This window comes from Haemaphysalis longicornis, unplaced genomic scaffold (assembly GCF_048455015.1).
Source record: "Haemaphysalis longicornis isolate Haplotype H1 unplaced genomic scaffold, Haemaphysalis longicornis Haplotype H1 scaffold_3, whole genome shotgun sequence".
Lineage (NCBI taxonomy): Eukaryota > Metazoa > Arthropoda > Arachnida > Ixodida > Ixodidae > Haemaphysalis > Haemaphysalis longicornis.
In genome coordinates, this window is record NW_027526335.1 from 50933120 (window position 1) to 51005208 (window position 72089).

At 45.1% G+C, this 72089-nt stretch overlaps 1 protein-coding gene and 2 long non-coding RNA genes across 4 annotated transcripts; all 3 read right to left on the minus strand.

Annotated features, from left to right (window-relative positions):
- Window positions 1–5039: 5039 nt before the first annotated feature.
- Window positions 5040–14149, minus strand: LOC144174449 (uncharacterized). Its single transcript, XR_013323474.1, has 3 exons — window positions 13911–14149; window positions 13369–13516; window positions 5040–5537 (listed from the first exon to the last, which is right to left on the minus strand). It is a non-coding gene; the product is annotated as an uncharacterized LOC144174449 (long non-coding RNA).
- Window positions 14150–15794: 1645 nt separating this feature from the next.
- On the minus strand, window positions 15795–19047 carry LOC144174450 (uncharacterized). The gene is made up of 2 exons (XR_013323475.1): window positions 18904–19047; window positions 15795–17137 (listed from the first exon to the last, which is right to left on the minus strand). It is a non-coding gene; the product is annotated as an uncharacterized LOC144174450 (long non-coding RNA).
- A 12665-nt stretch (window positions 19048–31712) lies between these two features.
- Window positions 31713–55287, minus strand: Sgl (UDP-glucose 6-dehydrogenase sgl). Of its 2 annotated transcripts, none has more exons than XM_077703170.1 (12): window positions 55157–55287; window positions 51029–51192; window positions 49894–50031; window positions 47775–47939; window positions 46859–47056; window positions 42461–42608; window positions 41160–41254; window positions 40910–41040; window positions 40213–40308; window positions 40095–40126; window positions 38342–38433; window positions 31713–34800 (listed from the first exon to the last, which is right to left on the minus strand). In XM_077703170.1, the coding sequence occupies exons 2-12, from the start codon at window positions 51185–51187 to the stop codon at window positions 34630–34632; spliced, it is 1425 nt and encodes a 474-aa protein (XP_077559296.1). In that variant the 5' UTR covers window positions 51188–51192; window positions 55157–55287; the 3' UTR covers window positions 31713–34629. The 2 variants fall into 2 exon arrangements, with proteins under 2 accessions (XP_077559296.1, XP_077559295.1); XM_077703169.1 differs by having other exon boundaries at window positions 54814–55277.
- Between the last annotated feature and the right edge of the window lie 16802 nt (window positions 55288–72089).

Here is a 72089-nt window from a genome sequence, read left to right on the forward strand (position 1 = left end):
CCTGCAAGCTTTCGACATCGGTGCCTGTGCTGCTTCGTGTATTGCCCGGCGTGCTTCTGGCCGTCACTTTTATCTCATAGTTGTGATGGAATATGCCTAGCAGTAGTGACTAATAACTCAGAACTTCTAGATAACCTAGTGTGCTTCAACATGGTTTTACAATCTACTTGAGCGTGCAAGCTCCGCTTCAGTATGTTAGTAGTGCATTCTAGCCTGTGGGATCTGTAGTCGCATATTTTGACGTGTGTCGGTATATGTATGTTCCGTTCAGAAGAATTTATTGAGCATGTAGTCTTAAGTTTGTGCGAAGGGCGAACAACGAAACGCGCAATGCTTTTTAACTGTACATAGAAGCTCTAGTTACAGCTGTGACCTGTGCTACCCACTTAGGATGCCTGCTTCGCTTATATTTATGTCAGCAAGGCAGGTACAGACTGCTTCCAAATAATTGCCACATATACAGCAGAAAAGTGCCGCACTGTTTTGTGTTTGCATTCTGCGTTAGGATAGGATGATGTGCTGTTTTATGCCCAATTTGGCCTTTGGGTGAAAATCTGTTTTATACCCAACCACCCTGGATTTTCTGTTTCTACTAGTGGAACAGATGCACCATAGCCACTTTTACCTTCCAACCACTCTTCAAGAGGTCATTGGTACGTGCATCAGTTCTGGGTGCGAAGACCACAAGGACATTGAACTGACAGGACGGGCGCTACTTGCAACCGATTTATTTAGGGTATGTCGATCAGGTATAAGAAGCATAAAAAAAGGTCACAGGATCAGGTATAAGAAGCATAAAAAAGGTCACACGTGTTTGGCAAGAGCACATTCCTTGGAGTAGATTGATAAAGAGGGGGCTCACTCACAAATTGTTCTTTCATTTGATACAAAACATTTGTTACATTATGTGCCATTACATCCGTGCTTTCTTCCACTATTTTTCTTTTTGTCAACTTGGGTGCACAATTACAATGTTGCACTCAAACGGCCAGTGTAATTTTCTACCGAAGGTGCACATTTTCAAGTGGTCCCTGATACATCACTGATTTGGCCAATGAAAGCTTTATGTCAAGTCAAAGGTGTCTCATCGCACAACTAACAAGGGGCTTAGCATGCTTCTTATCACAAATTTTGTGCATCTTTCCTTGTGTTGTTGTTGTACAAAGCATGGCACACTTTAAAGGTACCGAAAACACTGTCGGAAGATTTCATCTGGAGGCGACCTTTTTAAAGTTGTGCACATTTCGGTGTGACCTTGGTATGATCTTGGAAAAAGTTTTATTTCAAAAATGGTCTGCAGTAGGCGTTGGTGACACAGCTTTTGCCTTATAAGAGTCACAGCCAAGATGTTTAGAGGACTACACAACAGATAACGTTTCCACCTGCACTATTTTTATGCGGGAGCACTAGGTTCCCCACTTTGTAGTGTTGTGCCCGCTGTTGAGTGAAGCCTGTCATTCAAACCTGTGTGTGCCCTGAACAGTAGCGCATGCTCTCACAGGGATTGGCATGGACAGGGTACTGTTATACTTTGGAGGCACTAGGAGCAGGGTCCATCTGGACCCACTTAGTGAGTGCTGTAGCTGCACAGGATGCGCAGCGGACGATAGTGCGGAGAGACGGTTAGCATTATATATATATACATTAGGACAAACTCGAGGGGACGGCGAAAATTTCTATTACCAGAAATTCGTCTTCAGCGGACGGTATTGCGTTGTGGATGTTACAAGTGAACGAAAGTGTTGTTCATCTTAATCATGGCACATGGAGTTCATCTTAAGCGGACTCTGGTACTTGTAGAGGTTTGAAGCCTTGGGAAAAGGGAGCTGAGCATGGCCAGTGGTCAATTTACTACGACAGCAAAGAGGGCAGCCACCAACTTGGAGGGGCGGAAAAAGCGGGGAGCCCCAGCTCGAGGAATCAACATGGCTTTGTGAGAGGCGCAGTTTTCTTACAATATATATATATCCGGATTCTGGCCTGTGTGGCTTCATTTCCTCATGCTTGTGCAGTGTATTGGCCCCACAGGCTCCACTGGCGGTAGGACAGGCCAACTTTTTCAACTGATATCGAAGCTCAGTGTCACACACAGTCGTCGTACTGAACAAAAAACAAATCAGAACGATGACCAAGCTGTGCTTCCTCCACTCAAGCGCTCCTACTTGCACTTCCTGTAGTCAAATGACTTCCAAACTCTTCTTTATAATGGAGGATATGTAGTTCTCAGAAAACAATGAAAATGAACCGCCGACTGTGCATGCTACATCAGATTGCGAAAACAAAAACATTGTCTTCCAAAGGAATTAGATGCACTACTCCTGCGATATTCCTTTTTTGCTAGAAGTGTACCATGATAAAATTCGGTACTGCAAATCACGTGCAAGTAGAAAAAGTAACTGCAAATTAATAAATTATGTTCGAATATGAATATCATTGGTTTAGTGTAACAGCTTTGAAAGCTGAGGTCAAAGGTAACTTGGGCAATCACGACCTAACACGAGTGTGTGCACTGATTAGAAAATGGTACAAAAAAAAGGTGAAGAAAAAACAGCGGAGCAGTGAACAAAATTTGGCAAACATGGATGTGGTTCTTCAACATGCTGTGAATAGCAGTATATATTTGACTGGATGCAGTTCTTCCAGTCATTCAAAAGAGGCCCTTGCTATGCATGCCTACTAGGACCAGGATGTTACTGCAGGCATTGCCAACAAGTAATAACTCAATGTCTTGCTCATGCCGTTCTCTTGAGTAGATGGTTCTTCCCAGCTCATAAACTCTGTACTGGTAACATTCCACTTCATCTAATGTACACCAGAGTGAACAAATTGGCTTTGGGCAAGGTTTTGCATGCATTAGGCTTTCTTGCATGGCGTAGGTGTCGTGCAATAAAGCCGACCTAAGCAGGCGTGTCTTGCGGTAACCCACTGTAACTGCCCAGCATCTAGGGTGTTTTGCTGCCATCATCGAAGACGTTGGTTCAATCCCAGCTGTGGCAGCCATTTTTCTGGTAGAGGTGGAAAAGAAAACCTCTGTATAGAGACTTCGTTGCAGATTTCAAGGCCCCCCCAAGTGGTCCAACTTGATCCATAGCTCCTAATGTGGTGTCCTTCAAGGAGCATGTGCAGCTTCGGCACGTAAAACAAAGCCCCCTCCCCCCCCTCCTGCAAAAAGGATGCGTATTTCAGCTCTTGAGATCACTTAACTACATTAGACTAATAGAGGACCTTTACTTTCAGATTTTGTATTGACTTAGAAATTTGGTGCTCCCTTGAAAACCTGGTGTTTTATCGCAGCCCTTCAGGATTTAGGGTATTTCTTTCAACAGTGAGGAAACCATGGTGTACACCAGATATTGCCATTTCAGGCAAGAGCAGACAGGTAGATAATGCTATCGGTCAGTGAAAAGTTGTGCCACCTCTAAACATTTTGGTCAAATTGTCATCCCATACATGTTATGACTGGGAACTTTTAAATTTGTAATAGTGCCGTGGAGGCCTTTCCTGCCAGCTAGTGTACACAGACGAACTGACAACTCTTCAGTAAAAATTTTGTCTGCACTTAGTGAAAAATAAAGTAGGATTTATAGCTTGCTTTGCTGCCATAGTTTCATTTCATTCTGTTAAGCAGGACCTGGCCGTCAAAGTTACTTGTAGAATTGACACTTGGTTGATTGATTGATTTTAGGGTTTAACACGGCGATGCAATGCAGGCGATAAGGTGCACCGTAGTGGAGGGCTCCAGATTAATTTTGACCACCTGGGGATCTTTAACGTGCGCCGAAATCTCGTACACACGGGCGTTTTTGCTTTTCGCCTCAATCAGAAAAGCGGCCGCCGCTGCCGGGAATCGAACCCGCGACTTTGTGCTCAGCAGCGCAACGCCTTAGCCACTGAGCCACCACGGCGGGTAGAACTGACACTTGGACAAGCAGATACAAACTATAATGACAAGATGCAACACAAGAAAAGGAATCGCACTAGTAAATAAATTTTATTCATAACAATCCACACAAATATATACACCGACATACACTTGTAATGCAGGTTTTATGCTATAAGGCATACAACTGCAATTAACATAAAGGGTTGACAGTGCATAAACACGACGACACAAGGAAGAGAAGACAGTCGTCGTGTTTACGCGCTGTCAACCCTTTATGATGCTATACCAACTAGCCCACCAAGCCATCCTCGTGAACTGCAATTAACGAATATATTTGCGTCATTTGTGTGCTTACATTGAGGTGTACAAAACTGTAGGCACCAAAAACAATAGCAATGGCCATGAAAGGCACACGTACCCATTGAAAGTTATATTCTAGCATACTGCAATTGCACTTCAACAACAATACATAAACAATCCATGTGGATTATGTGTATAGTCAGCTGAAGAGGATGAAAGACAGGATCTATCCATCTCCGCTGTTTTTTTTACTTTGCCGTGGCTAAAACCACGACTGGCTTCATAGATAGTGACCTACCGATGGCAGCCAGCGACAATGGGGGCCAGTGTGCCAAAAAAGTGCTGTGTAGGAGCGGCACGCCCCGACAGGAGGGGCTAAATAATCTCCAACCTCACCAGCTTCGCTTTTCTCACAGTGTGACTGTTGGCCCAAGATGCAGTGGCTGTAACAATCAGTACCGACCGTTCCAGTCGGTATGTATATCACCAGTCAGCACCTCGAATTCAGCGCTTAGTCACAAGTCAGTATCAGTCAGCCGGACCCGATTCTCACCTATGCAGAAGTCAAAGTGCACAACTAAACCATACAGGTATATATCTGCCTGCTTGACTAACATAATTAATTTTTGAGCATACCCGTTCATTCAAGTGTTCAGAACCTTTACCAACTTTGTCTTTACATGGAGAAGCTTTTTCTTGGCATGACGCTCGTTTGCGCACATGCGGAAACGCTTGAGTGTGTGCAAAACAGTTCCAACTTGGCCATATTTCAAGCGTGGCAACGCCGTCATTCTTGCGCGGAAGCATGATGTGTTGCAGTAGCAGGAGCACTACTTGACAAAAATTTCTTCAGGGGCTGTGGCGCTTTCGGATAAGCTGCGCCCCTCTTGTAGCACCTTCCGCAAGGTGGCTTGCCAGCCCTACAAGTGGCCAAGTTGGGTATACAACAGTTGACCCCGGTCAAGGCCAGCAATGAGAACCGTACATGTAGTTATCTTCAGGATATCTTTTTGAGCCATGCCCTCGTACCAAAGCGATAGGAACCAAAATGAAAAATGCTTTGGCCATGTCGCACGCAAAGAAAAAAGTTTAGCAGTGTTAATACTTCTTTGCAAAACTATTCTTTTTGCACTTTGGCAGGGCATGAGCAACAAAATCGCTGAATCGCTCCACAGCAATCACTTTCTTCTTGCTCCGCAAGTGTCCTGGCTCTAACACGCAGCTCAAACAGATGAGGCACCCTACTCCGCTGACCATGAACAGAAGTTAGGCTCCAGCAACATAACACCTGTGGTGCCAAGTTTATACCAAGTTTGTTGCGTCCTGGCTTGTGGCTCCCTGGGAGTAACAGGTCCTGGCAAAAAAATGGGCAGTAACAGTTAGACAAATGATTGCAAGGAGAAAAAAAATCAATTTCTCCTTTTACAGGATTACATGGCACAACGAAATTTTACATATATGCATGAGCAAACACACACGCACTCCTTAAAGGAGGCGGCTCCATGTCAGTGAGGCATGGGTGACGTAACACTGCCCTTTTCGAAGGGGCAATGTTATGCTTTTCATCTTGCTGGATGACGTGGCCAGCATGTCAAAGATGGCAAGACGATGATGCGGAAGGGAGACAGCGGCATTCTACTCGTTCGTAACAGTCACACATAAGAAGCTGCATCACGCTTCCATGACTTTCTTACACTAGTGAGGACCACATCTGCTTCTTGTAAGCACAGTCGTGATCCCACTCATCATTCCCCACCCTCTCATTAGTGGAGTGCGGCTCCTCCCCCGAGTTAGTGATGGCTGTGACTGTGTAGTGATGCAAGTAGTACAGATAAATTTTAGTATAAGTTTGCTAGGTGCCCTACCTTATTAAATTGCATCTGTCATTTTGTCAACCTGTGAAGTCTGCCGAAATATGCGTGCAAGAAAGAAAAAAAAGAAAGAGTGTAACAATGTTAGACCACACAGAAAACAGCACAGTAGAAGCAAAGGATGGGGTTGAGGACGGGACAAGAGCTAACTTTCAATAAATGCTTTACTGTAGGACCAGCATGTATAAACACATCTGGCTTGTAATAGGCGTGAAGGAGAGAAAAACATCAAAACGAAAAACTGTTGGAAAGCAAAGCTTTAAACGACACCCACAACAATTGCCCATGGGATATCCCTTGAATTCTTCTCACACGTGGCTCTACAACGAGTGAAACCAGAGATTCTGCCAGCCGTTACTTGAAATCCGCGGGGGCGGCGTCCCGAACGCTGCAGCGTCGGCCACGGCCTGGCTAGAGTGGTGGACGCTGCCTCCATAGCCTGCCCGTGCGTTGGCATAAAGAAATTGGAGAGGAGCGTCTTCCGAAGGGTGAGACAGCAGAACCTAGCCATCCTGATGTGCTAGCTTGGGGCTACGCCACTGCGTGACACAAGCGCAGACACCGAAACAATTTGGCATGTGAGCTTAGTGATCCCAATTTATACTGATTTAAAGTTTAGTAAGTTTGAGAATTGCAAGAAAGCTGAGGGAACTTTTATAATCACTATTTATCAGGACCAGTTGCTACTTTTGCCTTTTGTAATATTTCTTAAAACACAACCGAATTGGTATTCATCAAATTGAAAAATGGAGCCCCATTCGTGGCAAGTAGTGCGCAAAAAGTAGTGTTTCTCTAGCGGCCAGATGCCTGTATGTGGTTTGTACATTTTGTTTTCTCGTCCTGCACGTGGCGGTTTTCGTCTCTCATCAATTCCTGTTTGTTTTTCTTTCCTTTTCCTTTTCTCCTCTTACGAGCCAGATGTGTTTATATGCGCTGGTCCTGCAATAAAGAATTTGTTGAAACTTTGCACTTGTCCCGTCCTCGACTTGTGTTTTTACTGCACTATGTTTCTCGTGTGAGTATGAACCAACATGCCCAAACATTTTCTCTTCTACCCTCCAATAGTTTCAAAGAAACAGGCCATGCAATTCAGCTGATATTGTGTTCATCATCACGCTTTTAGAACTTGATTGATTGATTGTAGGGTTTAATGCGCCGACGCAACGCAGGTGATGAGGCACACCATAGTGGAGGGCTCCGGATAAATTTTGACCACCTGGGGATCTTGAACGTGCGCCGCAACCTCGTACACACGGGCGATTTTGCTTTCCGCCTCGATTAGAAAAGCGGCCGCCGTGGCCGGGAATCGAACCCGCGACCTCGGTGTTCAGCAGCACAATGCCTTAGCCACACGCTCTAGTACTTCACAGCATAAACAATGCCAAGGTCATCATGCACTGTCGAACGCAGAATAGTAGCTGTACTAGTCACACAGAACAACATAAGTAACAGTCACTAAGCAGTGCTTAATGTCGGTTCAAGCACTACCACATCAATTGACATTAGGTAAACAATTTTTTTTCATCTAGCATGCATTGCATTCCGTAAGCATATATGCTGGTGTATGCATATATGTGTGCCCGCATATTTTGTATACATACGCACTAGTGGCATAGGCAAGATGCATAAATTTGTGTATAGCTTCTTAGCCAACGCCTTTCGGCCTTGGCCACTACAACACCAGCCAGATTAAATTGTGGTGGAGGAACTCCTGACGCTTGTACTGTGGATCCGGGCAAATTTTGATACAGTCGGGCACACATCACATTTCTGATAAAATGTGGCACTCCTTAGCACTCAGCTGAGCAACAGTGGGCCCACAGTACTGGATGCATTGCATGGACATTAGAACGTAACGACACCCTGCAGTGTATGGGGATAGCATTCCAGCTTACTCCATTCTGGGGTAATATTTGATAGCTGAAGCAAAAAGCACCATAATTGTTTGGCCATCGAAGTCAACCAACGTGTAAGCAAGGTGCTCACTGCATGTTCCAAAACATGCAAACGTCTATTGCAATCTCGTCCTGTCTATTATGTTCGGTTATTATGCACGCTTTCAGTGTTTAATCAACTTCTAATTTTCGCTACACATTCCCATTGAACGTCCGCACCACAAGCAGCTGCGCCATCGATGTGTGCAACATTTGTGAGCGTCGCCCTCGCCTTACCGCGGACAAATTTACCCGTAAATTTCAACCTCATAAATATCAGATTTCATCACATTTAAATGTTTTCAAAAGAATGTTCGATCACTGACTGATTCGCACTCTCTCACTCGCAAGACATCCAATCGTCATCGCATCGTCACAACTTCTCGAAGCGAAGATCGGAAGATCGTAACGGTCATTCTTCGCGGTTTTCAACGATATCGATGCAACCAGGCAGGTTTAATTCACGGCAAATCATGCCTGAACATCAAAGGAGTACTATAAAAACAACGGCGCAGCCGCAAGCGATGAAGCAACCAAGTTACAGCCACGGGACGTGCAACAACGCCGGTAAGCAGGTCGGCCGATTCCACTGGTATTTGTACTATACACAGCTTAACAGTAGATAATCGCTAGGCTTCGAAGCTATTTGGGCTTCGGGTGCGTCACCTAAGCTCGAAAACCTCGTAATATAGACCGTAAATAATTATTAAGCGGTATTTGAGTTCGATAACTCACTTGCCATAAACAGACATGGGCGCCGCCATCTTGGAAGTTTGTTTACATCAATGTTACCAGACGAGCATCGACATTTCGCTAAATTGAGAGGCCACTTACAATTATTGCGATGTTGGGTAAAAGCAAAGCCAAAGTAGCACGGCATTCATCCACAATACACAAAATCCGCTGTTGCAAATTATGGTGCAATGAGAATGCGCTTGTAGCAATTGTGTCACCATAATGGATTGACAGAAAATTTTAATGCATACAAGGTATTTTTATTTAGTTATGCTGTCTTTCACTGGGTGAGCACGCTCACTGACCTGTGTCGCGCTGCTTCTGCGGACCATGTGGCTTGCTGCTAGAGTTGTCTTTCAAAAAAGTCCGGCATTTATTCGTTCTTTTCTGTGACCAGCCACCAGTAACAGACATGTTCTCACTGTTTTTTCCATATGCTGCAAGCTATGTTCAATTGGGTGTGTGTGGCACCTGAGGTAAGCTTTCACACATTTCTACATTCTCCAGATGTGTGAAATAGAACAAGCTGGCTTTTCCGCCAGATTCATGGCTCACACAAGAAAACTGGCGCTCAACTAAAAATAGCTTGTTCTGTTTGGTTTATTTCAGAAACAATGATTTCTTCTATGGTTTGACTGGCACATTGGAGTCCAGCATGCTGATGCCATTGCCCACTCTGCGTATAAAGATAAAGTAGCATTTAAAAAGTTGGAATGCAAAATAAATGTTCTGAGCTCTGTCGGCAGTCCATGTGTGTTTTGTCCTCCATTGCAGTTTGTACAGAGTGATTTTGATATGATTGGTAGCAGAATATCTGACACTGAATTTGCTCACCACTGGCTGCACTAAAAGAAATCGCAAACATAATCGCCAAATCGCAAACGTAACTAGTATACTGTGAACCTCTCTGAACACTGAGCTAGAAATAATTCTCAAAAGTAAAAAAAAAAAGTAAAGAAAGAAACGGGAAAAAAAGGTTGCTCAAGATTACGATACGCCCAATGCAAAATTGGACTGCAGTGCAAACTGCAGTCTTCTCGGTCACGGCGCATAGCTGCTGTGTCTCAGAAGTGACCGCGTCATCAGTGAATACACGACAGCGGGCGCAACTCTAGTGTTTTATCACAGTGCCTCACTGCTGCCGAGCATGTCTCGCGCGGCCTCTGCTTACTGCCCTCCCCCTCATACTTTCACCATACTTTCCTCCTCCACCTTCCTGTTTGCTCTATCTCATTTATCTCTGGTGCCCTCTTCTTCATTCGGTTACACCGAAGCCAATAGTGATGTCAACCTCCACCTTCCTGATTGCTCTCTCATTTATCTCTGGTGCCCTCTTTATTCGGTTACACCGAAGCCGACAGCAACGTGAAACCACAGAAGCGAAGCGGGCGCTTAAGTGCCCTCTAAATAAGAAATGGCAAGCAGATTGCCTTAGAAAGCTGTGTTGCAATGAAATTTCTTTTATACCTAACCTATCCTGACCTTGTAGCTGAACAGTTGGCATTGTTCAATTTACCCCAGTCAGGAAAAGCACGATATACAGCTGTTTAACTCCAGCCCTTGTTCATTTTTGAAAAGTGTTTTTTCCGTTCTTTCCTTGCTTTTTTTGCTGCTCCAGCAGCGCTGGGAGCATGAGCATGCAAGAAAAAATGTTTATATGTGTTTCACATGAAAAGTTGTATGGCCATGACACCTTTAACTTGCATTACAAGTTTCCTGCTTCACTTTAACCGAAGCAATAGAATAATTAAGTGAAGCATTAGTTTTACATTTAAAAAATGGGTAAAATAAGCAAGTCCACCAAGGCAATACATATTTTAAACACAAAATGAAATGTCTATTTATATGTTATGTTAAAGGATGTTATGTTTTGTTAAAGAAGCAAAATGCTTCCCTTAGAATTATCGTAGAAATTTTCCTTTCTATTGTCCAATTTCTCAGCCCTGTACATTTCTAACGACGTTTTAGCTTCCGTTTCTTCTCTCCATTTATTCATTTCTATCTGCCTTGCCTCCTTTTGGTTGCTTTGGCTGTCTTAGCTTCTCCACTGTTGTTTCTGCATTTCATCTAGTCCTCCTTACACTGCGTGTCCACGCTTTTCATGTATATGTACCTGAAAACCTTAGCTGTCCACCTACGTCGATCCATTGCTCTCAGCCTCCTCTCAAAACATATTTTACTCTGAGCTTCTCAAACTGGAAATGCCGCTCAGGCCATTCCTCTGTGCACTGCTTCGTTAGTTGTTTTTCCATGCGCTCCTAAGGGCAAACGGCCTACTGTTCTCTGGTTCACTTCAAGGTCTGATTTTAAGCTTATTAATACAGAAATAAAAGTTGGCTCTGCCGCACAACATGCAAACTTTCAAGCCTCACTGCATGGCTTGTTCCTTGGGGTAGGTTGTTTAGCACGACACCAAGCCATGCAAGAAAGCGTACCACAAAAGCCTTGCACAAAAGTGGAACTCTTGCAGCCAATGTTGGCTGAAGTGCAATGCTACCTGTGCAAAATTTATAATCTGGAAAGAACTTTCCCATTGATGTGGTGGTATGAGTAAGAAACCAAGAATTATTACTTGCTGAAATCCTTACATTAAAGTAAAGGTCATACCAACCACTAGTGTACCTCACCTCTTTTAAATCCCTGGAGCAAGCCATTCAAATGCAGTCGACTCTTGATGATTTGAAATCACCCAATTAGAATTTTCAGTTAATTGGAAGTGATGTTCAGGTCCCAGTAATTTTACATGCAATTCAGTAGAAGAAATTGCTTGATAACTCAAAGCTAAAACCCAATATATTGGTTAATTTGAAGTTACTTAGCATAAAAAAAAAGAGAATGTGAAAGCAATTGAAAAAACAAATGTGCGCGGATAACGCAATCTCACTGGTAGTAACCCACAACGGAGGAACTTGTAATGCTTCATGTGAAGGAAGGGAACGTGAAAATTGCAGTTAAAGGCTGTGGGATAAAGAGAACAGAATTGGGGCTGCTGCGATTACGGCCATTTTGGACCTCTCGTCGCAGCAAACAAAAAGTCAGAAAAATCAGATGACGAATAACTTCACCGTATGAAATTTCAGACGTCGTTATACACTGGCACAGCCAGGTAGATGGCAGTACCACTGATGCTTTCGAATTATTGGACATTCCAAAATAATTGGCCAGTGACCGTGTACAGCGCTCGGCGATTGAAACGCGATACTCGGAGCGCGTGGCTGCCGGTGCTTGTTGCGTTACAGGTGAGCGCTTGTGAAAGCGAGCTGACGCATTGTGGTATACGGTGAGGGTGAGAGCATTTGTGACGCATGCTTAGTGCATCTGGGAGGCAGCCCTTCAGTGTGGGGTTCTTGACGGCGCCATAGGGGTGCTACATGCCATGGCTTCAAAACGCTGCGCCTGCGTGCTGCACCAGGCCACGATAACACATCGCGATAAATGTGCATTCGAATTCTTCATAATGCGCGCGGTGCCCGCTTGCCCAGCTTCGCACGGTGCGGCGCAGCACGCAGGCACAGCGTTTTGAAGCCATGGCATGTAGCACCCCTATGGCGCCGCCAAGAACCACACACTGAAGGGCTGTCCACCGGATGCAGTCAGCATGCATCACAAACACTCTCACCCTCACCGTATACCACAATGCGTCAGCTCACTTTCACAAGCGCTCACCTGTGGCGCAACAAGCACCGGCAGCCACGCGCTCAGAGTATCGCGTTTCAATTGCTGAGCACTGTATGTAGAGATCGAAGTCAAACATTATGATTAATTTTTCATCAACGAATTTGGCATCACTACTCGTTTAAAAGCACCTTTTGTTACAAAAACTTGCACACACCTATAAGGTTGCAATCAAGGAACGAGAGGCCTGAATAAAACGGAACACTCGGTGGATGAGTGTGAGAGGAAAACCTATGGGCAACAGATGGATTTGGATAAAGCAGGATAGGAGAAATCGGCAATGGAGCAGACAGGCCTCTGTTCTGGAGTGTACACAAATAGACTCAGGATGATGACTACGGCATGAGCAATGTGAGAAAAATTCTCGACTGGCGATGTGGGGCCGGTCAAGGAGTGCCCCGTGTCAGCAAAAAAGTAGCGATGGCTACCTATTCTTCGATTACCTGAGGCTCCTTTAATCTTAAAACCCCACTTGCATTGCTTGAGGAAATTTTTGCCGAAACGCAATTTCATTAGTAAATTGCAATAAATAACTGACTTCTAAAACGACCATGTACAGCAACCTCTGTAGTGCAGTCTTAGCGATAAAAAAAAGAAACAGCAGCTTTGAATGCACTCAACACCAGGTGGGTGCACCACATGGTACGCAGTATTTGTTCATTGTTAGCATCGAGTGTCTCCATTTCACTTTCCCCTGAACAGAATACGTCGCGGCATGTATCGTGTGGAATCCATTCCATCTTCTAACTCCTGCATGCGAGCGCTAGGAATTCTCAATTATGTTTCCTAAAAAATTACAACAGAAATTGTGGTGACAGGTGCAAATTGTATTTTTACACACACACACACACACACACACGCACGCACGCACGCACGCTTATATAATCCAGCTACTCAACAGGAATATACTTTCACTGCACTGCCCCTACGAAAGACAGACTGTGAAGCGCAGATTTTGCGAAATACTTACACCCGCAACGAGAACAGTGACGCCCTTAGCCCAAGGCATCGACAAGCAGTCTCTTGAGGTAGGTCTGTCTCTCTTTAGAAACAGCGCAGGTCACCCGTCGGCCACTCGTACACGTGCACCGGCTGTAGTGGAAATTTTCGACCAGCCCCTGTAATGGAAGCAGTGAGCGACGTCTCGATGACATACGATACCGAAATAAATGCCTCCGAAACTGTGCCCGCTTTGCATTTGTGCATGCAACCCAGAACCCCTGTTCTGCTTACTGAGGCTGTGAACGTTCACCTCGGTGTAATAACTGTCACCAGTAGTAAGCATAGTGACACCATAGCTAGCAGATTCGAGCTCAGTTACGCATATGAGCCCGTAAGAAAAAAAAAATCACGACGCTATGCTTTCGGGTGCGCGTTCGCAAGAAATATGGCACGTAGCTTACCCACTTTAAAATGAGCCTACACTTCTACCACGAGCCCTTAAGCCAGCAACACCTTGTGTGTTCTCTTCGGGTGTATAAAAAGCGCAATATCACATGACTAAACACTTACCTCCTGACGAGCTTGTCGCTACCACCGATGTAGACGGCCACAAAATCGAGCTCGCTAAGTCTCCGCCTTTGCGTCGTCGAAGCTGAATGTTTGAAGTTGAGGCGCAGACTGACGTGAAGCTCGGTAGCACCCTAGGAACGTCAGCTGGAATAACAGCTGCCCTTTCAAACCACAACAGCGTACAAGCCGTCCGTCCGTTCTGTTGAAACGGTGCCGCAAAAGCGGCAAAAGCACGGACAGACGAACAAGAAACAAGAAATGCACAAAACAACGTCGTCAGCGTTGTCAGCATGGCCAAAGCCCCTCGATTTTTCACACCAAAGTTGGAAAGATTTTGAGGCCAAAAAGACAGCGTTGCCAGCATAGTTGGGTGCGTTTAGGCCGATTTGGCGGCGGTTGTGGTCAGGTTTTAGTCGGATGCCAAAATCCTCCCTGTTCTGTGGTATGGCGTCATAGAGTTTCATACTAATGAAACTAGAGGGGACACTGGCGCTGCAATCGTTCAACCCCCATGGAGCTGATTGTGTGACGTAGACTCGTGATTTTCGAACTTGGCTTAACTTGAGGCTTGACGATTGTTATATGTACTAGGCTTCGTACTTTTCCGCTCCGTCAGTTTCGGTTTCGGCGTCGAAAGCGTCGGTGGGTCATTCCGGGGCAGAATTGCTGTTGGCGTTCGATTCCAGCGGCTGCAGTGCGCAAATACTGCACGGCTGGAATGAATGGATACGGGAAGCACTCCGCGCCGGGTGGTGCGTTCCATCCTAGCCACGTTCATGACTACGCTTGCGATTATAACACGAGCACGGTAGCGCCGAAGACAAATAAAAATCTTTTATCAGCAGTAAGTATGTGTGCACAGCCGGTGATTTTTTTTTTTTAATGTTGCGGGAGCGTCTACCAGCGGGTGGGTCGGCACCTTATCGTGGGAGAAAGCGGCGAAACAAGTGAGGGTAGGCCGCTTGCATAGGACGATTCCGCCAGTGCAACCGTCGTCTGCTAGGCTGTTCCTGCAAGCACAACACAGCCGACACAGTCCCTTTCCGTTGCTAATCAGCTGCGTGTATTCTCCGGTTTAACCAAGGCTCACGCGCAATCGCTGTGACCGCCCGCAACCATGGACGCATATGGGGTGTTTGAAGCTGAAGGTAAAAACAATGTAATGAAATGAATACTCTGTATATGCAGTGCAGTATCAGACAGGGGAAGAAAATGTACCTCTGCAACGGTAGAATGGCTTTACCTATTGCCTGGGGCCTACAGTACTTTTGGGCCATGGCTTACATATATCTACTGGTGAAGCCATATGAGGCGATCACCGGCATGCATGCTTGCTATTCAATGAAGTCGCTGTGAGTCTACATTGGTAATAGTGTTCCCCATCCAGTGGCAGGTGTTGCTGTAGCAACTGTTTGCGTTAGTGGAACCCTGGCTCAGCGCCTGGAGACAGGCATATTGAGCACAGAGAAAAAGTTGGCGACTGCACTAGGCGAGTACTGTGTGAATTTATTGTGCCAACAGCAAAGTGCAGAATTCCGTTTCACTCATTTATAAAAAAGCCCTCACCACAGTCATACTCTGTAACACTAATAAAAAAAGCACAGCATTGCTTAATACATCAAAAGCAAGAGTGCAAGCTTACCTTGAGGAAGTTGTTTTGAACTTTTGAAGGCTGGTAAACAGCAAACATACAAACTATGCAGTGAAAATGAGTGAAGGCATAAGCATGTCGCATCAATGTATTTATTGTCCCATCCAAGAGCCAGCATTGCTTAATACAACAAAATCAAGAGTGCAAGCTTACCTTGAGGAAGTTTTAAAATTTTGAAGGCTGGTGAACAGCAAACATGCAAACTATGCAGTGAAAATGAGTGAAGGCATAAGCATGTCGCATCAATGTATTTATTGTCCCATCCAAGAGCCACTGTGAACATATTGGTACCAGGATTTAGTTTGTAGCTACCTACCAGCATTGCCATTTTCGCAACCAGCATACTGATGTACGCAGGCTGCTTTATGCAGGAATCAACAAAATGGTTACTGTAAGTGGCGAACAAATGCGACGTTAGGTTGCATGAAAGGAACCCTAGAAAAGCTTATAGCTGTAGAGCAGAAGTGTTTCGATCAGCATCTGCCAGCACAGTAGAAGCAGGGCAACAATATCTGATCAACGAACAAACAAAGGTCTTAAAACAGCGTACACTCGGCATGAGAATATACAGCCACAGTGAACAGCAGTGGGTGGATACAATCTGCAACTTGATAACAGCCAGAAGTAGGTGAGGCAGCCTTCTACCCCACTGATCAGAACCTTTTGAGCCATACTGACAGTGCAAGATGGGAAAGGGCAGCTTAACATTTTTCAATCCATTGTTTGGGCAGATATCAATGGTGCATAAACAAAACACTGCAGCCACAACGTATAATGTAAGTTTTAACTGACATTCACGTGGTGAAAGCTGATCCCCTACGTCACACCTTCATGAATATGTTGCTGGAGGAGGTGGCGGCGCCACAAAAAGTTTGTGAAAGGTGCACAATAGAACCTGGCTTCAATAGAGATTTACATGGGCAGTGAGGACGTGCCAGCTCTCTCACAGTCATTGGCACCACACACAGTCCTCCTCAGCACGGTCCCTCAAGTGAATACCACTTTGGAACACAGTGGGCTAAAATACCACGCAGAATACTTCCACTTCATTCTTTCAGTTCAATAAGCACGTACACAAGTCTTCAAACGGCTGCTCATAGTAGTTAAATGAAGTTGGTTTCATGCTGTGCCAAGGCTATCGCAAATGAAGCCACTGCTATAAGTCACATTTATGCATACAATGGATGGTTTCGAATAACTAATTTTCTTGCATCCGAGAAAAATAGTTTGAATCTTGAGTGCCTAACAAGCAAGATTCAAAGAACATCTTCCATGCACTACAAGGCACTTTCCTCACCACTTGTTTTTCTCTTTATTGTGCAGCTGAATGTACAGGATTGTTTTTACTATTTACATATCGTAGGCTGCAATCAACCTCTCCCCAAGCCCTTTTGCTTTTTCAACGGTGGCCCTTGCTAGAATTTTTGTGTTTTTGGCAGCTTGGCGGCATGCCTGCCTTGTCTTGCGCTGCTGATGATCCATCCAATGATCCTGACTTGGAAACTGGTTGCATGCCTGGTGCAGCTTCTTGTGTTGCCTGCTGGTCTGCTCCTTGCACTGCTGACACAGCTGGGACCTGTATCGAAATGGATGGCATCATTGAAGGTTTTGCAAGGCTTTTTTACAGATATTTAGAGCACAAGTATGTACTCTTAAAATCCAGCACACTAGCATGCTTATTTACAAAAATGGTTCCAGCAACATATAAAAACACACAGTTACGATCAGCTGCGCGCTGCCGTGTTGACACTGAAGTCATTACTTAAACCAAAGAGAAGGCACATACAATGAACTCACAAGACGCCAACAATGTTTTCAGAGGTCGTGCTTTAACAAGACATGACTTTAGCAGTTGGATTATTCAAGACTGAACAACCACACAAAATGAGTAAATGTTTTGAACTTATTGTGGAACAGCTACGGAACAACGAATGCATGAAGGCAGCTTGTGTATTATGGAAATGGCACCCCAGAGGCACTATTTAGTTGCTATTTAGGCAAGCACCGTCTGATCAGCAACATTTACGCTGTTTGACACCTTCGCACGTAATTTCCAACTGTTCCTGCGCTTCGGCACGCTTGTATAGAGGCACTGGAAAAAATACAGAGCCTTCAATTTAACACGCGTACCTGGTTATATCTGGGCGTGAGACCTCGGTTAGACAGGTGATGATTGGTACTTGTGGGCGTGTAATGTACAGTGCTCAGCGATTGAAACGCAATACTCGGAGCGCGTGGCTGCCGGTGCCTGTTGCGCCACAGGTGAGCGCTTGTGAAAGCGAGCTGGCGCATTGTGGTATACGATGAGGGTAAGAGCGTTCGTGACGCATGCTTAGTGCATCCGGGAGACAGCCCTTCAGTGTGTGTTTCTTGGCGGCGCCATAGGGGTGCTACATGCCATGGCTTCAAAACGCTGCGCCTGCGTGCCGCGCGTGCCACGATAACACATCGCGATAAATACACATTCAAATTCTTCATAACGCACGCGGTGCCAGCTCACCCAGCTTCGCGCTGCGCGGCGCGGCTCGGCTCGGCGCGGCGCGGCACGCAGGCACAGCGTTTTGAAGCCATGGCATGTAGCACCCCTATGGCGCCGTCAAGAACCACACACTCAAGGGCTGTCTCCCGGATGCACTAAGCATGCGTCACGAACGCTCTCACCCTCATCGTATACCACAATGCGCCAGCTCGCTTTTACAAGCGCTCACCTGTGGCGCAACAGGCACAGGCAGCCACGCGCTCCGAGTATCGCGTTTCAATCGCTGAGCACTGTACACACACGGTGCTTGGATATATCAGTGCGCGTTATTGGTCATCTAATAGAAACATTCTACACGGGAATTTTCACAAAATTAGGAACTCCCGTAAAATGCAGCCCACTGCTCCAGAACGCCCTGCATGCCTGCCGCTCTTAGCAAGACGAGGCCGTCTTCTGGAAGGTTAACACGAATGAAGTACGAGAATTTTTTCGCTGTGTGGCCTGATGAGATACCCTGTTTCCTACGCTTGTCGCTCTCAACATATAAAATTAACATTTGCTCACAGAAACAGCTCTACAGTGCGTCAAGACATCAAGAATACACGAATAGTGCAACAAAGAAAGAACCCGATTAACCATCCGGTCAATAAAACATCGTCTGCGTGTTAGCGACGAACAAAGGTGATATGGTCGAGTTCCGTGGTCGAGTTGGCCGTTATGGCTTGTTTAAGGCACCAAAGCAAACGATCAGCTGTTAATCAGCGTCCTTACACGATTTTGTCAGCATGCCGACCGCACGTCGGGTGACAACAGGCGACAACAGTTACACTTATGAGTGGAAATGAACAACCGTGTATACTTACTCGGGGTTATATGACGCGTCGCTCCGCTACTCGTAGTCTTCCAGAACGAAATTTAACGCTGTACAGCGGCCCTTCGGCAGATACATGCCACCGCCGACTCGCAAGCAAAAAAAAAAAAAAAAAACGAAAAAAAATACGCTTCGCCGCCGAATCACCGGCCCCGCTAAACTCAGCCGCGTATGCCGTTCACAAATCACTTCCCCTCTTATAAAACAGTACTTCTAAACCTTAATTAAAACTTAACGTATCGTATAAGTTGTTTATGCGACTAATAATTTATACTGTAATAAACATTACTTGTAGCTTTTTAATTTAAAAAAAGATATTTCGAGTCAAGTCAAGATGTTGGCATAGTTAAGCCAAGTTCGAAAATCACACGTCTATCTGGCATGGCCGCCCTCATGGGGGTTGAAGCAGACGATCAACGGCTCGCATAGACACTAGCGCCAGTGTCCCCTCTAGTGTATATTAGTATGAAACTCTATGTATGGCGCACGGCCTCCGCGATCGGCTGCCGGCGGCGCGCCGTTGCTCCGGCCGTCCCATTCGGCGCGTCCCCCAGCAAAAACATGTAATTTGGCTAACTCCGCAACGCGCCGCGAGGTGGCGGTGTTAGCCGATGGTTCGGCAGCTTGCACCGACTCCCCTGGCCGCCTTTGTGGGGCCTGAGTTGCTGCGTGTTTTCACGGGCGGAATTCGCGTAACTGTGTTGCAGCTTTATTTTTGTTGAGCTGACAAACCGAACTACCGGGTCATGAAGTCCGCTTGTCTCAGAAGCTTCCAGGAACAGCACTGAAAAGTTAATCGCGCTGTGATTGCTGCGCTCGATCGGTGCAGGACATTTCCGTGCGGACATTCAGGTGCGCGGATAATTGGGTGCGAAAACTTCTCGGCTACAGAATTATCGGGTGCTTGCTTGTTGGAAGAGCAGTTATATTTTTATTTCCGCATGGGGTGGGTTATTGACAACAATCCAGCGCAGTGGTTGCATTTTTATATTGGCGCCGTGTTTGATTTTGCCAGTTATTTTTAGAAGTAGAACATTTGTATATTTTTGCTTGATACCTCGTCCAAGGAACACTTGTTATGCAGCCTATTGATTATATTCTTACACACATGCCTTTTTTTTAATTTACAATATTTCAATTTATAGTCGCTTTTTTGCGGCGTGCAACTCAGCTAACAATTAGCCGCCGTTTACGATGGTGTTATTTCTTCTTTATGCAGTTTTCTCTAAACGAAGACACACTGTCACTATCTAAAGAAAGCAGCATTACAAGCATACGATCAGTTGCCCGCAAAAACGCAGAAAATCTTACGAGGAGTTTTATGGAGGTTGTGCGCTGTCACACTAAAATGATTTTGCACTGTTGTCGCCACCTTTTTTTTTTCATACGGACAAGGCTCGCATATTTTCGTGTGGAAGAGCGGGCCTCTTAAAACAGCTGCAGTGTGTATATGTCCAAAGCAAACATGAAACCTGTCATCATTGCTTTACAGATGGATGGGCTTCGAAATCAGTAATTGAAAATTTAAATGTCTTTAGTCTTGGGTCCAAAATAGGGAAAATTGGGCTTGCCTGTGATCACCAAAATACGTTTAAGATTACAATGAAATCGGGGTGCATCTGACTTCGAGTTGTTTTATTTGTTGCGACTGAAATTGAAACTGTAACTTGCTTAACGCACATGTGTAGAAAAGATTGCCATATCTTTGAGGCTATCGCTCAACGTAATACTCTTTAAATGTGTTAATCCTAAAAATATGACGGGTGCTTCCACCCAACAGGCATTAATTCGAAGGCCAGATAAGAGCGCAACCATCCGTCGTGCATATGACGCGATCGCGCCCCGAACTCAACTGCATTGACCATGCAACTGAACTGCATTGACCATGCAAATTATATAAAGTACTTAAGCCTGGATAAGAAATACCTGAAAAATAATCACCTTTTAGCGAACCGAACGTTATTTAAGCACCAGAAATTTTCCATTGGTAGCAGGGAATATTGTCCGTGTGTCGAAGGCGTCATGCGGCACATGTTAAAGAAGTCGCATAGCTGCAATCGTAGGTAAAATAAATTCATTATTATCAGGTTCTATGAGTCGCTTTGCATCCATAACATCAGCTATGCTTTCTTTTTATTGCGATACGAAGCGCGAAAGTTGACGAAACACCATTTCGAGAAGCGTTGTAGCATACCCGGCTTTCGTTTCAACCATCGGCTCCGCGCGCCGCGGTGCGGCGGAAAACGGCGAAACGGCCTCTTCGGAATTACGCTCTCTCCGGGCGATTGGGACGGCCGGAGCAACGGCGCGCCGCCGGCAGCCGATCGCGGAGGCCGTGTATGGCGTATCCGAAAGTGCCGAAAGCCCTGAATGCCTGAATTTCTTGGGTCGACAACGTAGATGAAGCAGATTTGATAGAGTTAGAAGCACTATCAGAATGTGCGAGAACGTTGCCGTATGCGGGGACCAAGCCAGCCTTTCCACACGGTAGCGAAATCCGCTCTCGAGTAATGCTGACCTGTGACCGCCTGCTGTATGCCGATGGTACCTGCGTTAGATCTACGACATCGCGGCCGAGTGGCCCCGTTCGAACAACCCACGTCCCACGCAAGAAAAGACACCGTCCGAGCGTGATTATGTGAGCCTGATGCGGCATGTCCGCGCGGCGGCATCTGCTATCAACAGTTTGCACCACGGCAAGTTCAGAATGCTTAAATGGGTGGCCTGAAATCTCGGTGTGTTTTCAAAATGACAGCAGCGCGGAACTTACAGTGCTCAGGACGTAGGCTAGACGCGGCCACTGATATTTTACTGGTCGCATGTGCGCATTACAAGTGCAAACCGCGGATAGCTAGAAAAGGTAATCATTGGTGTTCCCACACATGTACCGCGTACAACCCAGCACAGTAGTTTCCCCTTTAAAGGAGTACTGACACGAAATTTCAAAGCTGAGATAACTGTGTAAAACGCTTCCTTTTTATCAGGAGATGTCTCCCAGCAAGTTTCAACAGCAACCGTTCAGTGAAACATATTTAAAATCCATTTTAATCTTCGCCTTCACGAGAAAGCCCAGAGCGGGCCGACGTGACATCATCTGCTACGTGCCCCAAACTGCCGACGTCGGGGCTCCCGTGACGAAGCCGACGCGCTGGCTGTGGTTGGCGCGCGCTGCTCGGGCGTGTGTACACGTCATGGTTTTGGGACTGACGTCATGCTGCCCGGGCCTGTGGGGACGGCGAAAACCTCGGCCGGTCTGGGCGCGCCGGGCGCGCGCGTGCGCTCGCTCGCGCGCGCTTCCAGAGAGGCAGCGATACGGCAAGAATGGTGACGTCATGTTATACATGCTGTCATGGCGGCCACTCGGCATTTTTCAGTCGAAACCGAAACTGGCACGAATAAACGACGCCGTAAATGAATGTTTACGCTGCGCTCGACCGTCTAATCTGTCATTCTATGATTAGTGGGCTGGTAGGCACGCATAGCAGCGAAAAAAACGTAACATAAAAATTTCGTGTCAGTACTCCTTTAAGGAGATTAGCAAAAAAGACCCGAAAATCGGCAGTTTGTCGCGGCTTAAATTGTGGCTTAAAATTGTTTACCCGAAATACGTTTTGTGCGCGGAAAAGTCTGGTGATCATGAGCTTCTTGCATCATAAATGCATGGTATTCAGCGCTTGAAAAGATTTTTCAGAAGAAATTATTGCAGCTGTAGTGGTGAGCCATTTCACTATAGTAAAATGTGGCAGAAATACATCTGCGATACAAAGGATGTGAAAGAGTGAGAACATTGGCAGTCTCGTATCCCGTGGCCCAGATTGTGGCCGGGTAGTTTCCATAATGCATTCAGCTCTTCACATTGGCACACACATGATGCTATGACAGATTAGGAACTGGGTCCTCCAAAAGGTACACTAGCTAGGCGCTTCATGCTATAGCTGCTGCATTGGCATAACCTTCACGTCTCTGTATATGTGGCTATGTTGGCCAGATTTTACCGATTCCCCTCATGCAAAGGGACTTAATTCAGGACACCCAGCCGACAGGGTCAGAGAAGAAGCTGTACAGACGGTAACAGGAAGGGTATACACTTGGCCGACCATCATGTCTCCAGCATATGAAAACCCATGGGTTCTACGCAGGCTCAATAGTCAACGTCAAAGAGAATCTGAAGATGTGCCTGAAACGTGAAAGTCTCAGCGGATGGTTTGTGTCCATGGGTATGAGCAGCGAGCACACTGCAAATGTAATTGATAGGCAAAGGTCAAGGCTGTAATGGTGCGAGTTTAACCAAAAGAAATGGTGAAAAACATCCCAATTTCAAACTGCGTTGATGTAATATGGGCACGAGTGACGTCATATGGACGTGCACTGTAAATGCAGTTATCTGTGTGTTAACTGTACGTTAGCACTCAAGTGATACGATCAAACGGAATGGAGGCCCCACTGAAATTGCCCCGTTATGCTTTTTTTGCAGTGGGTTAGGTTGGTGGCTGTCAATTGCACAAACAAGATTCTGTGATGTCATAGAGAAATAGCTGGAAAGTGTGTATGGAACTTCCACTGCCCTACACATTTTCTGTACTATCTTATTTGTTTGAAGTTTACAATAAAATTGATGTGGGCAAAGAAGTCTTTTTAATGAACGAACCTTGTATTTTTTCTTCGTAGCCTCTGTAACAGCCTGCCTACTGTGCCCCTAAACAGTGGTCGCTAAACAAATGCCCACTTGCCAGCCAGCTTCAGGGGCTTGTAACGATTTACTAGGATTTTTCATGGCCAACATAAATTCCGAGGAATCCACGGTGGTACACTCCAGGGCAGTGCAAGTCTCAAAAGAAGTTTGACAGCAGGACTGGACACTAACACAACCAACAGGCTTCATAGGTGGAAACCAGAAGACCACCCACACAATGCCATGCAATAAACCCAATAAACTCTTGATTTTTATGCGAGGCATTCAACGTGTGGGTCGACTAGTGAGGTCTAGCTGGCCAGTTTGGGCACAAAATACTCACTTTTGTGATTTCAGACAGCTCTCAAAGGCCTATCTAGATGTCTTTGTTTTTTTGCAAAAAAAAAAGTGCAAGCTCACAGTTGGGGATCTTGAAAACATTGTTTAGCCTGTCCAGCAATTGTGCGAGCCTGAGGTAATCCTGCCTATAGGTGGTCCTCATGTTTGCTAGCTCCCACAGCAAGCACATGAATGCAGTGACTGAGAAAGATGGTGGCCAAAGGGAGAAAAGGAGGTGGTTCCTGAACAAACAGCCCTTGATCATCAAAACAGCAGAAAAGAGCGCTGATGACTCCGAGTCCTCGGCTGGGGTGTCGAAATACCTTCTGGCCTACGTGTACAGTGCATTCACAAACTTTTCTTTAAAAAATCTTGCGATTACACACACTCCCTCCATGGAAGGGGTTTGTTTCCGGCAAGGTGGTTGAGTTGAAATTTGTGATTAGTAACAACTCGCCATTCGTCCCTTTCATTTAGCATGCTTCCGAGCTTCACTTCAAAAACCCTACTGTTTCTAATTTACGTTTAAATGGATTGATTATGGAATATTCTCTTATTTACCTCTGCTCAAACAAAACTGTGTTATACCTTAAACGCTGCTGTGTCCGTGCAGGCGTAACATTCTTCAATGGTGTTGTGTGGGGTACATTAAGCTCAGTACTAATAAACTTAAAACCAGGGCAAGTGAAGTTTCCCCTATTGTTTCAGGGTATCCAAACTGTTTATAAATTTTTGTAAGCATTCTAACTGTCTACCAATACTTTGGGGGTAACTCAACTCAGCTCACCCTTTTTTCCCATGTCTTTATTATTGTTGTGCTCTACAAACACATTCCCAGCTGGAACATGCCTGCTGAATTTAGGGCCCAAACCATTCTTATGCTATTCCACACGATTGCAGCTGTATGAAACATTGCTTCTGTTTAGTTTCGGCCTATGATTTCCAACAGGTCACTTAACTACTGTCAAAACCATATTAAAACATTAATTGCTATTTATAACAAACAGTATTCTAACATTTTACATAAAACATTTGGTTGTTACCTCAATTGACGTTTTTGTTACACAGCCAGCCTGGTTCACATTTATCTAGGTATGAAGGACATGTACACAACAAATGCCTTACTGCAATACATTCACATGCCCGTCCTACAGCAAATTAGCAGACAGAAGCCACACATTTTGGCTTTCCAGCAGAGCTTTGGTGTCAACAAAAAAGGAATCTTTCTTGGCTTCTCTGCAGAGCTTTGCACTCAAGCAAAAAGATCACTTGGTTGTTTGGCTTTCCTGCAGGACTGTAGTGTAGCGCTAGAAGGCATCACTTGCTTATTTGGCATTTTTTCTGTGTATTGCGCCAAGAAACCCTTGCGTTTTGTTTGGAAAAGGAACTTCACACTACAGACTGTGCAGAGAAAGTAGAGCTACTCACTGACTTTTTTCACAGCCACGGAATTTTCGTAGAATCACTTGTCATTGACAAACACCATGTTTGCTTTCTGTCTGAAGGCATGAATCTGGGAGAGTTGGTTTATATTTTGGGGAAAAATACAGCGACAATAACAGTACTGAAGTACAAGGAAAGGTGCTGTGATGAACAGTGTCCATGTGTTCGCAGCTTTTTTGTCCAGTTTCTTTCCTGTGTTTTTTCATGAAGACTTGCTACAGTGCCTGATCAAGCCTGTTTTTGTCTAACAAAAATGTCAACAGCGAAGCACTTATCAATGCTCACATGCTGCCCATTGACACCAAAGCAGAAGTACGTTCACTGGAGTCATTTTATTGTTGAAGCCTTCCAGGATACATACAGCTTTCAGCTGTACTGCAATATTCACAAACACCAATAAAGACATTCACGTCCACATAGGTGTCCTCGGCTCCAGTTCCTGCACAAGGTATTAAGTACTCTTGGGAGAGGATAATGTCAAGCTGTACAAGAACCATTCCCCCGTAGATGTGCTCCATAACCTGTTTTTTAGGCTTGCTAGCTTAAAAAATAGTTTCAGTGGCCTGTTTTTTTCAAGCTAATTACCACCACCAGAGAATGTGCTTTCTAGCAGTTGGGCTCTGCTGGGTATGCATCGTTGCAAACAAAATATGGGACACTGCATTATGGCCCTTACGACTAAGCATAGTCACTTAAGCAATTAGCAGAAACAGTTTTTTGCACAGCACAGAGTTAAAAAGCAAAAGAACATGAAATATCTCCTTGCAATTAGAAACTTTTACTGTTCACCCCCCTCCCCCAAGCACAGAGCAGACAATTACCAGCTGTGAACACAAAAATTGACGTTAAGTTGAATTCCACAGGGTGCTCCAGATGGGTACATTGATGTCGCAGTCAATCAGAATTAGTGAATCGACTGTAAGCCTTCGAGAGAAGCTCTCACCATTACTGGCCATCCAACTGAGTGGGCATGAAAGTATTGTTGTTGGTTATGTTGACTTCCAAGCCAAACACGAGTAAACAAAAAACTAGCGTACCAAAATACATAATCAGAACAGATGCAGGATGAAGTTTGTTGACTAACCGGGTTGAAGAAGGCAGTGGGGCAAAGGTTAGGGAAATAAAATCCATGCGGTAATTGTGAACGAAGTTATGAGACGCTGCCAGACGATCAGCTGGTGAGGAGGGAGGGCTATCCTATCTATCCCTTGCTACCTTTTTACTATAATTGAGCAGACAACAACCTTTCATTAAACTTGCTAGCTGGCAGTTCCACGTACCCTATGTAGAAAATTTCAAGGTAGACAAAACGTTGTTTCCTGTGCATTCCATAATGGCTGCTTACAGATTGCTTAGAATTCGCAGCTCATTTGAAGTCTTGCCTATCATGAAAGCACAATAGTATTATTCGAAGCACCACATTCGAAAAACATAGATGAACAACAAGAGCCACTTGTTTACCTTGAGCACACCAAACTTGAAAGCACTATTTAACACAAGTGTCAAGCTTGGCACAAACGGCGATCTTATTGGCATGACTTCTCCCCGAACTTGCACATTTGGAGCTTGAGCCTGCTTGCACAGGAAGCTAGGCAGTGAGCGGCTGGTTTCAGCGATAGCTAAGTACCTATGCTGCCCACGGACGGGCGGCTGCTGGGCTCTCCCATTCACCAGGCCACCCACGAAAGTGGAGCTGCGCTCCCTGCATGCAGCGTGCACGGATCGTTTCGCGGGGTAGTAACGTTTCTTGCAGTGCCCCGCGAGAAAAATTGCAGAACAGGCTACATGCGAGGACGGATTGCGTTCGACGATGCCCTGCGCTACCTGACGATACTTGATTCGTGCACACTGACGCCGCTGACACTGCGTTGCTCGCGTTATCACGTCATCAAAGTCAGCTACCTCGTTAGCCACGGCGCAAAGCGCTGGAAAACTGATCCGCACGTAACACGTTTCACGCCAGAATCAAAATACAAGGCTTGGAATGCAAGTAGCGATCGGAACAAGTAGACAACGAATGCAGGAGCATAAAGCCGATGGCACGCGAACTGCAAGACAATATGAAGCTAGCAACATATTTAACGGCAACAAAAGGAGCACGGAAAAAAGCGGGGCGAAGCCATAGAGATAATATACTGGGCGAAGCAGCTTGCAAAATAGGATGCGTTAGGCTTACCAAGACTAGCAGCAGCAAGTTCACGAAAAATACTCAATAAATAACTGCAAACAATCCTCCCAACAAGAAAAAAGCGCCGCGAGGCAGCCGCTGTGCAAAGCGATAAGGATGTAACGTTGCGCAGGCTTGGGGTTGGAGCCAAGGCCGGAATCCCACATGGCTCACACACGCCGTCAACCAACGTCTTCAAATGTAAAAAAAAAAAAAAAAAAAAAAAAAAAGTGACGTCACAGGAAGTCACGTGACTAGTTTAGTTTGACGTCACTTCTGCGGGGCAGGAGCCATCGCGAGGGGGCTAGATCTCGTACCCCGCGCGGGGCACGAGACTTACCCTTTATTTATTTCAACAAGGATGTGATCTTCGTCTGGTGGATTTTCACAGCACTGCAGGATGACGTTTTCCACAGTGACCACGCACGAAAGGGCTCTTTCTACTTCTTAGTTTTACAAACTATTAAAAATTGTTGTTATCTTCTAATTTTTTATTTTGCTTTTTAAAGCAGCTTTGGAGTTCCGAGCTTCGCGCGAACCAATTATTTCTTCATTATAGCCGATATCGCGCGTGTCTCTCGCGGTTTTGGTTTCGTTATAAAAAAAGTGTCGCTGAAATGAGACGTTGCCAACCCAAGTTCTTATTTAGTTCGCTATAGCCGATAATTCGCTATATCAGTGTTCGTTATAACGAGGTTAGAATGTAGTAACTGCCCAGTGGGTCTCGTATATTTGTTTCAAATATAAACTAAAACCACAAGCGAAAAAAAATCACAGCCCTCCCATCCTGTCACGTGCGGAGGGAAGTCCAGCGGAACTGGCGTTCTGGTGGTATCTTTTTAAAAACGGTGGATTATGACGGTGGCGTGATCACTACGACACACACTAAGGACAAACACGATTTGTTTAGTACGGATGTTATAGCGCGGCTACGCCAATCACGGCGCAGGCGTGATTGACGCACGTGCACTTGGCACCGTGATAGTACGTGCGCCGCATAGGTGGCCGTTGGAGAGATAGGCGACGGCGGAGAGGAGTGTAAAGTGGGGTTGTAAGTTGTAACCATACCTCCTCCGTAGGTGAACATGCATCACTGCGCATGACACGATGTGGGAAAGCCAGCGTACAAAACCCCAAGGTTACCTATATTGGTTTCCCTAAGGTCGGCTTAACCCCTAGGCACATATGAATTGATGGAAAGACCTTTTTGGAGTCAATACAGGTCGTCTTGTATCAAAATACGTATGGAGGCCCTGGGACCACCTTTTATGTTTTTATGAATTGCTGCGTCTACGCTTGGTCTGCCGCCGAAGACAATCTGCTGGATCCGAGCAACAGACAGCTTCGCCGTAAAGAAAAAAAAACGAAAAAAAAAAAAGACGTCATTATCTTTTTTGTCTGATGCCTGTTTTTCCATCTGTATTTCCTCACAAAGAGCTCTCGGAAATATCCGTGTTATTCCAAGCAGCTGCGACCTATCGACACAACATATTTGTGCACCTGGGTGAGGCGGGAGCTAGACTGCAGCCTTCCCTTCGTCAGTGAGGACGATGCCCGTCTTGGTGTTTAGCAATTGGTGCAGCCCGCCTAGCAAGCAACGGTGTGTGCTTGTTCCTGCGTTGCAACTTGTACAAGCTTAAAAAAAAATACATTTTTCATTTGCCCACTATGTCACACTCAAATTCAGCACAGAGATCACATTGAGTGGTGCAATTTAAATAAAATAAATTGTCGTTGACAGGACTTTCCTGTTTATTTCAGAGTGGAAACAAAGGCAATATTTGTGCACTGTTATTTGTTTTTTATTTTTTATGAAACCCACTTTTACCGTTACTGCTTTTGTTCATGTGAAGCTTACTTGCTGCGCTAGTGGTGCCTTATCCAAGTGTAGAGTGCTCATGAGCACTTCACGCACATGGTGTTACATTGCAAGATAATTCGGCTGACATACAACACACAAAGTCCCCTCATTATAGTGTAATTTAGTATTATAATGCGTATACAGCGCAGGGCTGTCACATGCACAAATAATGCCGTCATACAATGTAAAGGGTGGGGTTTGTTGCAGATACCCAGCTCGTAAATGACATTCACGCAAATTTTCTTTTAGCATATTTACGTGTACTTGTCTCGTCAAAGGCTTGTACCCTTTGCGGGCCGTAACAGTCCGCTGTCGGGTGTAGGGGTTCGAGGTTAAATTTTGCGGTTTTTCTCACTGCGATGTGCCCGCATTCTTTGTGTAAATGATGCCCCACCTCTTCAGGGCTAAGTGAACTTTGTTTGTTGAAGTTTTTTTTCTTTTTGCACTAGGGTGCAGCACAATGTTCAGCACGGGCTTCCTGGATTCCGGAACGTTTTCACATGCGCGCTGCTCGCTCAGAAGCATGGTCGCTTTCTCATCGTGTGCATTCTACGGTGGTGCACTAAGCGAAAGCGGTGATGACTGCAGCGAGGAACAGAACAGCGTGCCTCCATCAGTTTGTGATGGCAGAGATTCGACAGAAGCGAGTGATGAAGACTACGACGGCAGTGGAGACAGCACCATGTGGATCATTACTCTGTGAGCTATGCGTTTTGTCGAAAGACAACTGGTGGTGACAGCTTTTTTTTCTGGCATCTAAAAGTTTCCATTGTCAATAGTTTTATTTGGAGGCGCACACAGATGCAGAATCATGGCGAGAAAGTGCAGGGAAATTTGCAGTATCACCACAATCTCATCCAACAGCTGGTGGGTGATCTGAGGGCTTGAGCGAAAAAGCGGGGCCTGTCTGCACGTATGGAGTGCGAGTAAAGGCTAGGTGGGACAAGCCGTTTCATCCACCAGCTCCCAGGCCAAAGCACCAAGGACTGTGTTGTTTGTAGCGGTAGAAAAACAAGAGGAGGCAGGAGGTAAACTTTTTTTTCTGTAAAACCTGCAGTAAAAACCTTGGCCTGCACCCAGGAGAATGCTTTCAGCCCTTTCATACACTGCTCAAATATTGGCAAAGGAGTTGCAAGCAGAGCGCATAAGAAAAAATAAATATCCTTAGTTTTTCTTGCACAGTTCGTGTTTTTCCTCCGAGGCACCAGAAACTGACAATATAGCTGCGGACCGGAACAGCCAGAAATTGGGTGAAAATTCTGAACTGCAGAGGGTTAAGCAAAAATCCTTGTTACGCATTGTGCTTAGGTTTCAGATGTTACTACAGAAGGAGTCATTTTCACCAGGTGCCTGGTCCCTTAACAATATTTTCATGTCTGTTCACATTCAAGGCGAGCATTGATTGACCTGCGATAAAACAGAGAGAGATGCGTTAATGCTTACATTATATTCTTGATAAGGAAAGAGAAGCTGTTGTGCTGTTATGTTTGCGAGTGGTCCGATTTCTGCCCCCAGAGGCTTGGTAGGTGATGCCATTTGAACAGTATTTCTGTTTTGGGGGCTTCCTTCTTGTTGATGTGAAAACGAGGGGACACTGCTCTTAAAACAGCTTCCTTTAATTGTTAAATAAACTCTGTGAAACTTGTCAGTCTTGCTGCTTTTTTTTACTGATTTCAAATATGGCATTGTTTTTCGAGTCAGTCAATTAGTTACCAAGATAATTAAAGATAATTAGCCTTTTCTGGAGGAACAATAGACAAAACAGTGTTAGCCATAAAATTGTAATCTTTATATTTTCCAATACTATGAACCGTGGTGAGTGCAATAAGAGAATCGGTTTCTTGATGCACCACTTGGAACTAACTTTACAGCTCATTAAACTTCAGTATTTGAAATGGCCACTCAAAATCGTTCCTTGCCACTGGTGCTACCAAAGTTTAATGAGCTGTAAAATTACTTCCAAGTGGTGCATCCAAAAAAACCGATTCTCTTATTGCACTCACCACGGTTCATAGTATTGGAAAATATAAAGATTGCAGTTTTATGGCCAACACTGTTTTGTCTATTGTTCCTCCATAAAAAGCTAATTATCCCTAATTATCTTGGTAACTAACTGACTGACTCGAAAAACAATGCCATATTTGAAATCACTGGGGGAAAAAGCAGCTGGACTGACAAGTTTCACAGAGTTTACTTAATTATTAAAGGAAGCTGTTTTAACAACAGTGTCCCCCCTTAAACGTGTGATAAACATGAAGGTATTTCTCTTTCCACAACTAGTCTGCGAATACCAGCGCACCACAATCACAAAAAAGACACTGAGTAGAAAAATAAATTTATTTTGCTTGTTCAGCTGATAGCAGATCAAATAGTTCGGCCATATTGCAATGCCTCCCCCTTCAGCTCCTAACTATACTACTCTACTTCACTAAAACAACTGTAACACCACAATATCATCGGAACAAAGAGGAAAGAAACAAAATGTAAGGAAATCATGTAAAGCAGAGATGTCAAAATGTGTACAGGCACTTGCACAGTTTTTTTCTTTCTACGTCCATCTCCACTGGAAATTTTACATGGGTACTTGCACTCATTTGATGTGACACCTACAAACACAAGCAATCGTGGTTGCCATATTTTTAGTTTTTAGTACTTTCAATGCTAGCAACTCATGTGCACCAGACAACCTAATCTTCCTCTTTAAACTAATCTTTTTATCGGTAATGATGAACCAACATTTCAGTAAGCACGTATTGAAACTACGTGAAATTATTTCCAGAAAACATAATACTGAGCTTTCGCACAACATTAGAAGTTCTTGCTTCCCATTAAAAAAACATTTTCTATAAAAACATTAGGCCGCTAAACAAGTTACAACAGTTCCAGTACAATGTGAGATGCTAGAACATTGCAAGCAAAAGCACGTTATAAAAAGATATCCAGAAAACCTAACGTCATTACACGCAAGCTGAAACTACTACTGCAAGCCCAAAACAGATTAACAAGTACAAAAAAAAAAGCATACATACTAAAAAAATGCACTCTTACAACAATGAATTAACCAATAAGGAGAATAAAACTAGGTGTGCTTCAAAAGCTCTCGCTTCAAGCACAAATGCTTTGAAAATAGAGGCAAAAAACTGTGTTGAGACCGAACAAAGGCTTGAAACAAAACTAACACCCGGTGAAAATAGAGGCAAGCAACTGTGTTGAGACAGAACAAAGGCTTGAAACAAAACTAACACCCAGAGTGGAAGTGCTTTTTTTTCCGCTGAGAAAACACCCTTGAAAATTCTGAGTGTGGATAAATCAACTTAAACTGCACACCACTTTGAGAAAAACAGGAGCTGAAGGAAAACAGATATGAAACTGTGCCCTTATGTTTGATCTATCATGATTGCGCGAAAGAAAAGCTTAAAACGAGAGGATACTACGGCCATAAAACCGCTCTGATTGTGTGCATAAAAATTTTGGACTGTTTAGCCTTGGAGCAGTGTTATCTATTAGCGTCAGCAGTCAAGTCTATAACTCTGTATTCTTGCTCAACCTTCTTTAAGTACAAGTCATTGTAAGATCTCAGTGAATGCAACTGAATAAACTTTAAGGCAGACGAATTAAACTCACACAAGGAATAAAATGAATTGTAAGGAAGCCGTTGCTCAAAAGACTGCAACTAGAATGACATTAGTGCAAGATAAGCACACTGATATCAATTCTTACATTTATATCCTGGAAATAATGTGGCCTTGGATATATTTAAAGCTAATCAGTTCTGATTCAGTTCATAAAAATTGGAAGTTCACAACCCTACAACCCTGCTACAAATGAGCCAGTCTACCTTGCACATAAAAGGATACCACACTTTTTTTTTCACAAATAGTCACATTGAACAAAAAAAAAAAAAGGAATCAAAACAACAAAAAAAGATGTTAGGTCTAAGACGCTGTCCCAATTAGACCTTTCACATTACTTTTCTTTTTGTATGTAAACTACTGGTGAAAAACACCGGTTAACATTTTCGATTTTTAAATGCAATTAGAACTGAACACGAATGCGAGAGAAATGAGCAAGGTATTGAGAAAACGCAGTAATTGCACTACCATATAAATTCTTCGTTACTGGAACACATGAGTAGAGAACGAATGTGGAAAATAGATAACAAAGAAAAATAAATACGAGAAGCCTGCCAAACTTTGGCACAAAAAAGGCTTGCGCCAATAAGCTGGCCAACGATAGAAAACTTGTTCTCTCTTTTGCATTCACGCATAAATACGCAGAGCACAGAAGACTGGTTTTGTGTACAGCACTGCTGGATAGATGACAGTTATCTTGGCCAAGCAAGAAGAAAAACCGTCAAACATAGGAACAAGGAATGTTCGCGCTGCTTAATAAGAGGTAAATGCACAGCGCAATGTAAAACGTGTATAGTACACATAAAGGCAAAAAAAAAAAAAAAAAAAAAAAAAAGACCGCTTAGGGAAAGGAGGCATTTCTGATTATATACTCATCGATAAAAGTGCCTACAAGACGAACTCACACTCTAAAACCTACAATGCAAGCACTGGGAAGTGGGGAGACTGATATGTATTCAGATCTCTACATTTTGCGTTGTTTGTCAGTGCATTTTGATTGAGAACTGTCGTTAACGGAGCCCGCATTTCATACCTCGCACAACCTATCTACTGTTTTTCTGTCTGTACCAGCGAGTTTGGATAACACGGATTCAGTACAGCAGAAGTCTGGTATTGCGGCACCACCGCTTTGTAATGCAGATAGCGTAGTTCCAGTGCTGAGGAATTCCAAATTTCATGCTCACTTAACTTGTAAAAATCCACCAAAAACTTGTTGCCACTTTGATGCCTCGAAAACCCACTTGTAGACTTCTGCGACGAAAGCCCCCAAAGCAGCACCGAGTTCCTTACATTACGCACTTTGAGCTGCTTACGACCAGCCTGAGGATTCATTCCATTGTAAAGTTGCCCTTTAAACGAGAGAGGCAAAAATGCTAAACATGACTAAAGGTTAAAATTAATCTGTTAAAATAACCGCTAGCGTACATTGTATGCACAAAGCAATCGTTTGTTCGAAGAACAGTAAAGCGATTGGGCAAAAGTGCAAACACAATTCCAATGCTTCACATTGTGTGGGCGGAGCACAGAAGTACCGGGTTCTCAGAGACCCATCGCGAACTTGGCAGTGTCGCCAGAGCTGGGGAGCTGGCAGCCGCCCCACTACTTCAGATGTGGTCGGCATAGGGGCGGTTGAGGCTCTGGCGCGTCGTTTTCTGACCGACCACTTCGACTTGGAAGCCAATGGATTCGAGTCTGGCAATGTCAACGATGCGCCTCCCGTCGAAGAGGAACGGAGGCTTCAGCATGGAGGTGTAGATCTGCTCGTAGTCCAGGGACTGCGTACAGATGGAACGTGCAAATATGTTATCCTCAAATGCACGTGCAACTCGTTTTGATATTGATATATACAGTGGAACCCCGATAATACGACTTTCAAGGGACCGTGCAAAAGTGTTGTATGACCAAGGTGTCGTATGGTTGGCGTATGGGTAAATGCTGCGCTAGTAGATGGTCTCATGCAACAGCTGGGCTAAGAACTTATTTGAATTACTACATTTAGTGCATTCTTGCATGAATTAAAAACCCATGACTGAATTCCCAAATTTCTAAGAAAGAAAAATGCCTATTTAGTGGGCCCCCTCCCCCCTGCAGCGCCTGCGCTAGTCTGCCATCCCTGTGCCTCGCATGCTCGAGATGAGCTGGGAAGTTGATGTGGCCGAACAAACTGAGTGGGGAAAAGGTGAGAGTGGGAAATTTCCAAGGCCGCAACCCAGTGGCGACAGAAGGGGAAGAGAAACGAGTGATAGTACGAGGCGGTGAAGGAAGAAAAGGCGGAACAGAAAGAAACAAAACGACAACACGGCTTTGAAAGACACTGATAAGCAGAGGTCAGGTAATAAGAGCGGCAAAGGCCGGAAAGGAGGAAAGAAACGATGGTGGGGACAACAGTGAACAGGGGGGAGAGAGAGTATTGCCTGAGAAAGAAACTTGGATTGTGCGGGCGAGGAAAGCGTAAGTTCGGTCACTGCCGTGGGGTACTATTTATTTATTTATTTATTTAGTTAGTTACCCTCAGGGCCCAAAGGGCGTTGCAGAGGGGAGTGGGTTACATCTTGTGTAACAGAAAAAGAAAAGCAGCAGCACAAACACAAGCTGAAAACAACAATGTAAAGATAAGCAATCACCACAGCAGGTTGCTTACAGCAGATCGAAACGCAGTCACATCTGTTATCGCAGCAACAGACGAAGGAAGGCAGTTCAACAAACGCAAGTGCTTGGGATAAACTAATCATGAAAATGCTTTGTACGGCAGGATGGGACATTAACTTTGTACAGATAATCAATGCGTGCCGAAATGCAAGATGGCAAAGATAGTAACTGGTGTTTAAGAATGGGATTTTTGTGATATATTTTGTGAAAATGACACAACCGAAATAATTTCTTCTGATGATCGAGCAGTGGTGAAGAAAGGCTTAATTTGATTTGATTGATTTGTAGGGTTTAACGCGCCGACGCAACGCAGGCGATGAGGCGCGCCGTAGTGGAGGGCTCCGGAGTAATTTTGACCACCTGGGGATCTTTAACGTGCGCCGAAATCTCGTACACACGGGCGTTTTTGCTTTTCGCCTCCATCAGAAAAGCGGCCGCCGCGGCCGGGAATCGAACCCGCAACCTCGTGCTCAGTAGCGCAACGCCTTAGCCACTGAGCCACCGCGGCGGGTCTAAAAAAGGCTTAATTTCATGGCCGTAACGCTTGATGTTGGGTGATAATTAGAAAGAATGAAGCACGACGCACGATTTTATACTTTCTCTATTTCTGCAATGAGTGACTATGCGTTTTCAGGTTCGTCGGCTCAATGGGAGCGTCAAATTGGTGGTCCGCCGGCCACTGGACTTCGACTTCGCTCGGTTGGTGCGTTGGTGCTCTGCCGCCACGGGGACGTGTCGAAGGTTAAGCTCCCGGTCGCCAGTACCTGCCTTCTTGCTTGAGTCTGTTTAGCAAGTGGTCAGGTCTGCCGCGGGCTGTTTATCTTTGCACATAGGTCGGGACGAGACGGCGCAGTGGCGTAAAAGGTGGTAAAAATGCCGGTTCATCCTCACCAGTGTTCGTCGTATGAATCGGACCGCATGCACCTGAGCGTGGTATAACCGGAATTTTTAATGCACTGTTTCTACGGGGAGTCTGCCGGGACGATGGTGATTCGTCGTAAGAAGCGGGTCGTTGTAAAACCGGGGGACGTATAATTGAGGTATAAGGTATGACAAAATCTCCTATGGTCAGGTAGGAAATTCATACTTAAAAACGTGGGATTGCCACCCAAAGGTGTCTTAAAAAAGAATTTCTGCCTTCCATACAGAAGTGCAAGATGTATTCATGTCCTAAGAGTACCCGGGCTTGTTTCTGGAGTTGTCTAAATGAAAGTTTTGTGTTTTTACTAGGACGTTGTACCCCTGTACAGAAAAGCACTGAGCTTGACGCTGCATATGCCTTTTTATCGTAACTGTCTCAAAGCGATAAGAGAAGCGGCAACAAAATACATATGGTTGTCTGTTTAGTACCTCCCGAAGACACTTCAAATGTTTAGCATTTATATGACCGCTAGGAGCTACTTCTACTTATAACTCCTGCGAGCAACTGTCCAATTGTGTTTGATAGCTGTCTTTTTGCGCCAGCTGTGGCAATTTTCGATCGCAACCTTACATCTCAGAAGTTGTAATGCCACCACAAGTTGTAATGCCACCACACAAGATGAAAAGGCGAGTGTCTATGGATTTTTGTCGCGTCACCTTTGTGTGTTGTTGGGGTGAAATGACAGAAGCACAAGTATATATGCTCACAAGTTGCTGTGAAAAGCAAAGGGCCTTGGAGAGTCTTATGGATAAGAACATTAGAATTAGAAATTAGTGGTAACAAGCAAAGCAGATCGGTGTAAACATTGTGCTTGGGATAAATAGCTCCTTTTAGAAAGCAGCACCTTGTTTTTCTAATAAATAATACGGAGTGAAATTCTTGCTTGCAATCGTGCACAGCATACATTTGCACAGCTGGAGTTCCACAGCGTAACAGTTCACTTTGCCCTACCACGTTTGTAAAAAAACTCTCCCTAGTCGGTACAAAAAACGCTGCACCAGTTACCCAATTCTCTTCGATGCTCTCATATCCATACACACGGCATATAAAGATAAGATAATGAAGATAGAATGACACCTTGCCCAAGACTGAACAGTGATCTGCCTTTGTTTAACAAGCTAGATAGAACAGAGCAGGAGCGAGAATGAAATTAGGCTGTGACGACGCATGCATTATGATGCAGCATGCACTGCAGTGAAACTGGACGCCAGGGCAAAATTGAGGTATCATCTGCACCCGAGCTTTACCTCTTTATTATTTGTGGGGGTTATAGACGCTAAAATGCGGTACTTCTGGTGAAGCTTTTCTGTGTATGGTGGGGGATCAGTACTAACAATGATTTCTCCCATCAAAAACTCTGTTGCAGTCACTCTAGAATGACAAAACATCATTAGCAGATCTACATGTCTATGAAATCTTTCAGATGCAGTTTTTTTTTAGTTGTGATGCACCACTGTGCTGTTTCTTTTTTTCTAGTTCGTGATCGCTTGAACGAAGAAAACACACAGCATTGGGAGCGGCAACGTATGGACGCATTAGCAACATTGCTTGCCAAAAGCACAAAAACGTATCAATACTTCAACAACACAAAAAGGATCAACTTACGGTCACAATATCACTGCAGTAGAAATGTACCAGCTTTAGCGATAACTTGATTCACGAGAAGCAGGAAAGCAAAAATAGCACAGCCACAACATTGGCCAAAATATACACAACAAACTCCTGAGCAAAGGGAGCGAAAATACCTTGAACTCGTCCCACTCGGTGCAGATGACAATGGCGTGTGTGTCTTGCGCAGCGGAGTAGGCATCCTGGAAGATCTCCACTTGGTTCAGCACTGTGAACAAAGAAATTGCAATTCAGCCCATTTGGGCAGCGTCATGGCTTAACTAGCAAACGACCACAAAAAAAAACTTCTTATGATGTATTCGGTTGGTCACCCTGATGCTCTGACTCTGAGTACGCATATGTGGAGGCCACCCCAATCCAAGCAAGAGACGTGGCTCTCCAATCAAATGCTTTACCCAATTCAGAGCAGCGGGCAAGCATGCCACCGTAGTGCAGTCAGCAAGCCCTCCACTCCAGCCCGGCAACGAACCAATTTACGGTGCAGCACACTCACGGAGGAGCGCACTTAGGTGGAGGTTCGAAGCGCACTTGTGAGGCCATTTTCAAACAGGTTTCAAAGCGTTCGGAGCAGCCGACTGTGTATTGTAGGGATGCTTAGGCTTGCCACCATGAGGGGTATTCGGTGGCTGCTTTTGTAAGTGGCGTGGATGACAATTTGTACTGCCATTTCCAGCCACATTATCAGCTTTTTTTCCTACTATGCAACTTTGTTTGTGCCTTGAGGTCCCTTATGGGGAGCTGAAGTTGTCTGCTCTGCTTGACAGGCAGCGCTGACGCCACATTTTCGCGGCCATCTGCACTGCTCAGATGGTATCCGTGGCTGTGTCAGTGCGCCTGCTGCGTGTGCAATGCTTTTTCGCATGAAAAGCATAATGCCCAACTAAACACTCTGACTAAAAACTGCTGGCTAGGCCTTAGTGCTGTGGTTGCGGAGTTGCAGAAATTGGTCAGCTAAGTGGGGGACCCACGTGGCGGTTGGTGTCATGTGACCCGCTTGCCTCCACATCTTGGCAGTGCTCCCACTTTGGAGTCAAAGTAGTCGGAGGCACTCCAAGTGAAAAGTTGACGCTCTGAGATGACTAATTGAACAAAGTCGAGTGCTGGATTTTGGCCACCCGAACACGCTTTCCAAAGTGCCTCAGAGTGCTCTAAAGCGACTAACCGAATACAACATTAGAGTGACACTAAAAAAAGCTGGCAAATCAAATTATGTAAGGCCTGAGGTAGTCATTCAGATGTGTTTCAGAGAAAACACCAATGCAGCATGTGTCTGGTGGTGCTGTGTTGGCACATGTTAGGCATTAGACAGCTTTTCTTCTTTTGCATTGTTCTCATTGTTCGGTGCTGAAAACTTAAGTTGTGCTTCAGTAATTGCAAAGGCTGCCTGCTATTTGTTCTATTTTAGATAATGCAGAACTTTGTTATGCACAGGATGGAGCTCATAAATTATTTTCCTTTATTGCATGTTTAAGCAATGATACTGGAATATCCTGAAAGCTTTGAAAGTGGGGTACGGTAAAACCCACCCAGAATGAGCTTTCAATTATTACAAACAAATAGAAATCTCTTATTAACAGCTTGCTCTGCATACATCACTACAATCTCAGCTGCGTGAATTGAAATATGCTTTTGCAACTTTTAAAGACCAACTTGTCATTTTTAGTTGCCCAACTCACTAGGAATTGGTGAGAACATAGAGTGTGACACACGATTCGTACCCATGCAAGCCCATTTGCATACACCCATCCTCAAATCCGCTCCTCACAGATCGGGCACTATGATGATGAAGATAAATCAGTCTGTTGTACAAGAACCAACCTGAAAAGGCAGGTTTCTTAGAGGTCAAAAGGAGAGCCTTTGCATACGTACCATCATTTCGTTCACCCATGCAAGTGAGGTCACTGAAAAGTGGGCACACAAAAACAGCACGTAAGTAAATGCGTATCTGAATTGCATGTACTGTATCACCGAAGTTTGGGACACTTACTCGACAATCTGCTGCTTAGGGACCTTGGGGTCGTAGATGTTGAGAAAGGCCCCTTCCTCGATCAAGTGCTTGCACACGTAGATGGCAGCAGACTCCCTGCATGAAAACTTTCATTTCTTGACACGTACAGTGATGGCATGTTGGATGGCAATGACACCATTCCAGACAGGAAGCACTCTCGCTGAAAATTCCCTACAGCTGCAGTGGATGGTGTATGTAAAGACAGGCTGACAGCAGCCAATGTTTGCGGTTGTTGGCACTTGATGTCTCATTTTTTAGTATTTATGCTGACAATGAAGTTGAAAAAAAGATTTATACTTACAGTGAACTTAGTACAGCACATAGTGAAGCTAACAGATTAGAGAAGGCAAGAAAAGACAGATGCAGACTATCGCTTTATTGAAATGACTGATAACATGCACTGTCTTTATTTAAATGAGGAAGCCATTCCACCACAGTCACAGTGCTTTTTGTGTGGCTTGACAAAAAAAAAAAGCTTACTTCAAAAGAGGTTAAATTACCCAGATGTGTGCAGTGGAAAATGAAAAATATATAGCGCACTCCTCCATGATAACCAATAGTCAAGTTTCACTAAACTACTCTTCGATGCAATGTCAGCTTGCACACATCGGCAAGTGCATATATTATTCACTCCCAAGATTCACTCTGGATGTTGTTTAGAGAGACAACAATGTACCTTGTGTCGCCAGTGTTTTTTTTGAAGGCAAAGCCAAGCACGGCAAGCTTCTTCCCTGCCACAGTGTTGAAGAGGCGATCAATTATACGTTGAGCGAACCGGGTCCTTTGGAAGTTATTCATTTCCACAACCTAACGTTTTTAAAAATGCAAAAAGAAAAGAGCAGTAAATAGTACACATTAATCTATGATCTTCACTGAGGAAAGCACGAATTCAAGTTTGGAATTAAGGTAAAAATGTGTGGGCTTACCTGGTACCAGTAGTTGGCCACTTCTGGCAGCTTGAGGCACTCGCAGAGATAAACCAGGTTTAGGACATCCTTCTGAAAGCAGCTTCCTCCAAAGCCTTTTAAGAAAAAGTAGAGGACACAAATTTTCAACAGTTAGTACTTTGTTAAAAGAAAAGCTTGATGCCTATGGAATAAAAACTAATGAAGTCTGTGAAATGCACAATAATCAAAGATATCCTCTCACTCTGATTCCTCCCCAATATAAAAAAGTAAGGGGAGAGGGGTTATATTACTTTTATATTTCTTTTATGTCTGTGAAACCGTGCACAGCGTGTCATATGTGATATGTCAAGCCATTTCTCATTTGCACACAACTTGCCCCTCAGAATCTCTACCTGGAAAAATTGACCCTCAACAATGCTGACAGCACATGGCAGTTTTGTCCCGGTATTATAGTGGAACTCTTTCACATTAACACAACTGTTTGCTCCGAGCATTGGTAACAATCATAAAACCCTGCATCCCTCACCAATACCAGGGCAATGCATTTGCAACAGTAACATCACATTCCTCCTTTCAGCTGTCTTTGTAATGCAAGACTCTGCTCTCTGCTCCCTGGCTCAAGCCTGGGGGATGCAACTTTTAGGAGGCACACACACTGACATAATACACTGCGTTTCACAGTTTCCTACAAGAAACTAACTATGCAGCTCTGGCCTCCCCACCAAGCAGCAGTCTGTTTTAGTTCAGCAGGGACAAGCTTCTACCACGTTTGTGATACGGAAAGAATGATGACATAGTACTGACGTGTTGCTGCTCCCCATGAAAATGCATTTTACGAGGCTGACTTTGAAGTTGGGAGCACAAAGGAGGTGGAATGTTAGTGTGAACATTTTTGCACAATTTCACTTTTGTCCTGCTTGCAGTTTGCAAAAATTCTGCAAACAACTGCCAAAAAATGAGAAAACTTACACCACACAAGGCAGTGCTTACAGCTAATGGATCATAGCAGTCGTGATGTTGGCAATAGTTCGTAAATATACAGCCGGCATGAAAACAGTGTTTTCTTGGTTGATATCAAATTTGAGGAAGAAGCAATTTAATTTGTCATACCTGGCGCCCCCACCATAATGCAATATGGCCAACAGTCATTCAAAGGGGAGGGTGGGGTGGTTACCCTTTGGCTATGTTTGGCACCACTGAATGATACAGCCTATCTTTCCTAGCGTAAAGTTACACGTTAAGTTCCCTTACATTCCCAGTGCCTAAAATGAAACTTTTGTGGTTCCGTTTACTAGAAAAGCAAAGCCCTGCTCCCTTACCGATGCTGGCTTGTAAGAACCTGGGACCAATCCTGCTGTCGCTGCCAATGGCGTTGGCCACTTCGGAGACATCAGCACCGGTCGACTCACATATCGCAGAGATTGCATTGATGCTAGAAATTCTCTGGGCTAGAAAAGCATTTGCGGCCTGCACAAGAAGTGAAAGTAATCTGTTACAAGCGGCTCAAAGAGTACAGCTTTAAGTAACACAATAAAGGACTATTTTGCATTCTCCCTCTGAGCGCCATTATTGGATAGTGTTTTGTGTACCATGCAATAAAATTTGTGCGTGCATATTTCTCCAAAATATACAATAGTATTAAACAAATCCAATCCCATCACAAGCCAATCCTTATTGCAACAAAAATTAAAGACACAAAATATAGCCTTATGCTATGGCTGTAATGATGGCATGCATTGAGTCAAAGCTAAGCCTTCGAAGCAAGAGCCCAGTGACAGCGATAAACGAGCGAGCAAGTCATGCTTAGAATGTGCCCCTCCAGTGGTCGTCGGAAAAGAATCAGTAATTTCGGTCCCTTACTGATGCTTTGCGTAGCAAGCACTTTTAGATGCATCTTTACTCTGGTGGAGAAGCATGGGCTTCCTTCTAAAGCCAGTCCAATCCAATTAGGAGGTTTAGTGTGCTGAAGCTGTACTTGGGCTACGAGTTGTGCTGCACTACACGGCTCCAGGTTAATTTGATTACTTAGAAACCTTAAATTACGTGCACTGAAATCTCAACATATGAGCATCTTCCTGAACGTGACCATCTTCGACAGAACTGTCTGGTTAGGTTAAACTTGAGGGAGGCAAAGACACCAGCCAAGGGCTTTTATTAAGGGCGGTCCCAACGTTTTGGAGCCTCCTCCGTTCCTTCACCAGGGGTGACTGTGTTTGACTACAAGCAGCGGTTATATAAGCTGGCTTCTTTTTTCGTTTACTTGTTCCTTGCCGTTGCACATTGGAGGCTGTGGGCGTAAATGGTGGGAAGGGTATGCAGGTATCTGTTGAGCCCTCCCCGAGACCCTTGTATGTGCCAGGACACAAGGAGGATTCTTTGTGGGTAATTTGTTCCGGTGCCAATCAACTGTGCTCCATCAAGGTCAATCGTGAGGTCAGCTTTTTCGCGGTGTTTGGCCAATGCACTGCGCTGAATGTCAGACTTGCGGATGTCATTTTTGTGCCGTCTGAGACGTTCGGGGAAATTTTGCATTTCGCCGATGTAACTGGCGGGGCATTGTGCACAAAAAATTTTGTGAACGATCCTTCGTGCTTTTTCCTTTGGCATCGGCCATCTAGCGTTGACCCCACCTTGTGGGTGAGGAGGATGGGTTCGTTCCTAAGACTGCGGGATAATGTTTTACTCGCCCTTTACTCGCCCAGCGTACTAGGAGATAGAGGTGTTTCATAAGGGGGACAAACCAACAGAAAGCATGGGTCCTTTTTGTGATAAAAAAAAATTGTATGTAGCACAGGAGCTCCCTGAAGAACTCTTTTTGCAGCCAGTGCCATCTGAAATTTTTTTTAACCATGAGGTTTAAGTTCAAGAATTATTTAGGTGTTTTATAAAACTTTATGCGATAAAATGAAGAAAGAAGACTATTTAACACAATAAACAAAGATGAATTTAACAAACAAAATTTGTGAAGCTGACTGGTGGGCAGCTGCTGCCAGGGCGCTGCTTACTGTAGGAGTTTCCCAGCAGACCTTTTCATTGCAAAATGAACTACCCTGATCAGGCCCGGATGACACACCTCTCTCTTCTAGTACGCCATAACATAGTGTAGGCAAATGCGGGTAGGTCATCAGCTGGAGGGGGTTGTGGGGAGGCAATGGAGGCAGGGCAAGGGTTGTTGACCGTCGTTGTCAAAAGAACAGAATTTTCTTGGTTGCTGCCCGATCGCTGAAGATGGCGTTTGAAGTGCTGTGTAAAGTGTCTCATGTAGCCATTTTTCTTCAAATCCGCGATGACAGCTTTTTCTTTCTTTTTTTTGGTCGTCTTCGGTTGAGCAGACAGTTCTTACTCTAAGAAAGAGAGCTGACACACTACAGATGACTAGCGGGAATTTCAGTGGTTAGGATTGATTTGTGGGTAGCCTCCAGTACGGGTAGGTTTCCTGTACACTGTGAAGCTGAGTCGATCCAGCTGCAAAACATCGAGGAATGGCGAGGTGTTGTCCGTTTCTCTCTCCATGGCGAACTGAATGGCTGGTTCGGTCGAATTTGGGTGCAACAGGAAGTTGTCTGCTGCTGTTTCTTTGATGATAGAAAAACAGTTGCCCACGTAGCAGAGAAACACCTTGGGCTTTTCGGAGAAACTTTTTACAGCGTTTTCTTCTATCTCCTCCATTACCAGATTCACTGTAGTTCCGGGAATAGCAGCCCCCATCCCAGTTCCGCTCGCTTGCTTAAAATATTCTTTCTCAAAGCAGAAATGTGTGCTCTGGAGGCAGAACTGCAAAAGTTGAGCTATTTCACTGACGCCGAGGCAGGTTCTCGAGCTCAGGTTGTTATCGTTTTCGATGGCATTTGAGGCAGTTGCGACGGCCAGGGAAACCAGAACGATGATGAAGAGCGAGACGACGTCGAAAGAGACGAGTCTGTCGTCTGGGTCGATCGGTACTCGGGAAACAAGTTCGACGAAGTGGCTAGCATTCTTTACGTGTGTGGATGTTTTGCTGACGAGAGGGGAGAGGATCTCATGAAACACAGCTACCCCTGATGCAGGAGCCCAAGAGCCTTTGAGACGTTGGGACCGCTTTTGATAAAAGCCCTTGGTTGGTATGTTGCCTCATCGTCCCGAGCATTTTTGCTTTTTGCCTCTATCTGAAAAGCAGCCACTGCGGCTGGAATTGAACCCACGTCGTTGGCCTCAGCAGCACCACGCCTTAGCCACTGAGCCATTGTGGCTGGACCCGACTAACAGCAAAGTTCGAATTGGGGTTTTATGTGTTGCAGCTGCACATGGGCTGAGGCCTGTCATAGTGGAAGGCTAAGGCTATGGATTAATTTAGACAACTTGGGTGCTGTTAACGTGCCCTGGAAATCTCGCACAGATGAGAGTTTTCATTTTTCACTTCTACAAGAAAAAGAGCTGGCACTGCGAGAGATTTGAACCAGCGGTCACCTACTCAGCAGCACATATGGCTGTCTTTACAACAAAACATCACCTGTCCTGCGTGACAACCCCTGTTTAGTTCATTCTTTCATTGAAAATATGAGGATCTACACATGCAATAGTCAATAAAACAGGGAACAGTAAGTAGGCCTCGTCTAATTTGAGAGACCTGTTAACCTGGCATGACCCATACCCCTTTACACAATTCTGGATCATTTTCACACATATACAGACGACACAGCTGCTGGAATTGTATGGCCATATAAGTGCTACCCAATAATCAGGAAGCTGCGAACGAACACATTTCAACAAGCATACCTGTTACTGATATTTTCCTGCAACCATGAAACACTGACCAATTAAGATCCACAAGATGCTATTTGACTGTCTTACACCACCCCTCTGCTTAAGGCACAGAAAACTTGAAAGGCAGATACAAAAGACTAATAAAAAAGGTTTTAATCAGCACTATGTAGATTAAGGGGGAAAAAAAAAAAGAGTCCTCAACAAAATGGCAAACAGAACAGGTTTTAGTATTAATTAAGGGGGGACACTGGTCTTGAGGACATCTTTGTTATTTTTTAACCTATGTGCTTGAGATTTACACATTGAGTGTATTTCAACATCCTGAGCACGAATATGCAGTCGTTTTTCATCTACGGGGTGTAAGTTTAGAGTTGTGCAACATGTTATGTCACTCCAATTCGGGCAATTTTTTCATTATGTGCCTATGAAATACTCAAATAGCTTTTATCCCTTTGTGCTCTAGAAGGACCAGGGAGTGCAACTATACCACTGCAGTAATTTTAGCATGGTTTCTGCAAATGCTGTAAAATTCGTAAATGTCAGGTCATCAATTTACAATGTTTTTGTAAAATTAACTGCATAAAATCTTGTGCCAGCAAAAAGAAATTCTGTACTTTTGTGGTTTTATTGCACTGTTCAGTTCATAAGCTTTTGAATGCAGCAAAAATGATGTAAATCGAACCACTACATCCCAAGATATTGTACCCGACAGCTGACCATGTGGGAAAAAAATTGGTTCTGAGAAAACAGGGCACGAAGTTTGCAAACATAGGCAAAAATGGTCATTTAGGCGACTTCAAAGGGCGACAGCTTTGTGAATACTTATGATACAGCTATGATATTTTGCAGGTACATTCTTTGGGACTTGTAGACTGCAAATAAAATTAATACATAAAATTGATTTTTTGGCAAATTTTCGGTCCCCAAGACCAGTGTCCCCCCTTAAAATTTCACCGTGTGGATGTGTGCCTCACCAGCTTGGAAAGTTCCGAGGACCACGTGTTCATGGTGATGATCCGCTCATCAGGAATCCAGTTCCTGTAAACGCAGCACAGTTCCTCAATGGCCGCCCTGCCTTCGTCTGTCTGCTCTCCACCAATGAGGATGCGGTCTGGGTGTAGCAAGTCGGAGATGGCTGTTCCCTCAGCTAGGAACTCTGGGTTAGATAGAACCTGGGAGCAAAACACAAGCAACTAGTGAAAACTTCTCTAACACCAACAAAATGACTGGGCAGCACAGCGTTCAAAGAATGAGGAGGCTATGATATTCCGAATTTCTTAAATAAACACAAACCTGCTAATAACAATTAAACTGGCATTTCATTGCCCCTTTTGTGGCCGCCATCAGCCCAAACACGGGAACTACATTTTAATGGTATTAGAAGCCGCACAATGCCTGATAACACAGCAGTCGGACATTCTGCACAAAAAAGGGTGCTAGGAATCTGTGACAGGATACCACTGAAACTTTAATTTCCCAACTTTAAATGTGAGGCTTCTCCCAAGCGACTAAAACTCAGCTATACTCCTAGTGGAACTTGCTAATACTAAATCGGGTACGATACGGCTGAGTCAGGATGGACTACAAATAGACAAATCAAGCAAAAGCATCGTTGTGGTGGAATAAGTAAAGACGCTGAGAAAGGCAGACACTGGATAGATAGATAGATATGAAGGAAAATTTGTAAGGATGTAACGGATTGCGCTGACACAAGACAGGGGTAGGTGGAAGTCATTCAATTTACAACACTGGTGTTTTTATATGCCACTTGCACAGAAAATACAGCTGTGCCTGCCGCCACTCAAACCTGCAGCCTATGGCTCTGTGTCAGAGCACCTCAGTGCTAAGCAAGTTACAAGATTGACGATACAGGTGTTGTGGGGGCCTCACCTGGAATTTCGCTCCCTGAATGATGTTGGCCTTGAGGATGCGGCTGATGCTCTCAGCAGCCTTTACCGGGACGGTACTCTTCTCGACAACAATCTTTGGCGTCTCGGCCTTCTCCGCTATGAACCTGGCCGCGGCCTCCACGTACTGCAGGTCTGCAGCTCTCCCCTGCACCAAGAGTACTGGAACACTGTACCTTCACATAAACGATGACTCCCTCTCTACTTTGAGCAGCCATGAACACAAGCATCAATTCTTTCTGAATGAAAATGTCCCAACTGCTTAACTGTAAAGACATTCATAAGAGCTATTGTTGAATCCTCAGATTGCCTTGTTCGTTTAGGTAGTCATAACCACTCCTTGCAAGTGAAAATAAGCACGAAAAACATTTTTCATGCTAATAATCTTCCCCTACATACTACTCACACCCCACTCAAAAAAAAAGGGGGGGAAGGGTTGGCATAGGAGGTGGGGAGTGGAAATATCTCCACGTATTACTCACACACATGGCCATGCAAATCAAGCATTAAATCCTCACAAAAATGGTCCGTCACAATTGCATCCCTTTTATTTATACACCTTATTTACTCGATTCTAAGAATCCCCCAATTCTGAGCACCCTCCTCTGCTTTCAGGAGAAAAAATTGGAAGAAAGTTTGCATGCAAATCTAAGCACCCCCTTATTTAAGCGACCACCGCGAGGTGGATGTCAGACACGTGGAAGCGAGCATGAGTTGATGTTGTGGCCAAGTCATTTATGGAGCTTTCAATTACAAAACCACTTCAACGGAACAGAAAGAGACCCGCTGGAGGATACTGAAAGTGGCGGCCCAAGCGGCACAACGGGCTCGAATGGTAGTGAGGGTGACTGAGTATCAGACATAAGCTGTGGGTTCACTGCCTGTATGTATTGTTCTTTTGAATGTTTGCCAAATAAAACATTTTTCCTTGCTCTCATCTTGTCCAGATACGAATGCAATAAAAGGTGGCAAAGGGAGAGGGGGGGGAGGTAATTTAGGTTTTACGAATTCAAGCATCCCCCCCCCTCCCCCTCACTTTAGGAATCGAGTAAATAAAGTATTAGCGGTAATAAAACTTCACTTCTCGACCACTGAAAAGTGAATGCACTGTCCTACTTTCAAGATGCAATCAAAAGCCCCTCTTCATGATGCCTACCAAGCTGATCTGTCGTACAGAGCTGCTGAATAGTAAAACCGTTGCTCTTATTTATGCCGGGAATGGTATCGATTCTCTACTAATCTTCCAACACTTCTGCTTCTGCATGGCCTTGTCTGACATTTAAAAAACAATGGTAGGATGAAATTAAGGCTGTTATGACACAGCTACAATGGCATGGCAAATATTGCTGAAAACCCACACACTGCCCATGACCTCCACCTTGCTTTTTAAAAAACAATCAAGTGTGTTACAAGTAGAAGGCACCATCAGCTTAGAAGTACACAGCACGTAGGCCATTTAATGCACCCTTTTGGTCAATTTATACACATTACCAATATTAAAATTATTATTGGTAGTATTATTACTATCATTTCTTTCAAGGCAGAAGTTTGTTCAAAAGTGCGTTCCCACTGCAGCATACTTCTTGTTGATTTTGTGATGTAGGTGGTGATGGAACTTCATTGGGTTGGGGGGGGGGGGGGGGGGGGGGAAGAATTCAGCAGATAATGAGCATTTTAATTTGACAAAGTGTGCCTATCACCCATAAACTAGATTTAAGACAGAGCTTTTAAGAGTGGGATAGCAACAAACTACAGCACAAGTCAATGAATAATAATGCATAAATTGCGAGGCAGGCATTACACATTGTGATTTGCAAATAAACTAAAGCTTTGGGCTTCTGGTAAATGATGAAAATAAGGGATTATGAGAACTGAGCTAACCAATTCACCCACAAAATAAAAGCTTGACACATTGGCCTCCGCATCCCTTTAGTGGGTCAAGTTCTTGGAATGCCGTTTGGGCGCAAAAATTACGAACAACATTCATATCAGTGCCCTGATAGTTGCCAATGTCACACAAACTTGCTCTCTGGCTGGCAAAGTCACTCCCGACCCCCTGCTTTGCTGCCATCCCAGTGGCAGGACTAGGCACGGCTGCTTACCTTGCCGAAACCATAGTTCTTGGTTGGCGTGTTGACCGAAATGAAGATGATATCTGCCTCCTGGATCGCACCCTCTATGTCGCACGAAAAGAAGAGGTTCCGTCCACGGCAAGTCTTGACAATGTTGTCCAGGTCAGGCTGCATTGTGGAGAGAAGCAATGGATGCTTTGTGTGCGTATGCAATGTAAACACTAGGCACAGTAATCATAGGGAGTGCAGCCCCTGCCACGAAGAAAACAAGAGAAAAATTTTTGTCTGACAAAGCATTTCCGTGTGCACTACATGTGGAACCCAAGTATCCAGAAAGTAGGCCTCTACACTTCCCTAGGGCATACTTAACCGGCTTTCACGCCCTGGATAAATAAAGCTGCTGTGAGAATTTGTGCTTCCATGAAATCAAACACTTTAAGAATTACTCTTTTTCGTCACTCTGGGTTTGTCAGTTACACAAGTTTCTATGTTTATTAATGTGTATGTATTGAAGATAACAGCTACCTGCATTTTGTCTTCAATCATATATTTAGGTGATCTTCATTTCCTGAAATGGTGCTGAAAAAGCACCTCCAGCAGAATTTCGGATTGCATGTGCACTCTGCCAGTAACTAGGATTCCTGATAAACAAAAGCAATGTTTCTGGTAGCTTCAGGTTCTGTTATTCCATATTCCACACTATATTGCTAATGCAATGACGCATAGTACCATAACAAAAGCAAATATCAAAATTTACCCGCCAGAACACAAATATTCTCTCCAAATTGAAAGCTATATAAAAAGCTATTCTCTTTTCATTAATTTGTTTAGTGAATGTGATTGATTTGTACGGTCCCACAATGTTTTATGTGAGGAGAAAAAGACACTAAATGCCCATGCTAAACAAGATTTATTATTAAAACTTACTGCCGTTAATCTAGTTAACAATAGCTGCACCATGCAACAATTACTGCCCACCCCACCAATCCTTATTACAAAATTACTTTGAGTAAGAGTAATTTCAACTTCACCAAAGCAAAGCAGGAACAGTTCATTACTGATAGCTGAACAACAGCGCTACACCAAGAAAGAAAGAGTGTGCATTAACAAGAACAGCCCAAGAAAAGTAAGCAGTATATCCTGGTTCGCGCAAGATTTCATGCACCTCGTAAATGGGCAGCTTGTTTGAGTTCCACTGCTTGATGCGTTCGGGGCTCTTGTCCGTGACGACCACCTTGATGTGCGGGCACTTGTAGGCAATGATGCTGCACGTGGGGCCGCCCACGTAGCCTGCCCCTATGCAGCAGATGCTCTTCACCACCATGGTCCCTGTGTTGAGAGCATTCAGTGCAAACCTGTCAAAAGGGCACCTTCAAGAAACTAAAGGTATAGATGATAACAGGGAAGACAATAGTGAGATTGCTCATGCTGGCACTGAAGTTATCTCAAATATCAACACGAGAGTGTTTCATTCCGGGATACACAAAGATTTTGGTGGCGTCATATCCGTCACGGAAATGACGCCAGTACAACGAAGCAAGCGGCCTGTAAAGGGTGCACCCCTGCACACAGGGTCTTCTTGCGGGAAAGAAACTTTAGTACTAAAGGGCACTATACTTATACTTATACTTAGGGTTGTTCATTTTTGGGTTTTATGTTTTAACACGACATTGTTTTATGCTGGGATACACCAAGATTCTCAGGCGTTCTCAGACAATGAATGGCAGCCTACCATTGTCACTGAAGACGAAAGTGTATGACAGCTGCATCTTACAGGTAACTCACCTACAGGGCAGAAACTTGGAGGCTCACTAAGAGGGTTCAAGTTAAATTGAGGACGATTCAGCGAGCAACGAAACGGAAGATGATAGGGGTAACATTAAGGGTCACGAAGAGAGCAGAGTGGGTCAGGGAACAAACGCGTGTTAAGGACATATTAGTAGAAATTAAGAAGAAGAAATGGACGTGAGCAGGGCATGTAATGCGAAGGCAAGATAACCGTTGGTCGTTAAGGGTAACAGAGTGGATCCCTAGAGAAGGCAAGCGTAGCAAGGGGCGGCAGAAAGTTAGTTGGGCAGATGAGATCAAGAAGTTTGCGGGGATAAATTGGTCGCAGTTAGCGCAGGACCGGGATAACTGGAGATTAATGGGAGAATAATGGGAAAGGCCTTTGCCCTGCAGTGGGCGTAGATAGGCTGGCGATGATGATGATGACACCAAGATTTCACTGATGTCATGTCCGTCACAAAAATGATGCCAGTACACCTTTGCCGAAGCAACCCGCCACCAGGACGTTGCTCTCCACGCACACCCACAAGACAGCCGCTGACCCGCAAATCATGCTCAGCTGCAGATTTCGCTGCACATTTCACTTTCATGTTTTACTGATTCCTATGACAGAGGAATCAACCACAGTTTTTTTGTATATATTTGTGTTTATGCGCAATAAAAACAGTTGCGTGTTAGCGCCGTCGTGTGTGTCTCCTCTTCTTTCGTCTCGTATCAAGCACTACTTAAAAATGTGTCTGCACCAACTAGCCCAACTGTTAATTTTACTGAATTTACCTCAAACGGTTCTCACCAACCTTCTGAAAAGTGAGCCCTGAAGGTATGGTAAGCATCACCTCAGCTTTTGCGTGCATAACCCAGGCTAAAGTTTAAAGAATGTAACCAACATTCATAGTCGTTTCAACCATTTTGCCTACGAGCATCAGCAGGATTTTGTCTTGAGGGGGACAAACTAGTTGCATTGCATGGGGAGAGGGGGGAAGGGAACAATCGTGCTGGTGTGACGTGGGGGGAGCAAGTCCCCATTTTGAACCCCCCTGCCGATGCTGGAAATTTTGCTCACCCTTCTAATGCCAGAAAAGTGATTTTGAAAGTGCTGTTTCCATTTCACTATTCTTAGGAGTGATGTCGGCTGCAACTAGAGTTCTTTAAAAATATTTTATTATTAAATTTTAAATTTAATATTTTAATTATAATATTTTGCATGGGATCGGAAAATTCCTCACATGAACCATGTATCAAAAAATGGTCCCTTGTTGATTCCCTCAGTTTTGGGAATTGCATACTGGCCCGCCATATGTTGGTAGGAACTTGGATCAGCAGATGATGCGCTGTGATATTTAGTGCATGAACGGAACGTGTGATCAGGGTAACCGGTCAGTCGGACACACTTGCTGGTGCATTCCACGCAGTCCAGAGGCATTCACCGTCCTCTTCACAATCCATAATTCGAGCAGTCTGCCTTGTTTTCTACCCAACGGCCAAACAGTTACAGCTCGATGACCAGTCATAGTCCCTGTTATTTATTTACTTACTATTACTTGCTAATGGTGACAGTTTGACGGTGCCTCTGGCTAGTCGTTGAGCAGAGGCAATTTGGCTGGTTGGGTAAAAACTAATTTAGACTGTTTTCAGTGTGACTTGTGAAGAAAGTGTGACACTGGATTACCCTGTTAGGGGCTGATTTCGTGATGCCTGTGAGACGTCTGCTGACCCCTTCTCTCCACACATATTTTGTGAGGCACCAAGTTCGCATTTCCCATAATTTATTGAGAAAGCCACAAGCTGTGCAGGAGTGTGTGGTTTCACTTTTTTAGTCTTTAACATCAGCAGACGCATGTAAAGGCTCGTTGCATCATACAAGTGCCAAAATTAAAGGGTGAGAGCTGCTACATGCCCTAATACACCAGTAGGGTGCATTCTGACGTACCGATATTGGCATTCAAGCGCTATGTCCAACGTTTCTTTAGACACCCAGTCCCGGTTACGCCAAATGTCCTCTGGATCCTGATAGATTCGATGTTCCTTTGGACACAGCCACAGAATTCCAGTCCTGGGCATGCCTGATGTACTTTTAGAGACAGCGTTCTGCAAATGGTACGTCGCCTCAACTACACGGTTAAAAACCTGCAGACAATATTTAAATGATACGAGCACATCTCCTATATAGATTATCTCTGCACACACACATAAAAAGACAAGATATAACCACGAAATAAGTTAACTTTAGAATAGAGAACAAGGAGGCGGCATCGAGTCACACTGCAAGCTAAGGTGATGACAAACTTGTGAGACAGGCCACATGGCGTTTCCTTGCTCTTTCTTCGACTTTGACAAGCGCACTACACTATAGCACATACTTGAGCCGCAAAAATACATGGTCGCAAAGTGTGATCCAATGTTTGACCCACGCGAAAATTCAGAGAGCTTTCAAAGGCTATTGCCCTTTACTGTACGTGCACTTTCATTCCCATCTATCGCAGATAATGCACGTTCTCGCAAGGTACTTCACTCTGGCTGCCTGTACCGTTAACAATCTGTGTAAATTAAAAGCAGTCTTTAAATTGTCTTTAGTCGTAATTTGCCCCCGTCCTGCACGAAGAGCTCGCACAAGCTGTTTCCGAGAACTGGACACGCTGAACCATCGTGCTACCAATGTAGCTCGACAGCTTTCCGAACTGCATCTCGACACACACCGCACACCAGCTATGCGCAGAGAATAGAGTACGTGTAGCAAATGCAACCCAATATGCCTCGGCAGCGCAGTTCTCATCTGACTTGCAGATGTCGGGTCACCTTTGCATATCACACACCTGTCTTACGTGGAACAGCTTCTTTAGATATGGATGTGCTACAAGAAGGCAACCCTTGGGATTGGGCTGCCTTCTCACAAAACAGCACCGCAAATTGTAACCACCGAGGCAAGAGAAAAACGGAAAGCATTCTAGATTAAATTAACAGATATACGCCCATAAGTTGTCAATCCCACTTTCATTGGCAACGATTAGCTTTACAAGAGCGCGCATCTCGAGGAAATTCTTCGCATTACTCGAGCCCTCGCGATCCAGTGACAGCTCCGCATCACCGGCATCGGAGACGCTTTCCGGGAAGTTGATCCACCTCGCGCAACACCGGTTTGAGATGAGTGAACAAAAAACTCACCTCACAGGCAAGGCTGCAGTAGAAAGGCAGCAGGCACTTCGCTCGGCCGACACCACACTCTTCGAACACCTTCTTACGGTTCGCAGACAACGTGATCTCGTGTCACGGTAAATTCTCCGATGCAGCCCAGATCACAAATCAAACTCTGTGACAGCAGCACGCTGCAAGCGCTACGCCTACCATATTACTATTTTACTTCTTTGATCGCAGATCGAAACCCGCACTTTTAACGCTTGCGTCTCTCCGGATTGTAGCCAATCCGCACCGCACAGACCACTGATCTCCACTATTACAAAAGGGTAATCGAGGGAAATACCGCAGACTAATGAGCGCCCACGGATACCTGGGAGTGCCGAGCTCTTTCAGTAGAATGAGAGGAACGACCAGACAGAACCAGGCGGGCAGGTTAAAGTTTCGGGAATCCCAGCCTTCTGCTCCCCGACACAGTGGTGAACTGATTGCGTCTAGCGAAGGTCCCTATTCGCACGTCTCGTGCGAACAATTTTTGTTTCGGACGTGGCGTACAAACAAGTATCCAGTAGTATTAACTCTATGCAAGTATCACCTTTGATTCGCACGCCACGTGCGCACAATTTTTATTTCTAGTTCGCACGCCCAAGTCCACTTGCCTGCACAGGTCGGCGGGCTCACTCACGAGTGTAGTGAGTGGTGAGTGAGCCTCGCCTTCATTTTGGACTGGCGAGTGTGAGTAAGAGTGAATGTGAGCCCCACGTGCAGTGAGCCCCGCTCTCCAATCGAGTCCCACTCATTCGCGAGTGCGAGAGCTTGCAAATCATGGGGAGCCTTGCTCACCACTAGCGAGTGCGAGTGCCCCTTGCCTTGCCGGCACCTACCACTCGCGAGTGGTAGGCGCCGCGCGCTGTGATGGTTGGCAAAACCAGCAAAACTGGGCGCCACGCGCGCACGCACGCACACATCACACGCACACGCACGCGCACACACGCACGCACACACAAGAAAATATATTTTTCCTCACGTACTCACTCACGTTCTCTTTCACCAGTCGCCCTCACTCGCACTCACGCTCACTAAGCGCTTTCCACCACTCGCACCCGCTCACGCTACTATCTGGACCGAAAGCTCTATCACACTAAGCAGGACATGATTGCAGAACTACAAGCTTCGGGGAACACACTAGATGATGTTTTACGCGATCTCGGCCTTGAATAAGACCCACAAAAAACCGAGCTTCTGGTTGTGAAAAACTCCAAAGCAAACGCTCACACAAAGGATGCCATTTTTCATATTGACGGAAGGGTGATAGAGACAGCGAGAGGATCAGTTCGCCTTCTTGGCCTTCCCCTCTGTAGCAGTGGCAGTACCCAAGGCCTGGTTGTCACAGTTAAGACAAAAATGGAAGCAGATGCTCGCACTTGATGTTCATTTGTCCACTATATACAGTGGAGCTAATCAACGTGCATACCTCTCCATGGCTCGAGCTGTCGTAATTGGCACAATGACATATGGCGCCCCCATCTATGACCTCAATAAGACAAACCTTGAAACTCTTCGTGCTCTACATAGAGCTACTCTGAGAGCAATTACTGACCTTCCAAAACACAACCGAATCGACGCCCTCAAGCATGCTGACCCCCCCCCCCCCCCCCCGCCCCCCACTGTTATGCAAGGTACGCGACGCCAGGCTGACACTAAACGCAGCCTCACAAGGCAGGGCATTGAACTCATGGCATGTGATGGCCAAAAGCCTCCCCCGGGAGTCCCTCTACCGATTGTGTTGGTACTTACGACGTTCACAGACAATGCTCTAGGGCACAGTTCCATTAGCGTTACCGCAAAAAAGTGCCACACAAGAAAACGTCGAATTCGGCCCCTACAGAACTCCAAACGCAAAGGGCAAGTGGAGATTTTCACAGATGCAAGCATTACACCGAGTACTGTTCGCACTGCATGGATATGCCCGGAACAAACATCTTTAAATGGCAGCTCTGCACTCAACTATAATAATGCCACTAGCCTGGAAGGTGAATTGTACGCTATAAATTAATGCCCTTAGTTATCTATGTTATGATCTCGACACCCGGCCCCCTGGATACGTGCGTATCCTGACAGATTCGTTTGAGGCTGTACAAAAACTCCGGAAACCTTTCTCCTCCAATCCAATAGTCAACTCTATTTTGCTGCAAACTGAACTCCTTAGAGGACAGAGTGTACCAGGCCGTATAGACTGGATACCGGGCCATAGGGACACGAACACAGAAAATCGGGTTGCCCACGAGGCAGCGCAGGAGAACATCGCTCGTTCCTCTCCACCGAACTTCTCGTGTTCCTTCTTCCACACCCAGGCTCTTCTCCTGCTCCGACTTAAGAAGGCAAGACAACAGGAATACCGGATGGCCTCCCCGACAGGTTACTTCTTCAATGTTGGCAAGCAACCGAGACGGCTGAAGTGTTCATAAATAAGTTTTGCGCTGACGCTGCGTATATGTACTCCCCATATAATTCAGAAATGGACCCGCAGACCTGAAGGACGGGAACATAGCCCTTATTGCAGTCTAGGCATCAAATCTAATTTACACCATCTTATTTGGTCGTGCGTATACTTCCAGAAGCATCGAACACAGCTTCTATCACGTCATACCCCGTTTACCTTCTTTGAAATATCAGATTAACATTGACCACGATGAGCTTCTTTCAGAGCTTGATAGTTGTGCAATCAAGAGTGGTCTGGCGTGGGTCGTCTAGCAGGGCGAATCCTAGTCCGTCACTCTGACTGAAACTGTGAAGTGTGAACTAAGTGTGAAGTGTGAACTTAGTGTGAAGTAAATGTGATCTGTGAAGTGTGAACTAAGAACTGAAACTGATCATACTCTATATATCCCCTTCCAATCCCAACCCCAACCACCCCCTCATTGGGTTTGGCGTTCCTGTCAAATAAAAGCTTCAACTAACTAACTAACGCTCACCACTTGCCCTGACCCCTCGCACCCACTCGCGCTCGCGCTAACCACTCGCCATCACCACTCGCACTCACTCACGCTCACCATTCGTCGTCACCACTCGCACTGACTTGCGCTCGCGCTCACCACTCGTCGTGTCCCCTCGCACGCAAGTTCCTGCAGCAGACCCTCCATGAAACATGAAACCGAACAGTACTAGGGCATTACGGCAGGCCAGCCAAACCATACTACTAAATCAAAGCGCCACCATCACCATGCCCCATAGCAGGAGCTCAGTGACGACATACTTCTGAAGCTAAAAGCAATCCAACCATTAACAATCATTACAGCGAGCGGCTCGTGCGACAAATAGCCAACAGCGAGTACAAGCGCAATAGTAGCGCTCGCCGCGGTAAGACCCGCAAATGGCGCGAGTGGCGCGAGTGCACTCACAAGTAGAGTTCCCCTATATATAGAGGAACTATATAGAGAAACTCTACTCACAAGTGGTGAGCGGGTCCCCCCGAGAGTTGCTCTCGCATTCGCGAATGGTGAGTGGGGCTCCCCGCGAGTGGCGCTCGCAGTCGCGAGTGGTGAGCGGCGCTCACTGCGCGTGGGCCTCGCACTCCCTCGCACTCACACCCGCCAGTCCAAAAAGAAGGCGGGGCTCACTCACCACTCTCTCATGAGTGGTGAGGGGTGGGTGTGCGAGAGCATTCGCAAGTGAGCCTGCCGACCTATGGTTGCTAATGGCGGAATTGCTTTTGGCTTCGGAAATACGTCGTCACTAAGCTCCTGCTATGGGGCACCCTAGAAGTAATTCTATGGTGGAGTTTTGATTAGGAATGTGATTTGGATGGCCTTCTGGCGCCGTAATGCCCTAATATTATTCGGTTTCATGACTCATGGACGGTCTGTTGCACACACTCGCGTACGAGGGGAGAAGACGAGTGGTGAGTGCGAGCGCGAATGAGTGCGACTGGTGATGGCGAATCATGAGCGTGAGTGAGTGCGAGTGGCGCTGGCGAGTGGTAAGCGTGAGCGCGAGTGGGTGCGAGTGGTGGAGGGCGCGTAGTGAGTGTGAGTGCGAGTGGTGAGGGCGACTGCTGAGCGTGAATGTGAGTGAGAGCGTGAGGAAAAATATATTTTTCTGTGTGAGTTTGATTGAGGGGCGCCCAGTTTCGTCCAGGTATGCTTGCCGGTGCAGCACAGCGCAAAAGACAAGATACAAAAGAAAGGGACACAGGATGACCGATGACTCCCAACTGAAATTTATTGATCAAGAATTCTATTTATACAAAAAGGAACCATCACTCTGTGCATGTGGAAGGCAAAAAAGAACACACACACACATAAGAAACATTAAAACACAACAGGAAAGAAATGTCGGCACATGGAAGGCATGAACCATTCCTCCACGGCATGAACAAACGGGCACCGTCACTTCTTATCGCCGCGGTGGCTTTTCCAGGAAGCCAATTTCTGCTTGTCTCAGGGCTAAATATGGTTTACTAACGCACGCGTCCTTCATTCTGTAAATGTGAAAGGCCTGAACAACAGAGGTTAATCCAGAATTTCGATTTTGGGGGGCTTTCGAAATCCTCCCGGGGTGGTGTTGGGGGGATTTTCGGGGTGTGTGTATGAAACCCTGGGCAGGGTGCTCGTTGTTGAGGAATCTTTTTGTGGTTTTGTCGCAGTTCTTCTTGGGGGGCTGCAGGAGGGGGGGGGGTGCATAAATCCCTGCTCTACAATCTCTCGGTATTTTTGCGACCGGTGGCGTGATGGTACCTTCGTGTCTTGCGGTACTGGTTCGCAGCCATGCTCCTGGCAGAACGAAGCAAGAAGGGAAGGCGCGAAACCAAGCCACCATACAACACAATGTTTGTTAAATGAAACTAATCAAAGAAATGACAGCTTTCACGGGCGAACACTTTATAATTCTGATTTGCACTTTACAATGCAGCGAAATCTGCAGCTGAGCATGATTTGCGGGTCGGCGGCTGTCTTGCGGGTGTGCTTGGCGAGCGACGTCCTGCTGGCAGGTCGCTTCGGCAAAGGTGTACTGGCATCATTTCCTTGACGGATATGACGTCAGTGAAATCTTGGCGTATCCCAGCATAAAAAACTTTCGTGTTATGATAGAAATCCCGAAAACGAGAACCCGAAGTATAACGTACTCTTTAGTGCTAAAGGTTGCTTCCCCGCAAGAAGATGGTGTGTGCAGAGGTGCACCCTTTACAGGCCGCTTGCGTGGTTGTACTGGCGTCACTTCCGTGACGGATACGACGTCAGCGAAATCTTCGTGTATCCGTGAACCAAACACTGTCGTGTTAAAACTGCTTTTGTAACATCCAATGGACTATTTGAATTTAACGTAATGCCCTTTGGGCTCTGCAATGCCCCGGCCGCCTTCAAACGCTTCATTGACACGATTCTGCGCGGACTAAGTGGGAAATATGCATGTGCTGCTTAGACGATGTAGTTATTTTTGGACGAACCTTCAGGGAGCACAACAGTCGCTTAGCCACTGTCCTTGTCTGTTTGGAAAAGTCAGGCGTAGTCCTCAATTCTAAGAAGTGCCAAATCGGAGACATACCGCCAAACGCTCGTACTGGGCCTTTGAGTCGATAAAGAGGGCGCCGGGCCCGACCCACGGAAAATCCAATCTGTCAGTGATTTTCAGGAGCCACGTCAAGGAGCTTCGAAGTTTTCTAGGCCTTTGTTCTTATTTTCGCCGTTTTATAACTGGATACGCTGACACAGCCAACTCTTTGACATCCCTATTTCAGAAAAACGTTCCCTTTACGTGGACATCTGAAACTAACACCGCTTTCCGCCAGCGGAAGCTCCTTTTGACGTCAGAACCCATACTTCCGCAGTTTAACCCCTCCGCTCCTACAGAAGTTCATACAGATGCCAGTGGTATTAGAATAGGGGTTGTACTAGTTCAACGTCATGATCAAAGTGAACACGTCATTGCTTACGCCAGTCGGGCCCTAAGCAAGTAATAAAAGAATTACACAGTGACCGAACAGGAGTGCCTCACTGTTGTGATCGCCACGCAAAGATTTAGATCCTGTCTCTATGGCCATATTTACCATCGTGACAGATCACCACTCGCTATACTGGCTCGTCAACCTTCGCGATTCTTGCGGCCAACTTGCACGTTGGGCCCTGCGTTTGCAAAAGTATACCTTCACCGTGTCATACAAGAGCGGCCGTAAGCATGCTGATGCCGATTTCCTTTCCCGCCTTCCGCTGGAAACCACTCCCTGCGATGATGACCATTTTGGCGACTATCTTCCTTCGCTCTCAACACCATTCCCTGACCTTGCAACTTTCAAGATGGAACAGCGCCGAGACAAGAGTCTACAGCCCCTATTCGAGTCTGCCCGTGCACGTGCTAGCCGTTTTTGCGTGCGCGATGGCCTCCTCTACAAAAAGAATTACTCTGGCGTTTGTTACAGCCTCCTGATCGCGGTACCGCAAAGCCTACGAAGCTGTGTTCTCAATTTTCCACACGATGACCTTACGTCTGGCCACATGGAACTGGCGCGAACACTGCACCGCACTAAACAACGTTTTTGTTGGCCGAACATGCACAAAACAACACATTATGTGGCGACTTGCACACAATGTCAGCGGCACAAGCTTCCCACAACCGTTCCGACAGGAGAACTTCAGCCGCTGCATCCACAACCTTGTCACTTCAAAAAGGTCGGCATCGATTTGCTAGGCCCATTCCCGCGCTAATTGAAAGTTAACCGCTGAATTGTGTGTGTGGACTATCTCTCGCGCTACTCCGAGACCTCCGCCCTACGATCTGCTACTGCAGCGGAAATCTTCCAATTCCTGCGCCGACGTAATCTACTTCGCCAGTGATCCCCTCGTGTCATCATAAGTGACCGTGGCCGTCAGTTCACCGCCGACATCGTCGAAGAGATCCTTCGCCTCTGTGAAATAGTTTCGTCATTCCAGCCCATATACCATCCCCAAACGAACGGTCTCAGAGAGAGGACCAACCCCACACTGGCAAATATGCTCGCCATGTACGTTGCCTCCTAATACAAAAGTTGCGACGACCTGCTGCCCTTCCTTACGGACGCTTATAACACTGCAAAGCACGAAACTGCCGGCTACAGCCCTTTCTTCCTTCTCTATGCCCGCAACTCTCGCAGCTGCCTCGACACCATCTTCCCTTTCGAAGAACACGACGAGTCTTCAGTGGCTAGGACACTTCGCCTTGCAGAGGAAGCACGTCGACTTGCGCGCCTACGCACATTGGCTTCTCAAGAACTCTCCAAGCAGCGGTATGACGGCCGCCACTCTGATCTCTCTTGAGCCCTGGTGACTTCGTGTGGCTCTGGGCTGTGCGCGAAACTTCTTCCTCATTACGTCGGTACCGTTATTGTCCTGAAGCGCGTGAGTGAACTTACTTCCGTGGTATCACGTGTAACCACAAGTGGAAGACAATGCAAGAAAAACCCGCCGCGGTGGCTCAGTGGCTAAGGCGTTGCGCTGCTGAGCACGAGGTCGCGGGTTTGATTCCCGGCCGCGGCGGCCGCTTTTCTGATGGAGGCGAAAAGCAAAAACGCCCGTGTGTACGAGATTTCGGCGCACGTTAAAGATCCCCAGGTGGTCAAAATTAATCCGGAGCCCTCCACTACGGCGCGCCTCATAGCCTGCGTTGCGTCGGCGCGTTAAACCCCCACAATCAATCAATCAATGCAAGAAAACACAGGTTGTGCACGTGGCACGCCTGAAACGCTATAACCACCGTGCTGCATAGTGACTCGCCCAGAGGGCTTCGTCTGCGACCGGGGAAGTGTCACGCACGTGAAATATAGCTCGGCTAATCTGATAACTCCAGCCTCCTTGACTAAGCTGAAGAAGAAGAAGAAAAGGGACGTTCGAGAAAGAGAAGAAAGAAGCTGGGACGTCTCCACGTTTTGGCAGTCGGCGCACCAGCTTTCCCTCTACCCTCAGTGCCAACGTTCTTCTGCAAATAAACCAATCCCGAACGTAACAATATAGTTTTGTGGACCGAGGCTGCTGTTTATGACTCAAAACAATCTATGCAGGCTAAACTTCAGGCCCCTGTATTCAGCTCGGAGCGCGCGCTCTCCCGATTCCAGCCGCAACTATCCCCCAACAAGACCAAATTTCTCAGCGACGACGGCAAGCGTTCGACCAGACCTGACCGAATTCTCCATCTCAATATCGCCAATGCGATTCTTGAATCAAGAAATGGCGCCATCAAATTACTTGGCCTTCAGATTGGCAGCGTCGTCTTCGGACAACTTGGCGCTCCACCTGGCACATGATAACCCGTCTATCCGATAAATACGACGGCTTTGACCAAGACACTTGTCTGAGGCTTGCGGGCGCCGTGGCGCTCGGCCGACTGTCTTTTGGATTTCTCGTTTATAAATTTAGTACCCGGCATCTTCCCAACACAAACTTCCAAGAAGTTTGCTTTGGGCAAGCTACTGAGATTTATTGCCACCGGCAGTCACGACGTAAGTTCTCTTACGTCATAACTGCTACGTTAATTTTAAACGATATATTTATCTAAGCTTGAAGCGGAATGTGTACAGAGAGTTATAATGACGGCGAATTTTTTTTGTCCTCCTGGACATCAGAAAATGAATATATTAATGACGGAGCATTTTTGTCACCCTGGGCATCAGGAAATGAATAAATATCAAGGTAGTTTGAAGTCCTACTGGACTGCAAAGATGAGTCGTTATTTCCCGTGAAATCAACAGACAATTGACTGCTTGGCCAAACTGCATCCACCATCACAAGAAAATGGGTCTAGTATCGCTATTTAGGTGAGATCCAAGAAGACTTCTACATCTTGACTTACTTCAGCCGTAATAAAATATCAATCAAATCGGGGGGTCCAACAGGAGAATCAAGAGGCGTCTGCCCTTCGTGCCTATATCGCTCTTGTTTCGCTTATCTAAGTAATATCTTGCATGAAATGCTTGACGACAAAGCTGCTTACTGGGTTTGCCTTGGGGATAATATTAGACAAGGCATTCTCAATAGATTAGGAAAGTAGCAATAACATTTCTGCTGCTCATGCTGCGCATGTAATGTGGCTTCCAACAGGACATAGTCTGAGGTTTATTCAGCAAGCCGGAGTCGTTGAAAGAGCTGCATCCGCGTTTCCCGCAGCTTCTGGCCCGCCTTCTTTTTTGGGCGTGGCTGGTGTTTCTGTGGTGGTCGTAGTAGTTGTAGTAGTCGTTGTTGTTGGCGCAATGCAAGATTTCTTGTACAGTGTTTTAAAGCGTCCTAAATCACCGCAAACTTTGGGGTATAGTGCTTGTGCAGCGGCTGGAATTTTATCATCAGCGGTAGACTCAGACACAACAAGTAGGCAATCTGAAACAAAAAAAAAAAAACAATAAAGCTCTATCAAAAGTTCTGAAAACTTTGCGAGAGAGAGAGAGAGAGAAAGAGAGAGAGATTTTCATGTGTAGCGGTGAGGTCAGCTGGGCTAACGGCGCGACATGATGCGCCAGATGAAAGGCACAACAGCAACGAGGGGGGAATGCGAAATGGCGGGGATATCACCCCGAAAGAAACACAAAAATAAAAATGTGATGCAACGACATGCTACAAACAAAATTCCAAGCGAAAGATTTAAAAGGAAACGCTAACTCAAATTTTAAAGGTATGGTGCACAGAAAGAGGACAGTGCCTTGATTTTGGTTGGCTATGAGGTTCAACGCAAACCTCATAACCTCAGGCGATGAGGCGCGCCGTAGTGGAAGGCTCCGGATTACTTTTGACTCCGTGGGGATCTTTAACGTGCGCCGAAATCTCGTACAGACGGGCGTTTTTGCTTCTCGCCTCCACCAGAAAAGCGGCCGCCGCGGCCGGGAGTCGAACCCACGCCCTCGTGCTCAGCAGCGCAACGCCTTAGCCACTGAGCCACCCCGGCGGGTGACTGTGTTCCATTTCACTTTTTTGTTAGTACATTGCGGGCTGTAAAATAAATGAATCGGTTATTGCATTGATAGCCGAGTACATATCTCTGAGACAGCAGTCCGTCGCTCTCAATTGTTGTTCGTCCGGATATGTTCCCGTGACCTCAGGAATTCCCCAAGGCTCAGTTGCGGACCATCTTTTGTTTGTGTTATATATAAATGTTGTTACAATTGGCCTCAAATCTGTTCAAAATGTTCGCGAATGACTCTATAGTTTACAGGACTATAGCGAATGAACGTGATTCCGCATACCTGCAGCATGATTTGAATTCAATAACATCCCGGTGTGCTGATTCAGAAAAGTCGTTGAATGTTAAAAGTGTGTTAACGTTAACTTTACAAGAAAACCTTCATTCCAATTGAATACCTACACTGTAAATTACGCTGCTGTAAGAACGGCCGGGGAATATAAATAACTTAGAGTTTATTTACGAGTGGTTAGAGGTTAAATAGGCACGTTTACAACATAAAAGTTGCGGCTGCACGTGTTTTTGGCTTTCCGAGACAAAATTTCAGCGAACCCCCATTTAACTTAAAAGAAAAACCGTATTTCACTCATGTGCGCTCAAGGTTGGAGTACGCATGTGTTTTCTGGGATCCCTACACCAAAGAGCTGATTCATACGCTCAAAAACATACAGAGTAGGGCAGTGCGATTCGTATTAGGTTGTAGAGCGCATGCCATGGAGGCGTTGAAAGAGAAACGACCAAACCACGTAGCAAGGCCGGTTTATTCGGAACCCCGTGGGGTCTCTATCTACTGATGCCAAGGCGCGCGAGCTCTCCGGCGGGTGAGCGCGCTCATGGGCCTGCGTCACGCTGCTGCCGCTGGCACTGTGGCTTGCCGCTACAAGGTAATTGGCACTGTCAACTCAGCACGAGAGAAAGTAAAAGTAAACTAAAATGGTAAGACGGGAAAGATCACAGATGAAACCTCAGGTTGAAATTTATTCGAAATATCTATCATTCGAAAACTGGAATAGAAGGGGAGAAGTATATCCAAGCGTCATTCTACATATCCCAAACTGGGACCGTTAGATTAAAGCAAATTATTAGCTTTCCTTTAAAGATGACGCATTGCGCGATTCATTTTATCTTAGATCAATACGAGTGTGTAATGATCTTCCACGTATGATTGTACCCCCTGTTTATAATCACGATTTTCACCGCGCTTTGTAGAATTATTTTGTTATTTGGTCTCATATTTGATGCTTAGTGTTATGTATCTCCCTGCTGCAATGCATGCAAAGGCAATTCGGTATCAAATAAATAAATAAATAAATAAATAAATAAATAAATAAATAAATAAATAAATAAATAAATAAACTTGCGGAGCCGCAAGTTCGCCTCCGACCCACCGCGGTGGCTAAGTGGCTAAGGCGTCGCGCTGCTGAGCACGAGGTCGCGGGTTCGTTTTTCTGATGGAGGCGAAAAGCGAAAACGCCAGTGTGTACGAGATTTCGGCGCACGTTAAAGATGCCCAGGTGGTGAAAATTAATCCGGAGCACTCCACTACGAAGCGCCTCATCACCTGCGTTGCGTCGGCGCGTTAAAACCTACAAGCAATCAATCAAGTTCGCCCCCGACGGCTTGAGAACCTTACGCATTCAAACTTGAACAATAAAATATTTACTGTTTTATTCGTTGCACTATGCAAGTTTGCTGTATGAATACTACCATTGCTATGCAATTGGTTTGAAACAAATTATGAAACTCTAATCTTACGCCTTTCTTTGCCTGAACACAGAAGGATACAACTGCAGCCACAGAAGCAAGGCGTCATTCGCAAGGCGTCTAGAGATTTTTTAACGTAGAACGACAATACAGGGAAATTAAGTACTTTTGGACTATTACGTGGTGTGCACGTAAACTCATAAAAACAACATAAAAAATAGATTGAAAATGAAAGTACTTGTTCGATCTCACCTAGGATTACCCTGTGAAAGATCACCAGAAAAGTTGATCGAGTAGAAAATTTCTTCGCAAGAAAAATGGGAAAACACTGGACATACTTTTTGTGTGAAAGAAATTATATTGAATGCTCCTGACTGTTTTGTGGCGTACCAAAACGCTGCGTAAAGGCATTCACGCCGGTTTTATTTACAACGAAACTGGTCAAGCAACTGTTGTAAATATAGTTGATTTAGTCAGAGCATGAAAGTGTTCAGGAAGATTGTCCTAAAGCAAATTGGATACAAGCGGCACTTTCATCTTTGTGAAATTCAACAACCCACTCTTTGGCACTAAAGGTTGCTTCCCCGCAAGAAGACCCTGTGAGCAGGGGTGCACCCTTTACAGGCCGCTTGCTTCGGGGTACTGGGGATATGACGTCAGCGATATCTTCGTGAATCCCGGAATAAAACAGTTTCGTGTTAAAATTGCGCATTGACAACAATATTTCGAACGCGGAATTCTACGCTCAGCAGCAATGAAGGGTTCCATTAGATGGTGCCCGAGCAGTGAAACTCGAGAAAATTGATTTGACTTGAGCAGCGTGAGAATCAGGGTGTCGAACCGGAATTTTTTCGGGTTCGGTTCGGGTTCGGGTTCAAGCCTTTCGGGTTCGGTTCGGGTTCAGTTCCAGAGCACCATTCCGTTCCGGTTCGAACCGGTTCGAACCCGTTCGAACCGGTTCAGACGGGTTCAAACGGGTTCGAAGGAAAAAAAAGCAGGCGTGTTTTTTTTCTGTTAATTTTTTGTGCTCGTTTTTTGTTTCCTTATCAAATCGGCATAACAACAAATTCATAATGAAGGTTTCTTTGTCCAAATATTTTGTCTTCGCCAAACTAAAGCGACCCTGCAACACGTTTTTCAACTTTTGTCTAAATCTTGAGTGCTTGCAGAAAGTAGTCAACCAACGCATTATACTATAGGGTCGCAATGTGCCTCAGCCAACAATTACTGTTCTCTCCTCGTCAGATAACACAGAAACTTGCTCAAAATATTTTTCTCTCCTTTCCGGTCTTCGCGTTCTTCGACCGCTGAATGACGTTATTACAGCGGTGTAGCGGCTGTTTGCCGGCTTTCCTTAAGTTGCAGAATAGAATGCATTTGATAGCCATCTAAAAAAAGCCAGAAAAGCGAAGCAGAAACGAAAGGTGTATCCGCAGCGACGAGCAAATCACGCACTGTTGCTCTGTGCTGGCAATAGCTATAGTTTTCGCAGTGCTTCCAGATGCGAAGAAGATTGAAAGCGTTTCGAAAGTTTTTATTTATTTATTTACTGCTTTTTATTTATTTCTTTATTTCATTATTTATTTATTTATTTATTTATTTATTTATTTATTTATTTACCTAGTTATATTTATTTATTTATTCATTTATTTATTTATTTATTTACTGTTGGGTTTAACGCGCCGTCGCAACGCCGACCACAAGGCGTGCCATAGTGGAGGGCTCCGGATTAATTTTGACCACCTGGGGATCTTTACGTGCGACAAAATTTCGGACACACGGACGTTTTCGCTTTTCGCTTCCATCAGAAAAGCGGCCGCCGCGACCGGGGATCTAAACCGCGTCTGTGTGCTCATCAGCGCTACGCCTTAGCCACTGAGCCACCGCGGCGAGTTTATCTAAGGTGTTGAAGAGCTCCTTTAACTGTACCCGCAAAATGTTTTCTATGGTAGTGTGAGGAGTATGTGGCGCCGACTGCCAAGCGTGGCAGGTGGCATTTAGAAAAATTTTCTACTGCTCATCTTTTATCTGCTAACAGAGCTGTTTGAAAGAAAGAATGGCTCTAAAGACTCATTGGACGGCGGGTATAGGACGACATTGGATAGGGAACCACTGGAGATAGGAACTTCCTAATGGCCCTTCAGCGACTGGTGACAGCGATTGGGCTCTAGGAAAGATGATAGCCAAGGATAGCCAAGTGAAGTCACAAGCAGCAGTAATGATCACTTGTTGAGAGAGAGAGAGAGAGAAAATGAAGTTTAATTCAATCGAGGCAATGTTTAAGAGAGGCGTCCTCACTCGAGGGGGCCGAATCGACAGCCGTTTTCATCAAGAGCAACTGATCTTCCAGGCCGCAGCTGGCCATGGCTGTCTCCCAATTCTCTATGGAAACGTGAAGGTTGGATGGATCTACGGCACACTAGTCGCAGCCGCCTACTATTTGTATGAGGTTACCACGCTCTCCACAGAAGCAACGCAATGGAGAGAGTTGTGTCCCGTCAAAGAGGTGAAGTCTGGCGTTGTGTGGGAAGGTGTATGCCCACAGGGTGCGGAGTAATGTTTCCTGGTTAATCGGTAGCGATTTGTGCGAGGAGGAGTGCGTTCTATGGAAGAGGCCAGAGTGCTGAGTAACTTCTTGGTCTGTGACTGCAGGATGCATGCACTCGGGCCGGGCTTCATCAGCGCCGGCTAAGCGAGTCAAATCTCGAACCACGAGGTTGGTGATCTTGTTTGCCGTGGATGCCAGTATGAGCTGGCGCCCATACAATCGTGACTGGTCTCGTTGGTGGTCTCTCATTGAACATCGGAAGTGTTGTAACGTGCAATCGACCGTTGGCAAAGTTGGGCCATGCCTGCTAAGGGTCTGTTATGAGAGTTTTGACGCCGCTTTGGCTAAGCGCATGTGCTATCGCCGCTTTCTCAGCTTAGAGGGGGCTGTGTTCGGCGGTTGAGATGCTACACCTGTGGGAGGCTGCAGAACGGTAACACAAAGAGAAGGTACTGAAGAATGCTATCGGGCGAATGAATGAATGAATTTATTGTCAAGAAAAAGGAAAGGAAAGACCACCAGCAGGCGTAAATTGTCACGGCTCTTGCATCAAACCAGTTGATCGTCCCTCCCTTTTTTTCTTGCAGTTTAGTTTCTTTCCAACTGTCTCCCCTCATATATACACACGTTTTGAAAACTCTTTTATGAATATACAATATGCATTAGGCAATTATTTATTAACTTTAGTCCGAGATGTCAATTTTAATATAGCAACAACATAATAGCGCAGTACGGGCATAAAGAAAGACCTTTTATAGCATTCAGGCGGTCTTCACATAACTTTGCGGCTACTTTGTGCGTGACAAAATTTCCTCATTGGTCGAGAAGGAGAACGCTGCAAAATTTCTAAATGCCAAGGACCCCAAAGATATCATGTTTGGTCCGACCGTCGAATCCGCCTTAACTGACCCGCTAATTCTTTTAATCAAAATTAATCAACACACCAGTCCCAATAATTCACATTAGCTCATTCACTCACCTAACTAATTTCAACTTCAACTTCAACTTTATTGATCATTTCCTACATAGAAATGCGAGGGCAAACACAAAAAGCTGCAAAACTGCAGCTTGACGAGGTGTTTGCACCTTACGGTTGGCGTGGCAGAGCAGAAACAGGAGTTTAAAGCATACGCACAAGAAATAATCCTAAGAAAATAATTCTCGCCTTAACATGTCGATATTACACACAAACATAAAAGGAAGCATTAAAACGCACTATAGCTCACAGTTTGTAAAATATACTGATTAAATGATATACATACACGCATATAGGCACTCATAGGTACATACATATAAAGGTTACAAAACAAAAAAGGGTACACAGGTACATAAAAAGAGAAATATTGGATATGTACGGAACCTGTGTAGACACCAAAAAAGCAAAACACAGAACTTGAAGAAAAAGTCATGTTATATACAGGTATGCATACATTCATCAAAATCTGCACTACAGGAGTATCCACATAAATAAATACACACAACATTGGCAAAAATCAGTGTACGGTACTTTTTAGATGCTAAAGTTTGCAGGGAATCAAGACAATGCCAATAAAACGCTTGAAAAATATTACAAGTAATTTTGGCTAAACCAAGGTTGCCACGAGATACAACGCTTAATAGATTGTCAGTTAAAAATGTTCTATGTTCAGCAGTAAACGTTTCCTTAAGTCTCACTTAGAAATTGTATTTATAGCTATGCCACTCTAGGCTAGGTTATTTAAAAGGCGGGCAGTTCGGGATTGCAACCATTCATTGCCATAATTCGTTCTTGAAAACGGCACGAACCATGTACTCCTTCCCCTAATTTCGTACGGTACGTCCAACCATTTTCTTAAAGTACATAGACTTAGATATGCTGCACCGTTGTGTTGCAAGCTATTTTCATACTTTGTTATGAGATTAAAGTTGTAGATACATTGGACAGGAAGCAAATTATACTGCAGAAATAGTTCGTTGGTGTGAGAGTCATATGGTACAGTTGCGATATGTCGAATGGCCTTTTTCTGAAATAAATGCAGCTTATTAATATTTTTTGCGGAACTGGTTAACCATACGAGGCTGCAGTAATTGATGTGAGCTGTGAATATAGCATGATAAAGAATACGTTTAATATATGATGTAACCACAGGCCGTAACCTACAAAGCACCCCACACGCTCGAGATAAATTAGTGCAGACGTGATAGACATAGGCATCCCATTTTAAATGTTCTTAAAAAACAATGCCTAATGTTTTTATTTCACTAACTATACAAATCTTTTCAGATCCGATGTACAAACTGAGGTTTCTGTCAACAGATCTTTGAGCTGGTGAAAATAACACCGCTTTAGTTTTCTTAGTATTTATTTTTAACGAGTATGCTTTAGTCCATTTGTGAAGCTTTTGGAGGGTTATATTTGCTAAATGCAAAAGCTGAGTAGTATCACACGATTGAAAGAAAATGTTGGTATCATCTGCGAAAATAATAAAATATGCAATGTCAGTAATTTCTACGATATCATTCATATAAATATTGATCAGGATTGGCCCTAGAAGACTGCCTTGCGGAACTCCAGCCCTTACTTGTGAAGAAGAGTTGCGTTCCTTTATTGCTACGACCTCTTGCCGGTTACTTAAATAAGATTGCAAAAGAGTAAAGCCCCCGGAATCCATAATGCTGTAATTTGTAAAGCAATGTTAAATGACTAATTCTATCAAATCCTTTGAAAAAGTCTATAAATATAACTAAAGTTACCTTGTTTTCTTCAAATCCCTGGATTATTCATTCTTCTTGCATTAGTAAAGCTAATTCGTTGGCATATGTTTACGAAAACCGAACTGTTTTGATGATATAATAGAGTGTTTGTCACAGAAGGACACAAGGTGTTTCGCGATTACTTTTTCTAGCCTTTTAAAATAACTGGAAGTACAGAAACCAGTCTATAATTGGAACAATCGATTTTGTCCCCGGATTTAAACAGTAGCGTGACCTTACCTTGCTGCATCTTTTTTGGAAAAACACCAGTAGTAAGGCATAAGTTATATATATGGCTAAGCGGCGATACAAGAAGGTCCAGTACAAGCTTAATAGGCCGAATCTGAAGCCTATCGATGTCTATGGCCTTGCTATTTTTAGTGACAAGAAAATTGACCATATTTCC

Bases quoted from the DNA above. Each gene is read 5' to 3' on its own strand.
- Sgl (XM_077703170.1), bottom strand. From the start codon at position 51,187: ATGGTGGTGAAGAGCATCTGCTGCATAGGGGCAGGCTACGTGGGCGGC. The intron at 40,309-40,909 runs GTACATTGTTGT...GTTTTCATGCAG, and splicing joins AAAAACACTGGCGACACAAG to GGAGTCTGCTGCCATCTACG. The intron at 40,127-40,212 runs GTAAGTGTCCCA...CCCACTTTTCAG, and splicing joins CCTAAGCAGCAGATTGTCGA to TGACCTCACTTGCATGGGTG.